The sequence below is a fragment of the Microtus oregoni genome, unplaced genomic scaffold, assembly GCF_018167655.1.
Source record: "Microtus oregoni isolate MIOR12 unplaced genomic scaffold, Mior012 000012F_ref0000307, whole genome shotgun sequence".
Taxonomy (NCBI): domain Eukaryota; kingdom Metazoa; phylum Chordata; class Mammalia; order Rodentia; family Cricetidae; genus Microtus; species Microtus oregoni.
Window position 1 is genome coordinate 38,955,919 of NW_024543071.1, and position 72,089 is coordinate 39,028,007.

The 72,089-nt window shown below is 38.0% G+C and overlaps 1 protein-coding gene across 1 annotated transcript; it reads right to left on the reverse strand.

Annotated features, from left to right (window-relative positions):
• Positions 1 to 20,624: 20,624 nt before the first annotated feature.
• LOC121454409 (retinal dehydrogenase 1) lies at positions 20,625 to 57,009 on the reverse strand. Its single transcript, XM_041661729.1, has 13 exons — positions 56,871 to 57,009; positions 48,411 to 48,515; positions 40,603 to 40,743; positions 39,349 to 39,478; positions 37,815 to 37,876; positions 36,075 to 36,203; positions 34,724 to 34,837; positions 30,907 to 31,009; positions 29,709 to 29,893; positions 28,091 to 28,255; positions 25,779 to 25,936; positions 23,953 to 24,027; positions 20,625 to 21,206 (listed from the first exon to the last, which is right to left on the reverse strand). Exons 1-13 carry the CDS (start codon positions 56,934 to 56,936, stop codon positions 21,134 to 21,136), a joined length of 1,506 nt encoding a protein of 501 aa, XP_041517663.1. The 5' UTR covers positions 56,937 to 57,009; the 3' UTR covers positions 20,625 to 21,133.
• Between the last annotated feature and the right edge of the window lie 15,080 nt (positions 57,010 to 72,089).

Consider the following 72,089-nt stretch of genomic DNA (forward strand, 5'->3'; position numbering starts at 1 on the left):
GGGTTACTCATCTCAGAGTCTGCAGGCAGACAAGAACAAGCAGACCAGAAACACACCTGCCTTTGCATAAAGAGGTATCACATCTTTAAAAGAAAATCCACAAGAACTTACATAAAAGAGTTGTCTCTGGTAACAAAGACTTGCTTCACAGAGCCAGTCCTCCTTCTTCTCCTCTTTCTCCTCACTTTTTTCCTATTAAGGAGAAGGGTTAAAGAATAATTGAAGGTTTTCTTTTCCTTGTCTGATAAGTGAAATAAGGATTAGTAGCTCATACTTCATAAAGTTGCAGAAAATAATCAATGTAAGAACATAATTAATACGAACAATTAACAGAGCAGATATCTCTGCCCAGAAGTGAACAGTTCAGTTATTCATTAGATCTGAAAATGACTGTGTTTTTTTGTAAAGTATTTTACACATAATATTTGATGGGTGTGTGTGTGTGTGTTACTAGAAACTGAACCCTGAGCTTTATACATGCTAGGCAAGCACTCTACAACAGAACTAAATCTCCAAATCATTTTGCATTTTAAGCCTTGTGCAAGCTTTTCTTAAACTCCTTCTGTAGCCCAGGCTAGGTTGTTCTCAGTTCGTCTGCATTACCCTCCAAGTAAATGGCTCCAAAAACCAGGTCAGGCGTATATTTGAATATTATAAGATGTCAGATTGAGTTGGGATTTTACCCTCTCCTTTTCTTCTTTTTTTCCTTCTTTCCCCTGTGAAAAACATTTATTATTCTGTACCAGTTGGCTTTAGAATACCACCAGCTACTTGTTACAGCAAATTATCAACATATCTCTTATCATTGAGTGTATTTTCCCCTCCCACCACTCAAAACAAACTAACATGTTTTTTTAAATATCAACTAGCCATTTATAGAAGTGATGAGATCTATAGGTAATCATAAGCATTCTACAAGCTACACCTGAGGCAGCTGGGCCAGCACTGACAGCACTTATGAAGATAGATGCTGGTTTTAAAAGTAGAAGTATCAAAGGATTTATGACAAATATACTATGTTTGGTCTTTCTGAAAATGGCATGGAAGAAAATCTTATGTCATCTTGCCAGACACTACCTAAATAAAACACTGCACAAAAGACTCTGAACCCAAAGTATGTATACAAGCATAAAGATCCAGTTAACTGAGATGATCGCTGAGGTAATTAAAAGTTCTTTCACATATTAATACTATTTTAAATGCATCATCAAATCAGAGATTTAAATTATGAATTGGCTGGGATGTAGTAAATATTCTGCTTTGTACTAAGAATCTCAAATCCCTTTGAAAAGTTGTATTCATGTTTGTTGTAATTCCTCAAAAGAAATTGTACAGGTTTAATGATACCTGCAGAATTCTCTGTGGTTCTGGTTATATATACCAAGCAATTCAGTAAATATTCAGTATTTAAGGAAAAAGAAGGCCCAAAGCAGACCTATAACAGCATATACTATGCAATTGGTTATCTAAAATTCCATAATAATGAAAGCTATAAAATTTAATGCATTCATGAGTCTACATTCATAGTATGCATATATACAAACACATATATTTCATCAGCACAATAAAAAAAAAACTAAGTTCTGTGAGTTTCACACAGGCCATTCATCTGACAACTACGAGAAAGAAACAGGAAAGATATCAAAACAAAAATGTTCCTTTATGCTTGAGGATTCTAAAGATTTGATCTTTCAAAAAATAAGAAATCTTAAAATCTCCATACTTGATAACTTTTCACTAAGCTCAGGGCTGCTTCTTTGGCGTTGCTCCAGACTTTGCAAAGTTTACCTAGGACACTCAACACGTCCAAAGTCAGTTCCTGTTTTGCACATTCACCTACAAACACCTTTTGCTTATATTATTCTACATTTTCCTCCTTCTCATATGTTTTATGTTTCTAACAACAGTTTTAAAAAGGCTTTGTTTGTTCCACTTCCAAATTATGTTCAGAGTCTGAATCTTCAGAACCTCTATAGATAGTAGGAAAATTCTCTGTGTGAGTGAAAAGTCCTGAAAAGAAGCTGTGTCTGCAGAGACTGATGGACTGATTAGGATATCTGTGCAGTGGAGAGAAGAGAATGCTGCAGGTCCAGAAGCGAATGACCTTATCTTGCGCTAATGCTAACCCTCCAGGACCTATGCCCACCATTATGTCTGAATTAACATCTTATAATTAACACAAAGAAACTTTTTTTTGGAATCTATTAACACAACAGACACTAGCTTCCATAATTCCCAAAGCTAAGTTATGCTGTCAGGCAGCATCTTGGGCCTGTAGAATGTTTCTCCCATCTGACTGTAACCACTTCTGATGGATCCACCTCTGTATCTTAAACTGGTATTAATTTATGACCTTCTTGGCTTTATAAAACTTCATTAAACTGATTCCATTTTGGACTATGGAATTTAGAATAATGTGAATTTGTGTTCTTGGGCCATAGCCACTCAAAAATGTTTCAGCATAAACTATTTTTATTATTCCTCCTAGGATGAGAGATGTGGCTTTTGCATCAGCACCTGCTTATGATACATCAGCACCAAGCATTTTGCTTTGGCAATGGTGTGAGGATACACATTTAGTAGACACAGTACTCAGAATTTTGAGTGCTCGGTCCAATAGGCATTGTTCCTAGGAAGAAACTCCTATGTAGTGGTTAGCAGCAGCTGCTGCAGCAGCAAGGTGGGCTCTCAGTCAGCTCACCACCATGAGGAGAAATGATTTCCACTCCACGTTGGGATCCATTTCTAACCTGTAATACATTTTTTATTGGATGTATCTCTGCGCTTTTTATTTAGGGCATTTTTTTCATTTGCAGTGTGCTTCTCAATATGCTCTGCTACTATAAATAAAAGAGGAGCTTGTATTTTGGTCCATGTTGTTTCATTTGCAGCTTGGGTCATGATACTTGCCCCCCTAACTTGAATTCCTTCCTAACACACAAGGCTACTCCCAACTCCAAAACCCAAGTGATGAAGTTAACATACAAATTAAACAGGTCAAACAAAGCAATTTTATTTTTGCCACAAACCTTTAAGGATTTCTCATGAACATTATTTGCTTTTCTTACTACATTCTCATATTTCCTACAGTGAAGCATTAGGTAGAGCTCACAGAACTCCAGGGAAGTAGGCAAGAAAAAATTTTAGGAGGCAGAGGGGTGGAGCACACCAGGTCAACATGGCCCACAGAATCAACTAAGCAAGGCTTATAGGGACTCACAGAGACTCAAGAGGCAAGCATGAAGCCTTCATGGGTCTGCACTACATGCTGCATAATGCTGTGGTTGTTTAGCTTGGGGTTTTGTGGGACTCTTCACATTGGGAGTGGAGGATGTCTGTATTTTGTTTGTTTTGCGGGACCCTTTCCTACTGGATTGCTTTGTCCAGTCTTCATAGGAGGGTTTGTGTCATGTTTTATTACACCAAATAAAGCTGTGTTTGGTTGGTACCCCTGTGAAATCTGTTCTTTTCTGAAGGGAAACACAGGAAAAAGTAGATCTGAGCAAGAGGGGAGGGGAGGGGGTGTCTTAGTTTGGGTTTCTATAGCTTTGACAAAACATCATAATTAAAAGGCAAGTTGGGGAAGAAAGGGTTTATTTGGCCTATATTTTAGCATTGCTATTCATCACTGAAAGAAGTCAGGACAGGAACTCACTCAGGGCAGGATTGCAGAGGCACGAGTTGATGTGGAGGCCATGAAGGAATGCTGATAACTGGCTTGCTTTCCATGACTAGCTCAGCCTGCTTTCTTATAGAACCCAGGACCTACCAGCAAGCCAGCGATGACATCATTTGACACATGCTGGGCCCTCCCCCGTTGATCACTAAATGGGAAAATATCTTACTGCTGTATCTTATGGAGGTACTTCCTCAACTGAGGCTCCTTTCTCTGATGACTTTAGCTTGTGTCAATTGAGACACAAAATCAGCCAGTACAGAAGAGTGGAGATGGGCTGGGAGGGTTGGAGGAAGGTGAGGCTATGTATTGTATAAAAGAAGAATTTAAAAAAAAAAAAAAAAAAAACCTTCCTGGTATTTTCCATGTATGCTGGCAGAAATCTACCACAGGCCCTCTGCAATAGTAGTGTTACCTTCCTGGATCAGTTTTCCCAGCATCATGCTCATGATGAATACTTGGGGACTAGGAGGTAGTGCAATCTTTAATAGTTAAGACCTAGTAGAAGGACATGCAGTCACTAGGGTCACACTCTTGAAGGGGACCCGGAGGTTCTGTTCCTTTCCTCTCCCTGTTTGTTTTCTGACTACCACAAGGTGAACAGGCCTGCTTAGCCTCAGAACATCATGATGTTCTGAGCCACTACCTGTTCAGCAACAGGGCTCACCAGCCATGAACTGCCAGGTCTGAACAAGGAAGCATTCCTTCCATTAAAATGATTTCCTTGGAACTTTGGTCATAGGGATAGAAAGCTAAAATTATCTTTCCCTCAGTTACATGGATTTAAATGTGGTCGCTTTTAGAGCATAGTGTTTATTCTGTGTGAGCTACACGAGGACAGGAATTTCTCATTGCATTTCTAGCACCTCAAGAAGTCCTATATTTGTGAAAGAAAGCATACAATTCTGAAGGAAAGGGAAGGGAGGAAGGAAGGAAAGAAGGGAGAAAGCAGAGGAAGGGAGAAGGGGAATAGATGCTTGGGGAGATGGTGTGAAGAAAGAGAAGCAAACAGGAAATAAAATCTAACAAGGACTTTGGGGACCACCTCTACTGATAGCTCTGGATGTAAAACCTCTAGACAAGAAGTTGATCTTCAGTCTCAAGAATACAAGGCATGTCTGGCGGTTGTGGCACACGCCTTTAATCCCAGCACTCGGGAGGCAGAGGCAGGTGGATCTCTGTGATTTTAAGCCAGCCTGGACTATAAGAGCTAGTTCTAGGACAGTCTCCAAAGATACAGAGAAACCCTATCTCAAAAAACCAAGAGAGAGAGAGAGAGAGAGAGAGAGAGAGAGAGAGAGAGAGAGAGAATATATGCAAGGCAGCTGGGAGTAGTAGATAAGCAAATGAAATTTTATTAGTATGTAGACATTACTATTGAAAACCTGTAAGTAATTTATCTCCTTTCCTCTCTCTGTCCATCTCTCTCAATGACTCTAAATCTTTTGTTGTCGGATATTCAATAACACTGTGAAGCCCGAGTTTGCATTTATATTAATTAAATAGAATCAACCTTGATCTGGAAGCAGAGACAGCAACTAGTTGACAGAAAGTAATCATAGAGAGTCACTGGAAGTATGGGAAATGGATAGAGAGACTCACAGGAAGTAGTAAGGAGGGACTTTGGTGGCAATCTTTCTTTGATTTGCTGGAGCTGAAGGACGCTATCTTTCATAGATGCTGAGGAAGAGGGAAGGTCAGCTAGTTGTTCCTCAACCTCTCTTAACTAGCAGATTTTCACCCCAGCCTCTGACTCCTGAGTCTTTATTGGTAAATAGAACGATAGAGATTTAGTTAAAAACTACATTTGGTGTCAGTGGTAGGAGATGGAACTGGAGGGACATCAGAGTCCCATTGAGCTGCTGCCTGAGAAACCGGCCACTAACTGCAGAGTTGCAATTACTGGCTGTAACAACAGTAGAATCAGGTGCAATCACTGTGCTGACAGAAAAACAAAAATCATTCCTGGATTGTGCATGTGGACTTATAGGACTGTCCAAAGGTTATATATTTCCATTCCATTGCATGACGATGTGCCTGACAAATATCACTTCTCCATGTTTTGACATCTTCATTTTATGGCTCACAAATTGGACAGGGTCAGGAGGTGAGAGCAATTTTAATTTACTTTTCTTTGGCACATGAAAAGAAAGTATTTTTTGGGGGGCGGATAATTCACTACTTTAAGTCTGGCTGAAAACAGAACAAAGGGGAATCAAGTTCTCTTGCTGCCAAGGGGGTTGCAAGAACAGGGTACCATACCTGCACAAAGTTTGAATTCATTTTACCCTTTTGGGAATATGACATAAAATATTTTATAAGTACTTCATTTGGCTCTGGCTTTTTTTTTCCATTTCCATTTTGCTTTCCTTTACTATTTTCTTTTTTTTTTTTTCTCGTCCTGGTGCTCTTGTGTGTTGAATGAATGATACCCATAAGAGAAAAGAACAAGACACAGAGAGATGTTCCTTTTCTTTCTGGTCACTGTAATGTAATTATTATACTAATGGTAACCAGGATTTAGTAGATTCTGCATGGGTTTCTTTAATACTTTTAGCAACATATAAGGAAGTTACCAATCCCACTGTTCACAGAAGACGTGACTGGGGATGTGACAGAGTAGAAAAGCAGCCGTTCCACGTGGTCTGGAGAGGCCTCTTATTCATAGAGCCTGAGTTCTTATTTCCAGTCCCAGAGAGGGATACATTGACATAACAGTCATAGAGAAGGTGATGATAACAAAGAAACACTTCAGCAAGACCACAGGAGGGGAGAAGCAGTCTCCTGGTGATCTAATATTCTCATCCTGCAAGAAGACAAAGAAACATTAACCAAACAATTGAAGGTTAACCCTTTAATAATCTGGCCTCTGACTCCACCTGGTGGAAAGACTGAAAATGAAAGAAAATGGATCCTAGAAGCACTAGAAGCAATGTTTGGAGCAATATTTGTTAGTTGCCCTCAGCCCCCATGCTCCCCTTCTGAAAGACAGTTTACCATGTATTTTAAGAGTCCCAAATCCCTTTGTAGCTCTACATTCTACAAAGTGGCGTCTGGTTAGTTCATACCTGTGAGAAGTCCTGGCAAGAAACTACATGTACTAGCAACACGTTGGAGAAGGAAATACGGAGAAGTGATCATTGGAATTTTCAGTCCTGTACCACTCTTGTAGTAAGAATGCCTCCAAATTATTATTCATTCCTTTTGGTGGAGTGTCACAATTTTCCAGTTGTTTTTACTATTAACTTTCTGTAGGGATCAGGTTTTAAAGTGGTTCATAGGTGGTCCTTACACAGCTAGGATAACACTGTTCTTATTTTATGCTCCTCTTTTCGCCACAGTAGGCCATTTGTTTTTTGCTTGTAAGGAATAAAAATTTCAAGAACCATCAAGCTTTTGCATGATACTTCTCTCTGTTGGTTTGTACTCTTACTTTTACACCCTCATATGGTCTTCTGATTCCAATTATAGCAAAGATTACCATGTCTCTGTTAAGTGATCTTGAAACTTTTGATGAAAGTCAATGCACTCCAGATATGTGACTTATTTCTTGACCCTCCATTCCTAAATGGCGCTCTGTATGTCTGTCTTTTATTTAACATATTTTAAATTTTCTTTTGAGAATTTTGTTCATAAGTACTGTAGTTATATCATTTCTAGTTTTTCATTTTCTTTCCTAGTTCCCCCACTAACACCCATACGGTCTCTCAAATTCATAGCTTCTTCTTCCATAGCTATTATTGTGTATTATTATGAACATGTCTTCAGGGCTGACCACTTGGGATTGAACACCTTTTATAGGGTTTGCCCCTGTAGCAAATTGATTCTCTCTCAACAACTACTGATTGTCTGCAGCTCTTCATCTAGTGGTAGCCCTTGTAAAACACTCACCATCCATATGTTCATGTCTATTGATGCTGACATTATGCATCTAGTTTAGGCAGCCATACTGTTGACATTTCACAAGTTCAGCTTTCCTATCATGACTAGAAGATACAATATAGCATCAGACATTGTCGTTCTCTGACTCCTAAAATGTTTCTGTCTGCCTTCTGTAATGTTCCTTGAACCTTTGGAATATCGGTTGGGTTATAGATATACCAGTATGTTCTGGGTGTCCTGTGGTTACTGATTATTTTCATTTTGATCAGTCATGGATCTCTGTAATATTATACTAACCCCAAGAGTGATAGAACTGCTTTGCAAAATGTCAGAACTAGTCATGGGACACCTCCCTTTGAACTATTGTCATGGGTGTCTGAATAACCTATGGTCCAAAGGCTTTAAAAGTATAGACTGTTGCCATTGCACTAAGAACTTGAAGGTATGATCTTATTGATGAAGCTTCCACATACATCAGACACAGTGTTTAGGGGGATCATATTGTAACTACCTCTCCTATCAGAAAGAACTCCACAAGCTGGAAAAAGGCTTGGCCATTAAAAGATAGGTTCACAGCCCTAAAATAAAGAGGGTGCTGTGCTAGCTGCCGAAGGAGAAAAACAATCAGTAGTTCTACCTGGCTATAAAATCTACAAATGCCAACAACCAGCTGTGAAAGATATTCTCAATGGCACAATAAAGGCATTTCTGTCTTGGTTGCAAACAATAATTGTCTAATTAGACTTAAGCCTCACTTAAGAAAAGGAAATTTATGCCTGGAACAATTTACCTAATGAGCTACCCTGGCTGGAAAGGCCATAGACTCTAGCAGAGAACCTGCTAATGCCATTTTCCTAAGCCAATATAATTTTAATTGTGCTCTAAATAGCCACGGATAAAATGTTCAGGATATTTAAGCATTGAGACGCGGATCAGAAACTAGTCTACATTTTTTTTTCAAAGAAAATCTAATGTGTGATTAGCTAGTGGGTCCTGCAGCAGTCTTAGATAAAATACGTAAATGCATGAATGCAGACCATATGTAGAGTCACCAGAGCCAAGAGTCATAGGGAAGGGGACTGCTGATGTCAGTTTTAAAATGACAAATGAAGTATTTCTTATCACTGATGCTCCGAGGGAGATGGAAGTCCTTGTAATAGGTGTAAGGAGTGGTATAATATGGTGGAATGATTGTTGTAGCATCCAGAAAAACCCAATTGAGTTTGTGAAAAGAAGCAAATCTCTTCAATCATGTCTAACCTTTCAAACCTTTGTCAGAATTTCTACTGAAAGAAACAGAAGCCAGGCCAGACAATATGATATGTAAGGTCTTCATGTCGCTGTGTCTCTGTCTCTTTCTCCCCCTTCCTATATTACTGTCTAGCCTTTATTGGCATGGAACTGCTATACAGGACAGCTGGCCAGGAACCCACAGAAATCTGCCCGTATATGCCTTCCTCCTGCTCAGATTAAAGGTGTGAGCCACATCCAGACTCACATTCTTAGACTCCTCAAGGACATTAAAACTGTCCTTGAGAATACTGAAAATGAGGATTGAGTGCAAGCAGCAAATGACAACCCAAAGTATTGCTACTGAAGAGCTTCTGGGAGTTTTCGATTTTTTTAAAAACATTCTTTTGTTTTTTGAGATTATAATTACATACCGTCCCCTTTCCCATTTCTTTCTCTAAATTCTTCCATACTCTCCTCTTTGCTCACTTTTAGATTCGTGACTTCTGTTTGTACTAATTGTGGGTTATTTTTACCGGTTAGTGCATCTTCACCAGATGGAGTCAGAGAACAGGGTTAGACTTGGGAAGTTCATGTAGGAATGCCAGTTTGTTATCGTATTTGAATGTTATGTCAATGTGACCTGTGACCTCATATCTAGATATGACTTAGGACACTTCTGCTGCAAGGAAAGAGTCATTCCATATGGCTAAAAAAAATAACTATTTAAATATATATAAGAGCAACACAGGCATTTTAGAACAGAAGCAAGCAATGTATCCAGCACTTGCCAGCAACAGTAGTGACTCTGTACATACTCACTGTCAATAACATTTTGCGCGTGTTTGTTCCATCCATAATACACTATGGCCCTGTAGCTGGACACACAGAAGAGACAGCTGTTATACAAATAAGATCTCTAGATGCTATAAAACAATAAATACATTTTTAAAAAACAAATAAGGGACCTGGGAACCTGATATTAAGACGTTAGTGGATGAAATTTATAAATAATATTTAAATGTAGACCTAACAATGTGAATAGGAGTTGGTAAGGTTCAGAATTTTACAGATTTGGTCATTTAGAAGTGGCTGAACCAGAAGTAATTGATTTATTTCATATGCAGATAGTATTACTAGTACTATTATTTTAAAAACTTAAAAATATGGAGTAAATATGTACTTAGAGATTTAGACATGAATGTATATGTGTGCATATTTGTGTCTGAATGTTTGTGTGCATGTATGCATGACGCATTCATGTGTATGTGTGTGAGTGTGTGTGTGTGTGTATAAGGTAAATGTAAGAAACCTTAGCTTTGCTGCAGTAATCTATGCATGATCTTAACCAAAAGGCTGAGAAGCAATGTTGTTGAAATATGTAAAATATACTTTGCTTATATTGAGATTTGGCCATCATCTTTGCTTCATGCAGTACTAGGGAATAAACAAAACAGATTCATTGTCAAGCCTATGTTTCCTACCCTAATTTCTGATGTTGTTTGTAAGTACATGAAGAGCACTTACTTGCCTTGCATTTTGTTAAGTGATTTCTCTGTTTGTTACAGTAACTAGCAGATCAGTTCTTTTTCTCCCCCACTCAAGTGGCACAAGGACAAGAGACTTAAGTCAGGCATGTAAACAGTATCTTACCTTTTAGAGACTTTAAAATCCAATCCTGGAAATCACAAAATACCCCCAAGGAGTACCGGTGCATAACCATGCATACTGATCCATATTTGACTCTCGGAGATCTGCCATGCAGTGCTGATTCTTTCTGCTCCTTCAATTGTCTCATAATAATTATGAATTAGTATGTCACTCTGATCCTGTTTCTAGTTGGTGCTCTCGGCGCTTTTCATTTCTCAGACCCTCCACAGGGAAACCCATTGTTTTAATGGCCTCTTGTTGATGGGTCTGGTTACTCAGTTGGTCTTCATGCTCTCCCGGTGGGGCTGGTGTATAAATATAAAACCACAGTAACAAAAGAATACAGGTATGATGGGTGACCAGAAGCAGAACTTAGTGGTCTATGGCAGAGCAGACAGAATAGAAAATACAGGCTTTGTCATCTCAGTGATGGGCTATTTACACCATTCCCTGTTTATAATGGAAAAATATTCTACTTGAGGTTTTCTGAACCAGTTGTAGAATTTTTGAAAAGGAGACAGTCTTCTCGTCCTTAGATTTCACCGTTCTTCTCTTGTTAAAAAGGGAGACAGCATCTAGAACTTATGTTCTCCATCCCCTCTCTCTGTCGCTCCTACTTTCTCTACATTTGTCTTATGAGAACACTTTAGTAGAAATAATTAGCTTGATCACAGCTAAATCATTTTCTTACCCTGAGAGATAGCGTTTAGGGCCTGCCTAGAAAGCAGCTTCATTGTCAGGTATAAGATTAATCAAGTTTCAAAACTTATTTCAGCATTCAGAATTAAGAGATATTTCTTCTGGGCACCTAGGCAAGGCTCACAAACTACATCATTCAAAATAAGATACAGCAATGAAGCCCCTGAAGATTAACTACAGTATTTATGAGGGGCTATAACTAAGTATAAAACATAAATTTTCCTTCTCTGTTGAAAGTCCTGGCTGCAGCTGGGGGATATGTAGAGAAAATGAACAAGCACAGAAACATGTTAGGAACACTCCTCATGCCTCAGGGCCTGATGACTGAATGTACCCATTTAAGCATCAGCTCTCTAGTCTGTATCTGTGAGTTTTGTCAGTTCAGCTCTTTTTATCCCTCAATGTCTTTACCTATAAAATTGGAATCATTCCATTTTGTGAATCTCGGGAGATTGTTGAGATTGGAACAAGATGAGTTTTTCTAAAGCAATTGATCTGTAATGTTCCCTTATTAAAATCACATCTCATTATTAATAGCCTATTTGCTGGCTTGCTTCTCTTTCCTAAGATATGCCTCTAGGCATTGATTGTCAGCTGTTGCTGAACTTGCTCCTTCATCTGGGCCACACTCACCAGTACCGAGTGACAGTTTGGTTGTCTTAGTGGCTGAGGAGTGTAAGTAGCAGGCAGTAACTAGAAACGAGAGGCATTTATAAACACTCTGCCATGACCAGCAAGGGCTTACACAGTCCGAAAACTCAACTCTACAAATTGGTAGAGCTCTTTTCTACTAAGTACACACAGTGCAAGGATGTGACCTTTCTAGTGTTCTAGCTCAATCTTTATCTATCCTCCCACCATTCTGAACTGAGAGCTCTCAGTGAGGAGTGAGTTCACAGACATTTCTACTGTGACCATACCTGGAGTGTCCAGTTCAAGGACAGAAAAAGAGCTGTTAAAGTATGTTCTTTTTTTTTTTTTTTTTTTTTTTTTTTTTTTTTTTTTTTTTTTTTTACAAACTTGCCAGCAAAGGGCTAAGCCTGTCTTGGAGACCTGTCCCTGGGGAGTGACCGCTCTGAACAGAGACTCAGTGCAGTTCTACTAAGGAAGAATAGAGTGCTCATGGCACAAAAAGCAGAGCATTGGGCTTTGCATTGAGGACTGGAACTTGAACTCTGCCCTGATTTTACATTAAGCCTCTGTCTTTCGGAAATTTTAAAGGCTTTTCACAGCTCAGGAAACTGACTGGCTTTTACCACTTCCAATAGTCAGGACATTCGTGGTAATGGGCAGCTTCCCATGCTGCGGAGTCCTCAGCCAATGTCTTCTCAAACAATGGAATCAGTAAGGTCTTTGTGCCATGCTAAAAAGATTAATCAAAGCCATGATGTACTGAAAAAGATTTAACAAATCGTTGCTATTATTGTTGCAACTTTCAAATTTCAGTGGCAGATGTCAAAAAAGTAGATCTCGGTCTTGTTCTATTCCCTTGTCTTATCTCTTTCTTTACAAAACAAAAGCACAACATAAAAAATGCAAAGCAAAGCAAAACAAACGAAATCAGGAGTCAAAGAAAATATTTAAATTATTCCTAAAGCCCAAGATGACATTAAATTTTGTGGTAGCCAGGGTGTGTGTGCTCTTGTTTCTGCAGCCTCTCTGACAAGAGGAGGCTCTGATTTCCTTTACTTAGGTTTCTGGACCAGACTTAAAAGTAATAGAATATCCCAGAAAGGTATGTACCTTTGTATGTGACAAGCAAATTGAAATGAATGGGATTAGTATCATCTCCTGCCTTTTCCATTAGGGTAACTCATAGATAAGGCTGCTCTCACATTGAGAAAATATATTTGTCAAATATATAATAATGAAGAGGAGAGAGAATAGAAATTGAGAGCTTGTAGTTTCCCACACGTAATATGGAAATCTTTCCGGATTGAATGTGTATGGGGGGGGAGATAGATAGATAGATGGATGGGTAGGTGGATGAATGGATAGATAGATAGATAGACAGATAGATAGATAGAGAGATGATAGACAGACAGATAGATAAGAAAGATCCATTTCATTGGCTCATGCATGTGACTTAAGATGTAATCTGTGTTGCCTTGAGTTGTGTGCCCAAACCTGGGGGGTGGGAACTCTCAAGGAAAAGGATGGTTTTCTGAGAGTGAGAGTTTAGAGTTCACTATATTTCAAAGAGTGAAAAGTTATGTTTACTGATATCACGTGAAGAAGTCCTCTTACATTTCTTTCTTTTATTTTTCACCCTCTTTCTGTTCCTCTTCAGACTCTTCTCTTCCCTGCCATTTCGCATCTTCTCCTTTCTTCCTTCTTCCCATTCCTTCCTTCATAATTTTGTGTTATTTTTCATAGATACAAAACTTCTTGAAGTGATAGATACAAGTGATCAAAATCCCCGTCCTCTTATATATTACACAGAATTAACAGTATACATTAAAAGTGACTTACACTTAACAACACACTGAGTTGGAAAATATAGTGCTAGCTTTCCATCATTACAACATTAAAAGAGCAATGATTTGTGTAGCTCCCAGTCCAGAGATGGCAGTTATTGGATAGTAGGTTTGTTTCTGGGCATATGATAGTTCAAACTATCCTGGTGGGAGCACAGTGGAGAGGAGGCTTCTTTGCTTCGTTGTAGCCAGGAAGCCAAGAGGGAGAGGAAAGGACCAGAATCACAGGATCCCTTTTGAGGGCATGTCTTCAGTGACTGCATAGGAATTCAACTTAAGAGGCAACTGTAATGGTCCAAGCTGCAGATACAACAACATGGATCAAAATATGGCTTCCCTTAGATTTACTATAGTGTTGTACATTGATAAGCACATTGAAAATGGAAAGCACTCTAAACAAAATTATACAAATAGAGCTAATGGAACAAGCATCCGAGCTTAACAATGGGGCTCAAAGTGATGTGGGGACACTTTCCTCGTGGTCATCTAGCTAACCGAGTACCTCGGAGATATAAGAAAAAAGAAAACAAACTCCCTGTAATTGTACCTCATAGACACACACCAGAGAGCACTTTTCCCAGAACATTGAACTCTGACCTGTAAGGCAGGATTTGCAATGATAAACCTAGTGCCAATGAAGAGCAAAGATCAGAGAGATAAAGGAACTTGGCATGGTAAGAATCAAGGTAAAGGTAAGGGCTCAACAAATACACTGAGAAAGATAGGGATCGGTAAAAAGGAGACAATATTACTGGTGGTTGACTAAGAAAAAACATCACTGACATACTTATACTTAGTTTTTCTCTGGATGTAGGTGTTGCCTGAAAAGTTCAAGTTGACCATAGCTTTCTTATTTCATCTGAGGAAAAAATAATGAGGTTCATGATAATTATTTTTGATTTTTTTCTAGAGGAGGAGACAGGACATAAGATAACATCTGGTCATGACTTAAAAGATTTTGTAATTATGACAACGTTTATATTAAAAGAAACATTGAAATTTCTGAGAATAAAAAAATGGAAATTTTTAGAAAGAAGTAAGTCAATTAGATCATTTCAAGGCGAGTGTATTTGTTTCAAAGCCATCTTTCCTAACCTTTTCTTTCCAAATCAAGGTTTTGAAATATTGACACGATAGAAACTTGGGGTAGATAACATGTTGATGTTATTGCCTCTTTTGAACATTCGAGGACATTTGATACCTTGCCCAATCTTTATCCATTGGAGGCCAATACTATCCCCCATTCAGTTATAGCATAAATAACAGGAGGAAAGTGTCTTCAGACATGGTAATTGCTCTTCACAGACACTTCAGAGTGAGATGATGGCTTAGCATAGTGATTTATAGAGGACTGACTTTACAAGGAGGTTCCTTCAGCATCCGCATCAGTATCAGGCCTCTGTGTAGGGAGAACACACAGAAATCAGAAAAAGGAGCTATGTCCTCTCTCTCTCTGTCTCTCCAGAGAATGTGAAGCCTCTCTTAGGAACCAAGCTTAATATTAATGGGGATGTAAGAGGAGCACCCGCTTTTTCGTCCCAGCCTTTTCACATTTTTCTTCAACTTCAATTTTATTTGTTTGAAAAAAAAGAAAGTATCTTTAATTTTTGTTCCTAAATTGTCAAGAGTGCTTTGGAAGCAATGAGAACTAATTGGATGACCTTAGGATTAATGTTTACTTAAGCTTTTCTTTTTTTTTTTCTTTTGTTAAAAAATTTATTTATTATGTATACAATGTTCCCCCGGCATGTACATTTCCATGCCAGAAGAGGGCACCAGATCTCATTACAGATGGTTGTGAGCCACTATGTGGTTGCTGGTAAATGAACTCAGGACCTCTGGAAGAGCAGCCGGTGGTCTTAACCTCTGAACCATCTTTCCAGCCCCCTAAGCTTTTCTTTTTTTAGACAAAAATAAATGAGTACTAATTAGTAAATACAAAGGTAAAACAAAAATGGGACGTTATAAAACTGTTTCCTTTCTTAGACAAGTGAATGAAGTCTAAAAATAAAATATAAATAAAATGTGGATGATGTTGCATAATTCATCAAGTGTGAGACATATTTACTGAGAGTTTCATGAGACAAAGAGACTAATACAGAGCTAACAGGAGGCTCAACAAGCTCTGCCCCTCATTGCTTGGTAACTTCTCCCATGTTGATTTAGTCATGAGTCTACAATAGAAAGTGACTGGTTCCTGGGCTAGAAGAACATCAGGCTCCTTTCCAAGTCAGACACACACAGGGTTCCATAAGTAAGGGAAGACTTCACAGTGGGCAGAAATGCTAAGCCCTCTGTCTTTCAGCCCTCTAATTCTCCCCATTGATTTCATGACGTTGAGTCCCTGAATTAAACATCAGGTGACCAGCATCACTATAGCCACAAGCCACATTTGAAAACAGACTCTTCTATGTGTTGTTCCCTTGCTCCTCTTGTCTCTACTAGCTTAAAGATTAATTCCCTTGACTGTGCCGAGAGGCAGTGAAATTCATTTAATTAGAACAAAGTGTGCTTAACCAACTTTGGGGCTCACATTCTTCTGCACTCAATCCTTTCTTTGATAGCTAATCTTCTGGTTTATCTGAAGACAATAATGAAAAAGCAAGCAGTTTAAAAAGAACAGGCAAATAAAACACACTTCAGGTGGGTTTAATTGAATTTACCTAACACTTTAAAGGAAGGATGAGAAAATAAGCAAGCAGAAAAATCAAAAATACAATGCCAAGTTCAAGAGGAAGACTTGGAATCTTGAGTAATGATTGCTTTTTGTTGAATAACTTGTTCTAAGTTTTTTCTTAAGTAATTTAGTATTAAGTAATTTGTATTATATATCATTGAGCACTTGTAATCTGAGGATCTTGCCAAACAAATGCTATTTCATTTGCTATAATAATTCAAGTGTATAGTTATCATTAATCCTTTTTAATACAACATAAATAGTAACTTAGAAACATGAAGCAATGTTGCCTTAAGTCCATGTTCCGTTGGTTCAGAAAACTTTATCTAAATTCTGTAGTTAGGTTCCAAGGTCCTGATGATCAACAGTCTCTCTCATTTGCTGGATGGTGACTATATAAGGAAGATTTGAGTCTTAGTCAAAATAATGGCTATTGTGAGGGTTGAAACCATAATTCAGCAACAGTATGACTCCAATGTTATACTGTCTTGTATAACTTCACTTTGAAAAGAGGGTAAAATTTCTCTATAGCTAAGAAACTTTTATCTATTTCATTTTAAGCAGTGTTCTCTCAGGTCTCCAGAAAGTTGGTGGTCTGGAGAATTTATGGAAAAAAATCCATGACAACAAAGACTGAACAGCTGATTACGATGTCAACGATGTTGAGAGATTGGAATTTTGCAAGTCTGCAGACAAATTCTCTGAAAACATCTTTAGGCCCCTGGTAACCAATTTTGTCTTCCTCTGAACATGACCAAACCAAATATCTTTGTAACTATGGGGTAAGTCCTTTCAAACATGAGAACAGATCTTCAGTGTCCATTAACCAAAGAGCTTAGCGGGTTGTCCAATAGCATATGAGGCCTATAATAGAGCAGTCCCCACTGTCTATAATCCACCTAATGATATACCCACCAATGTGTTTAAAAGTGTACTGTTTTATGATTGTCTTTGTTCTATTACTATAAAAAGCTCATGCAATTGCTGTCTTATCGAGACAGATTATGTGGGGATTTGTGTTCCCAGGTAATAGCCCTTCATATTTAGACCAGAATGCACTTTCTCTTCTGTGCGTTAGAAGTGAGAGTTGTTTTTTTCATCGTTAGTTTCCTGTGACTAAGGGGCAGAGTTCAAATGAGTATACTAAAGCAGGAAATGAGAGAGACTTCCTCTAAGGAATATAGCTGTGTCCACAGTGGTCCAAGGAAGAAAACACATTTTTTTCCTCTTAATGTAAATATCCTTGCCTGGATTAGAGTAAATAATCAAACATTTAATTGACAAACCCTTTTAATTATCCATTTCCTTTGCCTTTTCTCAGTCAGTAATGTTGAATTTCATGTTTCTTAGCTTTCCTTCTGAGGCTAAGAGTTTATTGACACTCTGACTGAACTAAGTATGCCAAAATATTTCCTTGTTGAGAATGAAGAGAAAAATAAAGCAAAATATGGAAGATAAACACAGCATGGGATCACCCTCAATTTCTGTCACGTACCTTTTATAAAGGTTTGATGAGACAATTATGAAATGTTGGTTGAAAGCCTGGGTATTAGGTACTAATACTGTCAGTGTTAAATTATTTCAGTGGGAGGTAATTCCTCTGTGTTTTTGTGAAAGAACAACTGTATTTACAGGACTGGAGAGGTAACTTCGGCTGAATTTCTGATATCTACAAAATGTTCCTACAGGGAAATAGGTCTCTGTGTAGAAAATGCGACTGATAGAGTCAAGGCTAGACAACACCTAAGATTAGTAAGTAAATGGAGTAGGAGAGTTCTTTTCACTGCCCCTGCCACTCCTCTGCAAGCTTGAAATTATTTAAAACTAAGTTAGAAACTAAGTTACTCGCTTAAGCCACTTCGGCACCTTTTCATATTTTCCTAGCTAACAAATCTTTGAGTAAATAACTTTAAAAAAGTCAAACTAAAATCCTAACCCTAGGTGAAATCGTTCACAGTGCATCTATCTCAGGAAATTATTGAACACTGAATGTGATTGGATGTTTAGGGGCTCTGCTCTTGCCTTGCTGTAGATACTACATGAGGTGAGAAATTTGAGTTTCTTGTGGTTGGGAATTGTTTTCCACAACTATGATTGAGAACCGTTTTTCCATTTGGGATAAACCAGAATTGAAGAACCAGTTCAGAAACCTGCTTTAGAACTGCTTTGGGGTGGATAAATTTCAACAATGAAGTATTCAACACACTGAAAAATAGGCTACTGGGCTTTATAAGAAAGATATGAGGACTGATAAGCAGATTCTATGGGAAGGGGACTCAATTGCTTGGTGAATGGGGATTTTTAGGTAATCACTTTTTTCTGAGTTACAGAAAAAACAAGTAAGATCTCTATCTTAAGTCAGTTCTGTTTTGTGTAAATATTAAGAAATAATCAAATCACCACCATTCACAAATTTCAATGAGGGTATTTCAAAAATAGTTTCAGAAGTATATGTCTTTTAAAAAAAGAATGAAGGAGAAATGAAGATACAAAAAGGGAAAGAGAAAAATTTCTGTAAGAGGAGACATTCGATAACCTGCATCTGAGGTTTGGTGCTCTCCTTCCCTGGATGGAACATTTCAATTTCTGCCAGTTTAGCTTAGTATAGGTGAAAATGAAAATCTCTTACTGCACCAACATTGTAGATAACGAAGTCATATTTACAGTCGTAAAGCTAAATTCTTCATAAAATCGCCCACACACAAATTAATAAGGAAAGGCTTTAAGAATTACTGTTAGTGTGGTTTTCATACAATTAATAAAACACAGCGTTCAGACACTTCAGAGAAGCCAGTACAAAGCAGAGAGCTTTTTGTTTAATCCTGCAAAGTCTTATTTACACAAAGAAGGTTTGATTTTTCAAATATTGGAACCTGCTTCTGGTTTTTGTCTTGTTCTGTGCTCAGCCTTCTCTAGGATGTATGAGACGTGTTCTGGCGAGGTGTGCTGCCACAGGATTCACGCGACTGCCTGCTAACCAATGCATGCACAACTCTAACTCATCTTGTGAAAACAGAGGGTTTGTTCTGGGTTTAAGAAAATGAAAATTAGATGAAATAAGAAAATGACATCCTCTCATCTGCAATTCTAACTTTTTGTTTTCAGTGATCAAACACCGTTCAGTTTTCCCAAGATTTCCATTTCTCCAGATTTCCAAGTGGCAGTAATTATGTTCAAAATCTTACACTGTAATTTTAGTGATGGCAAAACTAGTACGTTTATGTAAGTCTGGGGACCTCAAAATTGGAGTTGAAATTACTTTAGGTCTCTGGAGCCACCGAATTTCATTGGTTCTCACACAACTATGTGAAGGTAGCTATCAAAGTGTCATCATGTCATGGTCATGCTGCATGACCATGATAAGCTATTTTAGTTGTGATCAGAATCTGGAAAGCGCTGGTCTAGAGATCACTAACTTTTAAATTTTAAGTCGTCAAACTAAGAACATTTAGAATACACACATCAAAGCACACAATACTATTGATTTTATTTTAGTCCACCTTGCTTTCCACATGGGAGCACAGGCAAGAAGGATAAGGTCCTACTTTGAGGGCATAATGGGCACGTGGGACTACAAAGAAGGCATCATCTCAGAGGACCTTAGGGTCTTCAGAGCGCTCCCTCTTCCAGCAGCAATGCTTCCCACAGCACCTTCTAACAAGGCTGCCTGAATAAGTTTGGTGTTAAAGGAGGCGAGCAGAAAGGCAAGCTCATGACTAAAATAGATTTGGGAAAATGTCATCATAAAAAAAACCTAAGCAGTTATAGGGCTTTTCTGAATCTGTACATCTGTTGTAAACTGATGAAGAGCACGTGATAGAATTTTTCTGCTCTTTTTTATAACTAATAATACTAGAAAATGATATCTCTTTCCCTATGCCCCGAAAAGTAGCTTGTTGTCAAGATTCATATCTAGTTGAATTCCTCATGAAGTTATTCCCTGTTCCCTCAGAATTCATCTTACCTTTTTGCACATTACTGAATGCAGGGTTTCAAAAGCCTCATTTCCATTACACACTCCCTTCTTTTGCTATGCCGGGGTATATGTGTTTGCTTTCCAGAAATAAACCAACTTGAGATGACAGTTATTAAGTATTAGTGGGGTGGCACATCTGCTCAGAACTTTTAAGGCATTTGGAAATCAGTCACTAATCATCTTTGTCTCTACTATATGTCAACTATTTTAAGAGTTCTTCTGAGAAGTAATTTTTTTGTTTATTTGTTCTTGTTTTGCATTGCATGCTTTAACTCAATTTAATACTGCTTTTGACTGACCAGTAGAGTTTATCGCCATAGACCAAACTTATACCAAAATAATTACAGACAAACAAAATCATGCAAGGGTGCCTTTATTAAGTTTTACATTCTAATTCCAGCTAGGAATTTCATTTGACAAGCAGGCATGACATTCTAGAAAACATTTCACCACACTCAGCGGGGATAATGACAGGGAACAGAGTAACTTACTCTGCGGTCATTATGTGTGTTGAGTAATTCAAGGGGTCACTGAGGGACAGAGTTTAAATCACTACTGGTTCTCCTTACCAAGTAAATATCCTGAACAAGTATCTACACTAAAGCACCTGATCAGGACAGAGTCACAGGGACCATGCACCTAAATCTATCCTATTCATTTGGGGCAGGAACTAGGGTCACATATTAGAAGGCCAATGATTCTTTCAGATTAAGCTACATGTTTTCTACGTGTGTCATTAATACTGATGAATCGCTTATGTTTAAGAAATCAATAGAAGAACGAGTTAAAGGAGAACAGCACTCTACTGGTGACTATAGGAGATGTGTCCAATTGCTGAATGGTTTCTTGTCACTCTGCTGGCTTCTTTATGAGTTCTTCTGAGATATTTTCATTGCGACAGTCTTGACCTCAGTGTATTCATAAATGCCATGCTCACCCCTAGAGAGGAAAGAAAATTGCATATATAAACATGTTTGCGTATTACAGTGAAAGTCAAATATAATCCCTGGTAATTTGGTGCAAGGGTTTTTTTTTTCTTATCTGAGTAGGGACAAAGTAAAATATTTACTAACTACAGTATAGTCCACATAGTTGTGAGCTTACCATAAGCTTCGTGACCAAATGTAAACTCCCCAGTGGAGAGCAGTATCTTAAATGTCTTTTCTTTTAAATTATTCAGAAGTCTGATTATTTTTGCAGAAAATATCCATTGTTTCCATTACTCTACTTGACCACATAACTAATTTTTCAAATCGTAATTCAACCTGGTCAGATTTTGTGAGATTACCAAGTAAAAGAGGTGTAGCTGCCATTGTACTGTATGATGACTGAAGATGAGTAGACGAAACTGCCAGCTATACCAGAGCCTACACTCACCATCTGCATTGCTACAGAAGTGCTGAGCAGGTAGAAAGCCACCAAGATCTACTTTCATCCTGGGTTCTCTTCTTCTGAAGCTGTAGTTTTGAGGGGATCTTTTGATTCTTGGCAAAACAACAATCCAGTCTTTCTACCTTTTAGGTTGATTGTACATAATTTTAGGGAGAAAAGAAACTAGAATGGCCTGAGTCAGGCTCTTGGGATTTCAGCAGAGGTTGACTTTCTCCATTAATCATCAATGAAACTTCTAAGCCAACCCCAAGTGAAAGCGGCTGAGACAAGTCAATCTGTAGGTACCAAAGTAACATTTAACCAGGGTTTAGCTCCAGACCAATTTTGGAAATTTTGGTTTCTTTCCACCTGGTGAATGATTTATCTAGGAGGAATGGGCTCAGCTATACTCTGCATTGTTTGGGTAAGAAGATAAATTGCATGCTCTTAGGACCATTCTCTATATTATAACACCTATGCACACACAGGTTTGCAGAGGAGCAGGATTTTGGTCCTTCTTACTCAGTGCTGCTCCTGAAGACTTCTCCTGCGTATATAGAGGATGTCTTATCCTGCCTAGAGTCACAATCTTCTTATATTAATTACTCTGTGAATAAAGTTTTGAAAATTCTTCTTGAAGGCTTCAATGAGAATGTTTATCACAGTAATTAAAGGACTTCAACTCAACTTTCTAAATTCTATTAAAAGATAGTATTTTCATAAGTGTTTTATCTGAAAGAGGTAGATAATTTAGCCCATTATTTTGGCCAAATTGTTTTCCATTCTGTTTAGAGCTGCAATCTCACTTGACACTCACTGGAGAATCATATGTGTAATATTGTTCATTTTGAAGCTGACACTATTAGGTTTGTGTCCATGTACATTTTCCAACACAGAACACAGGAATAACTGCTTATGGTTCTTTTTAGCTCAGAACGTCTATGACTTATGCCTTATGAGTTCTGTGCTTTCCAGGCCTTACGAGTTCTGGGCTTCTAAATCCTCACTGCTCACATCAGCTGGTCATTTTATCATATGCTGCTGATCGTCGTGCCCAGCTCAGGATGACGTCTGTGACTGCATTTCCACTAAACTTCTGCATGACCTCATGCTTCTCATCACGTGGAATACGTGGAAAGGCTTTAGTATCAGGCTATGTCTGCTCTCCCTTTTGTGCCACGAAATTAACTTTAACGACAACGCAGGGAAATTGCTTGAGTTGACAAATATAAAGTAAAATAAAAAAATCCTAGTTCTTGTTTTAAGAACAATTGTTAAGAATGTCTTCTTGTTCTCATTTTTATTGATTGACTGAAAAAAGGAATATCCTGTGAAGTACAGAGAGATTAAATATGGAACATTCCCAAGATAAAGTAAGTAAATGTGAAGTGAGTAGGATTACAAAGAGCTAGATTTTTGTCATGCAACCTATTCCAGTGCCAACAATGACCACAGATTCAGAAATCAAATCTTGGGCTTCCTGGATTACCACTGAATATATTAGGAACTGCATATCCCCAATTTTGACTTTGGGGGGCCCTGTTTTTATCTGATTTCATTCTGTTTTCTACCTTTTTCTTTACTTTTTTGTTTTCCTTTTCTTATCTTTCTTCCTTTTTCTCTTTCTTTCTTTCTTTTTCTTTTGAGACAAGATTTCACTGTGTAATCCTGGAGAGCCTGGGACTCACTATATAATCCTGGATGACAATTTGAACTCACTATGTAGACCATTCTGGCTTTGAAATCTCAGAGATCTGCCTGCATCTGTCTCCCAAATACTAAGTCTAATTCTTGAGAGTCATTAGTGAAAGTTACTTTTCTGGAGACATTTTTCAGCAAACTCCTTAACACATGCACCAGTTTTTAGGTAAATATCACCAGAAGCATATTATTTTTGGATAAGATAACTTTAAATCATTTTAGTGCTATATTTAAAGACCTAGAATGTTCCCACATTTATTTAAATGCATTCCTAGATTACCAGTTTATTCTTTTACTTTCTAATTTTTTTCCCTAATGGCCAATTGTCACTTATATCATAGACAATACTAAAAGCATGCAACAATTCAGCTATCATGGCAAGTACTTAGCACAGTTCCTTATGAACAAAAAGAGCTTAATAAAGTATACTCCTTCTGCAGTTGCTCTTCTGCAACTTTGGTAGTACTTCCAAAATTTTAAATGATATTCTGTAGTAAGAAACTCCAAGGAAGAATGCAGGCATACTTCACTTAAGGTGTTGAAAATGGATCAATCTCCTTGGAGTGACAATCCTTTTCACAAAAATATGCTTGTAATACAAGGTTTTACTTACAGTTCACGTCCATTCCCAGACATCTTGAATCCACCGAAGGGGCACTGGGCTGACAAGACCATATAGCAGTTTACCCTGAAGCAAGGAAGAAAAGGATATTACAAATAATTCTTAACTTACCCCATAATTACCAAGTTGGAATGGAAAGACTCAGAGGTCTCTTTAAGAACTCTATTATTCAGTATTGTATACTTAATGGGCTAAGAGGGGAATAAAGCAGTGCTGTAATTTACAAGGCAGAAAACAAGCACATATATTACCTAGGAACAAATAAATGGTACCACTATTAGTGTCAATAGTTATAAAAATAGATTCATCTGAATTACAGCAGAGGGAAGAGCCAGTGTGCCAGGAAAAGAAGTGTGCAGTTCCAGGTGGTTGTGAGGTGCCCACGTCGAGTGCTTGGAGCTGACTTTGGATCATCTGCAAGAGCAGAAACTTCTCTTCATTGGTGAGTCAACTCTCTAGCTCCACTTCCCTATTTCTGTAAAATTTATTTGTCTATCTATCTATCTATCTATCTATCTATCTATCTATCTGCCTATCTATTATTTAGAGTGTAGGTTTGTGTGGCTGATTTAAGAGGATTTATTAGAGGGTGTGATGGCCTGTCTCTCACTATGCTAGTCGTTTCAAGTTCTCTATGAATTCCTTACCCTCAGCAAGTTCCTGCTTTTACCATAGATATGATTAATAAATAAAAGCTTTCAGGTAAGCTTAAATGATGAATGTAAGAAATAGATTGCAATTTTGAGTTATTAGTGACTAACTAGTGACTTCCTTTGATGGAAGGAAAGATTTTTCAAGCGGGAAGGAGGGTAAAGAATTGCTTGGTTGTGTTTTTAGGATGCGTTTTGATTCCTGATTTTCCTTAGGTGGATTAGGTGAGAGAAGGGAAATAAGCCCGCACTATTGCTAGGACTGAGGGAAGAAAGGATTGATGAGAAAAAGGTTGCCAAGGAAATAGTCAAGGGTACAGAGCTGGCTGGGCAAAGCAGCAGTTTGAGAGGCACAAATGAGAATCATCTAAGTTAAACTATAAAAATTGAAGACAGATTTGGTCAAAAGCGAGAGAAAATTGCTTCACAAAATTTATTATGTTCCTCTAAAAAAATGACATAAAAATTCTAGAATAAGAATTTACTATATAAAAAAAATACCCTAATATACAAGCTGAGAACCACCTTGCCTGGGATGCAAACCCAGGATCCAACTTACTCATGATCCTGAAGCAGAACATGATAAGTTCAAAGCTATTCTGGACCAAAGAGTGAGTTCAAGGACAGACTCAGCAACTCAACAAGTTCAAGTCATATATATATATATATATATATATATATATATATATATATGTATGTATATATATATACACACAACCACACATATGCATATAATAAACTGGAGACAGTTCTGAAGGCTAGAGCACTTATATACACTCTACAGGGCACAAGGTCTAGTATTTGTTGTGGAATATAATAAAGACAACATCAGCAACAGTAATAACTTTCCACATACATAAGGCACCAGAACATTTTCTGACATAGTTAAACTTGAAGACAACAATTTTTACCTCCACTGTTCAAAATAGTACTCCATACCTTGAAATTATCTAGTAATTTTGACAATGTACAAAGTAACATGCATAAAATGTTTTAGAGAGGTAACTTGAAAAAGTTGGATAAAGTTAATTTGGCTTAAAAAATAAGACAATTACTTTTCTAGTTGGTCTGGTAATTTCAAATGAGTTTTCAAGTCTGAAGGAGGCCAACTCAGCCTGCACATGTGGCTGATACAGGAAGGGCACAGCTTACTTCAGATGCACTTACCACACTACCCCGGCCTGCAGAGCAGAAGACACAGTGACGGCCTTATCCAGGTCTTTTGTGAAGACTCCAGCTGCCAGGCCATAGGAAGTATTGTTCGCTCTCTTGATGACATCATCTATAGTTTTAAACTTCATGATTTGCTGCACTGGTCCAAATATCTACACAAAAATAACACAAAAATAGATTAACAATATATACAGTCCATATGCTTTAAATACACTACATATGCTTCCCTAGAAGCCGTTCTCCATGGGCTAAGCTCTCTCACTTTAGACCTGTGTATAAGGATCAAAACAGACGACCATGGTCAATGAACATGGAAACATGTTGTGATCATGTGTGATTGTCTCTATGGAGCACACACCAATGATCATGCAGCATTTATTCTTACATGCTGTGACAGAGTGGCCCAAAATGTAGGGACCAAACAGCAAATTACTAAGTGTATCATTTCTTTGGATACATCTAAGCCTAGTTTTCTTCGTTGCTCAAGTTACTGTACAGGACAGCATGATGAAGAAAGCAGTCCTGTGCTCTAAGAGTAACGAATGGACAACAATTGAGAACAATGCTTATGCTTCGAACACCAGTGTGTCATTGATTTAAATATCATCCATTGTATTATGTTTATAGCATTCCATGATTATAAATACTGTGTAATATAACAAAGCTTTTTATTCCCAAGTGTCACATTGAATGCTATGCACCAGTGCTGAACAAAATGACTGCTTAGTCAAAGCCTAACTCTGGAACTAATCTACACTAAAGCCAGAGGTCCCTAGCAGTGGCCACCATCACACTTGATTATTCTAGTGTGAGCCAGTCTTCCACTTTTGCTGGAATCTAGTTAATAAAGCTCCCACACAACTCAGTCTATATCTCACCTCACAGGTAAGAAGAAACAACTGTGTCTTCTCAGAGATATTAAGCTTTTGTACTTTGAAAAGTTATTAATCAAACTTAAATAAAAGAGAAAGCTCTTGGAATGTTAGTATACTCTCCAGGGAAATATGAGCATGGTTGGCAAAACCTCAGAGGGGTCCAAAGGTTTTCTGGTTCTGAGTCTATTGGACTGTCATGGGGGGAGTTAGTGACACCTCCCTGAAGGCTGGGGCAGACTCTGGGGTTCTAAACTCTCTCATGACCCTGTAACTGGGAAGCAAAATGGTGTGACTACTGGAAAGGGAAAACAACTGGAGCAGGGCTATGGTGGATTCGCTGCGAGTCGTAGCAACTTAACTGACACAGTCTAGGCTCTGGGCTCCTATTTCGAAGCAGCAGATGAGCTATTCTAGTGAGCACATTATAGGAGCACAGAAAATGCTTCTTGAATGAAGATTATTTTCTGCTTTACTGTCCTTCTCATCCATGTTAATCAAGGGCTACAAGAACAATAGCTGTAATCAAAGAGGACTGGCCAATAAGTGCAGAAATTCAAATGCAGTTTAGGAGTGAAATGATGCAAACAATCTAAATGTATTGTATGATCCACATATGATGATTTTATTCTGTTCTTTACATTTATTTTCTCTTCTGGCACAGCTAAATAGTTCCCCTTTCTCCTTATTTGCTGACATTGTGTAGGTAACGATAATAGCCTCTCAGATCCCCTGCCATATCAGGGACATATGTTTAAATTATGATTGCCTTTGAGTCACTGTATCTTCTCATTGTAGTGCAGTACACGCCATTGTCATTGTCCAAGACAAATGCTCATATCTCTGCATATATTAAAAGTCCTTAGACTCATGATGTATGGTAGCTACCATGTTAATCACGAACTAGTTCCTCTTAATTATTGTTGAATACCTGGGTACCATCCTTATTGATGCTACTTAGATGGCACCCCCCCAAAACTCACTTTTACTTCCCATATAAAGTCAGTCCACTCTGTCCCTGAAAGTTTGACTTTCTATTTTCACTTATTTATGTACTTATGTGTTTGTTTTTTATCTATTTTCTGCATGATTGAGTTAATCCAGAGTATGTTGTTCAGTGCCTGGCATATGTAATGCAATGCTGTGCACATTTGTTTCTGTTTTGACAAATGACAGGGCCATTTCCCATTTCTGTAAGGCTGTGAAGGAAGCACCTTAGAGAAGCTGCTGTGGACTTTGTTTGTGTGACATAAACTAATTGTAGACCATTGGATTCCTCAGTGATCCTTCTTGATTTCAAATTATTTAAGGGTTTACCAACAAGCATTTCAGGGGAACACTTTTCAAGGAGCTGTGGGTTTTAGAGGGACATGGGTTAAATACAGAAGAACATGACAAGCTCAGAAACAGAATCACGTAGAGTAGAACTATTACCTCCTCTTTGGCAATGCGCATCTCATCGGAAACATTGGTGAACACTGTGGGCTGAACAAAGAAGCCTTTGTTTCCCCAGCGTCCACCACCACACTCCAGTTTGGCTCCTTCTTTCTTCCCACTCTCAATGAGATCAAGTATTTTATCATGTTGTTCCTTGTCGATCTAGTTGAAAGAAATCATAGGGAGAAGGAAAGTAAATGTAAACCATTATATCAGTGGTCCTCAATATGTGAGTGGCAACCATTGGAAAACACGTATTTTTGATAGTATTAGAAACCCCCAGCCACAAATTTATTTTTCTGGTTACTTCATAACTTCAGTTTTGCTACTGAATGGTGACTCACTTCCTAAGACCAAGAGAAATATGTGTTTTCCGATTATCATGACCCACAGATAGATAATCGCTGCATTCAACAACTCTAACATCCAGGATACCTGCAAGTCAGTTCAGCAGAGGTTCAGCTCATTCTACCTATTCTCAGCTGAGTTTTTCCTGTGATTTATTTTGAGGGGGGGGGGAAGAAAAGTTAAGGGTTTGTAAATTTAGTACATTTACTAAGCACAGCGACTAGACCTTTCACACATCTGTCATGTATTCGCCTTGGAAGAAATGTGTTAATGATTTAACACATACGCCTGAAAACTTAGTCCTTACTGAGATAAAGGAGTAACGGGAAAATGAGGACTTTGATCCGGGTCCAGTGAGTATGTCACATGAGAAGGAGGTGTTTTTTGAGTATAGGAGCCCTTTATTCTTCAGAGAGGGAATTGTAGTAAGGAGAGAGGCTACTTGTTGGTTCCCAGACACTTAACCCCAAAATAATCACACAGAAACTATATTATTTAAAACACTGCTTGGCCAATTACTTAAATTTATTGCTAGATAGCTCTTATATCTAGAATTAGCCCATCTCCATTATTTTATATTTTACCATGGGGCTCGTGGCCTACTGGCAAGGTTTCGGTGTCTGTCTCTGGTGGGGATATATAGCTTCTTTTTGACTCTGCTCTTCATTCTCCCATCATTTAGTTTAGGCTTCACTGCCTACCTAAGTTCTGCCCTATCAACAGGACAAGGCAGTTTCTTTATTAACCAATGGTATTCACAGCATACAGAGGGAATCCCATGTCAGGGAATATGCCTATTGTTGGGTCATGTCTATTGCTCAGGATGGCCTTTTAAACAGTATGAGTTTGACTGTTCTAGTTAGCCACTTTGCCCTGGAAAATTCCTGACTTATTTCCTGAACTTTGGAAACTACCACGTATATTCAGTTTTTATCTGGGTGCTGGATTCAAACTCTGAACTAATGCTTGCATAGCAAGTGCTTTATCCACTAGGATATCTTCTCGGATCTTTACATCTGTACATGTTTCATTCCCAGCATTATTCCTAAACTGTTTCTAGATATGTAAAAGGTTTTCGCCAACACAAAATTAAAATGATTTCTTTACTATTGGGAATTAGCCTTTTTAACATAATGAGGTCAGAGTTATAATGTCCACTAGCAAAGCACATAGCTCAGAGGAAGTCAACGCTATCGACATGAGTTCTAGTAGTTCTTTGCACTTGTATTGAAAATGCTTGTCTTTTTTTTTTTTATTCTATACTTACCTGAGGGCCTTGATTTATTCCTGCGGTCAGAGGATTTCCAAGAACATATTTCTTAGCTCGCTCAACACTCCTTTTCACAAACTCATCATAAACTGATTCCTCAACAAAAATTCTAGATGCTGCGACACAACATTGGCCTTGATGGTAGAACACACCATGGTGTGCAAACTCAACAGCCATGTTCACTGCAAAGGAAATGTTTACATTAAAGCAGAAATGTTTTCTAAAGCACACACATGTGCGTGTGTGCACATTCACTCACCCTGAAGAGATGGCTGAGTGATTAAAAGCATTTGGAGCTCTGCTGGTGCACTGGAGTTGAATTCCCAGTGCCCTCCAGAGATGGGTCACAATCTCCTATCGCTGCTTTCTCAGAATCTCTGAAGTAACATGTGAGCCAATAGTTACTGCTTCAGTTGTAGTGAGGAGATTTTAGAGAATAATAAACTGGGGACTGTGCCATGTGTTGTGCAATAACTAGAAAATAAGTTTTAAAATCTCCAGTGAGGAGCACAACAGTCACAACAGCAAACTTGATGAACTATTTGTGCTTAGAGTCTCACTGTAATTATGCAACTATTGAAGGAATGCTAGACCATGAATTTTAGTGAAATTACTCCTAAATGAGTAACCTGAGGATTTCATTTGTTAGTAAAAATCAGAATGTTTTGCAATTTTATGGATGGGCTCACATACAAATGATAAACTCAGTGTATTTCAACTTCACTAACATTAATTGGAAAAAAGAAGAAATTATTTAAACAGAATATTATTTAAATCTATTATTCTTTATTCTTCTTCTAAATGGTCCCGAGTGAAGGCAGAAAGAAATTATAAAATTTCTGACAGCAAAACTCCTTTTGGCTCCAAATGGCTCAAGTATCTCATGTCCTCTGCACAATTAAAGATACGATGATACAGTATTATCAAAACCATATCAAGATTCTAGATGCAGCTTATTTATACTACCTCAGATTGACACTGGAAAGGAGCAAGCTATTCCAACACAGGACAGAATCTTATCTGCATGTAATTTATCTAATATATGGAACAATTCAAAGGCTTTGGAGAATCATCACAGATTCAACTTAATTCCTTACACCTTGAAGCAAAGTCACCTAGAGACTCCAGGTGATGTGTGACATCATCAGGCATCAGGAGGAAGAAGGTGAGATGCTAACTAGGGACTTGTACTCACAGTCAGCATCTGCAAACACAATGCAAGGACTCTTTCCCCCCAGCTCCAGGGTGACCCTCTTCAGATTGCTTTTCCCTGCAGCTTCTTTGATCAATTTGCCAACCTGAAATCAAACATCACAGAGCACACTTAGTTTGTTCTTATTTAGATAGGTTCATTTAATTGTTTTCAATTTATAAGACATTTACACCACCATGAAATTTCATTTGGAAGAAACATGAAATGCTGCTGTTCAGGACCTGGCAACGTCAGTTGTCAAAGCCTCCACAATCAAGACAGCAAATACGAGGCAAATCAGAAAAATGTTTGTGGACAAGAGCGGAGACACTGTAATTGCGAGAGCTAACTTTCATGTGTGGGCAGATAAACTTATTTTTCATTTTCATCATAATTTTCTTTCTGTGTTTGATCAGAAATATACCAAAACACATCACATATTGACTTCTTATCCCTCTGGTGACATTTAGAGAACTCAGTTCCTCCTTAGTTTGGGTTCATCTCTTAGCACAGATTCTCTTTGAGCCCTCCTCTGATGACTCTAGATGAGTGTGATTCTTTTTTCCGAGTCTTCCAAAGAAACATGTGAAAATACACCTGGAATGCCCTAAATGGTATCGTACATATCTGCAAAAAATTTCCCATCAGATTGCCACATGTCCGTGTGTGCTTCTCACAGTCCGCTTATTGTTTATGGATCTCAGTACCCACTTCACTCTGGTCTGTGCTTCTGTTTCTCCTACACATGTGCTCACTCTGCACAATCGATACTGAAAAGACTGACACTGAGCTCTGTGTTCCTCCTGTCCTTATCTGTAATCCTCCCATTCTTTGTTCTTCCTTAGTTCTAAGTCCTTCATCTAAAAGATGACATTAATTTCATTTTATTTTATTGTCTCTTTTTAGATCCGTTTGATTGAAAGCTATTTTCTAAACAATAGTTTTTCTTTTCCATCCCTAACTCCAGGTTTTATAATGACTTGGACTTCATTATGTACACCACAATCACATTCTAAGGAAAATCTTCTTTGCCCTGCCTTATAGAGGTTCCCATTATATTTTGTTTCTTTAATCCTCTGTGTTTCTTGTGCTGTTCCACATACTGTATAACTATTTCTGTCATATCAGAGTGTTGAGATCATTTCTATGTCGATACTGCATTGCAATTATGCATTACAGAAAAGATATAAATTCTACTAAGATTTTCATATTATTACTAATTATATAAGCTTAAATTTAATTCCTGAAATTAGATGAACAAAAATAAACAAAAGTTAGTCATGTCTTGGGGAAGCCCTACCTGAAATTTGCCTTCCCTACTTCTCTCTCATGCTTCTGCCTTCCTTCATTTTTTTTGTCCTTTTTTATTGCTGACAGTGTATCCCTGTATAGCCCAGTCTGATTTCAAACTTGTGATCCTCCTACTTTGCTTCCCAGGTGTGGGTAGTGGTGTGTGCCACCATGCTGAGTCTCTGTAGCACAGTCTCTGTGACTGTTTTCATTTAAGAAGTTACTGTTTTCTATATTACAAATTTTACCTTTCTGGAGTTACCCAATCAGTTTAGTAGAAAAGTTCTCCTAACACAGCTAACGTTTGTCATAGTTAATGGAGTAAGACCAGAAGAAAATTTCTAAAGCTACACATGCGAACGAATGAATAGGAAAAGCCGGTTAGAAATATGAGGGTGGAATAAAGATTTTACATATGTCGCAGTTTCAGGTGGACAATTTGAAGCTTACTTGAATTTTCTCAGAAAAACAGCAAGTAATTTTTTCCCCACGATTTTATCAGTAAAATTTTATTTTTCCAAAGAGGACAATGAGAATGGTCAAAACTCAAACTGCTCATCCCCTAGTGGTATCCCGCGTGAAGCAGAGGTGACCGGTGTTCGGGAAAATGTGTCTTACGCAATGTGGCTACGATTCTTTTAAAAAATGAGTTCTTTAAAATTTTCAATGTTGAAATTACATTAAAATTTTTGTTAGATCGTTTCTTTATTGTGACCATGAGAGATGCAATCAATCTATCATTTGCTTCTGGATTAAAAATGGCTCAGGACCTTTAGTATAAATCAGGTAACAAACTTTGAGAAAAACGAATAAACAAGTTTCCACAGAGCGCTTGTGTTGGGCTAATGCTATGTTTCCACTCATTGTGGCTTCTAAAATGGTGCTGTTATCATTCTGTTATTTAGAGGCCACCATTGTGTGGCTAACCCTGAACAACAGAGTCTTTGAGACTAGCCAGACAAGAAAAAGAGATGAATCCGCAAGGACACACATGCTCTTGATTATCAGACAGTGAGAACACAGACGGAAACATTGTTTAATTCATGATTTTCTTAGAACTTCAGATAGGAGCACCGAGGCAGTGTGGGAACACTGGGGGTCAGGTGAGAGGTTCAGATACCCACATGCAAACCAAAACCTGGGAAAAGGAATCAGTGACCAAGATATTTCCCGAGTTCTCAGAGGGGTGTTAAATGTCTTATTCTACAGGCTCTCCTTTTTTATTAAGTAAAACTTTGAAAAATAGATGTTACATTCAACTTTTCAAATAAAGAAACTCAAGTTTGGCAAAGATACTTAACTTTTTAGAGACATAGTACTAAGAGAGTTAGATTGGAATTTGAGCCCAAAGTTGCCTGATCTCCTAACTTCCATGTTTATGTGTGTGTAGGGGGTCATATAAAGAGTTCTCAAAATGGTGCATGAATTAGGATCACTTTATGACAACTGAGCATTCATGCTTCATTTGGGGTCAGGACTTAAAGCACAGATGGCCTGGAGAAGTCAGCATAGGTTTTAGACCCAGATATGCCCATTGAGTCCCGATTGCAGAAGAGTAGAGATCCCAAGAGTCTATCTGCCTGCCTTTTCCTTCCCTGATATATTGACCTACAGCACCACCATTACAGCAGCTGTTCTTGCTTCTCAGTCCTCAAGTAGTTAAGAGAGAAACCATTTCTCAACACCTCCATCAAGTTTTGGCACCTATTTGGCTTCAGCTGAGTTTTCCTTTCCTTGATCTTCTGCCTTCTCCATCTTATTTACTTCTTGTAGGTGTGGATTGCTTGGTATAGTCTATTCTTTCTTCTTTATCACCCATGGCGATGAAGCATGCAGTATCTTTTCCGTTGAGTAATTAACTAATAAGTGATGGCCAAGTAGGGTGACTCAAACATGACCTTGCTTGAAATAGCATATTTTCTACATTTTTTTTGTTTATATTGAAGCTCATGCAATATCCAGAACTATATTCAAGCCTTTTTCTCTCCCTCCACCTGCCACTTCTTCTCATAGTGTTTTGGGCTGTTTCCTGTTTTTCAACTTTGTATCAGTTGAATGGTGACGTCAGAAGCACAGAACACTAAGGCTCTCCATCAGAAACATGGAAGGAAGAGGAATTTGTCTCCCTATCAAGGCATGTTGGGTAGACAGTACAAGCAAGATGCTAGTGTTGAGACTCTACTATTTGATTTTCTTAATCTAGAGGCTGTACTTACATTCACTCATATAAATCACTGTGGTCTGATTTATATACTTTACCATCCACTTTCCCACTCATCTGAAAGCCCAGAGCCTATATTTCTAAGTGATAACAAGAAACACTTTGAAAATTGCAATCATTCTGAATTAGTAGCAGTTATTTTCTTTTATCCTAAATCCACCCACTTTGTTCTTGATAAACATATTTCAAGGGCAGCGTAAGTAACAAATCATTGAAACAACTTTTGTTTGTAGAAGTGTTGGCTGAGAACCAGCTGTGGAGACCAGGCTTGTTCTCATTAGAGAGCAGGCACCCAGAGACTGGTACTACCTGTGTTGATCCTGTGAAGGCCACTTTGTCGATGTCCATATGAGAGGAAATGGCTGCCCCTGCAGTTGGCCCATAACCAGGAACAATGTTCACCACGCCAGGAGGAAATCCTGCCTGCAAGTTAAGAGGCAGACAGTCAACGATCAAGAATTTAATTCTCAATAGAGGTGACTACATGACAGAAACTATTTTCTTCTTCTAACCTTTAAAGTTTTTTTGTACCAAGAAAATTTCACTTAAGTATTTATTCTTTTTTATTATCATTTCCTTTCCGTTTCTATATGAAAATGTGCTCAAAGGTGATATGATTGAGAAACACCTTCTTCCAAAGCCAAATATCTCATCAATAGATTGTAGTTGCAATGATTAGCTGTGTCAACTGTCAGAAGGGGGAACTCCTTGAAAAAGAAGCCAGAAAAATATGATAAAGTATGTACTCCGAAAGAAAGCATTTAGTATCCTCAGAAAAGCTAAAAGTCTAAAGAGAGGGCACATTTTCAGTTTTTCACTCTTGACTTTCAAAGCAGAGTAGCAAAGCTACAAATCCCTAGAGGTATTGTTTATCAGGAAGACATCGCATAGCAAAGCCTCTCATCCCAGAATGATAGTACGGAATAATTCCTGTTCCACTGAACGCAACAAAGACAGAGGCACTAGTATGATGGGCATACTAAGATTTCAAGGTGTTTGAATCAAAATGCTTTATTTTGACAAATTTTGTCCATTTTAAATTGAAATGAAAAATATCTTAAGGATATTGTTTCAGATTTCAAAATTCTAAGTTGCCCTTTTGAGTTTTTGGTATTATATTAAGAGAAGAAACCGGTAAGTTGTTTGTAAAGGGTGAAATCACTCATTTTGGTTAATTAAAGTGTCATGTACTCTGTGCACTTTGAATAGGAAAGAAACTTTATCTGAAGCTATGATGGACAAGTGACCTGATGTTACAGCAAACATTGGCACATGTGGCCTCTAACCTTCAGTCACATTCAAACTAAAAGAACTGAAGGAATTCACAGCAACAACCCAGCTGGTTATAAGAGCAGCAGTGACAACACACATTTCAGCAAATGGAAAGAATGTCATTATGTCCACAGGAATTACGTTCATGAGACTGGAGCAATATAAGTAACGGATTACAAGGTGACTGCCTATAAGCCTCTGTGATTATTTATGTGGAGACACACTTGTATTGGCTGACAAAAGTTACAGCTTGTAGTTCTGCTGCTTTCTTCTCCATGACTGGGCAGAAGCCATGTGTGATCCATGAAGCTCACCGCAGTGCAAACAAGGCTGTAAGTTGAAGGGGGGAACCTGAATTCGCCTGCACATTTAGACTCTGGAGACTTACCTCTTTTACTAAAGCTGCCATATGAAGAGCAGTGAGAGGGGTTTGCTCTGCGGGTTTGACGATCACTGTGTTCCCACAGGCAAGGGCAGGGCCTATCTTCCAAATGAACATGAGCAACGGGAAATTCCACTAGAAAGCAAAATTGAGCAATTTTACATTGTCTCAAAGAACAGTTTCTAAAACAGCCTGCCTTGATAGATGTTGAGTAAAAACTGGTAAATTCTGTGTAATTATAAGGCATTTCTTATGTAGGTTCACTGCTAAAAGCAACTTGTAAATGCTAAATGTTCTGAACTAACCACATAGAAGGGAATAGGGAAACACTCCCAAATTTAATCAAGTGCTGTTATTTTGAATTCTTATTCTACAAGGATGATATTATTTTATGTTTTTTAAATAATTAAGTATGTCAAATGTTGTAGATAGTTTAAAAATATGACAATTTCTCCCTATATCTTTTTTTTTCTCCCTATATCTTTCTAGAGAGCATTTACTGAATTTACCCAATTATAAGATCTTTCAGCACATTTAATGTCTAGGAGACTTCATTTTTTCTTTTTAGATCCTGGAGACTGAAACTAGGTCATGGACATACTGAATGTACTTTCCACAATACAGAACGTTGCTCAGTCCAAGATAAACAATATCATTGAAGGCAAATTAAGTTCACAGTGGGGTAAATGCTTGGGTTTGGATTTTAGTAAACCATTGGCCATCTATAAGAAATAAGATCTGCTACTGCTTCTTTCTAATGCATTCTCCACTTGTGAGTCCTGAAAACAGTCCTCTCTACTTTAGATGTCTCCAGGATTAATTGAGAAATTCAGAGCTATGGCAAAGCGCACACCTGCCTATCATGAGTGAAGTCCAGGGTTTGAATCCCAGAAAACCAGAACAACACAGGGGAAGTTAATGTTTAAATGTATCCAATAGTCCTAGCTGGTAGAGTGAAGTAAGTATATTTGAACATTTTTTAAGTCTTTGAAGTAATGGACAGTTCCATGAAATACATTGATATATTCATCTCACTAAAGGAGAGTCAATGTCATTCCGAAAACTTCGGGACAAACTTCACTGTGTTTTAATTTTGCCTTTTAAATAGTATCAGATGTATCTGGCCACTGTTCTCTATTAATCTTGGAGAAAATCTGGTTACATCCGGAACATGGTATTTTTGGCTGAATAAATTTAAGTACTAATCTCTGTTAACTAATAGTGCAATACAGGCCACCAACTATTCTAGTTTTCATCGAGACTTTTCCTTCCATTTAAATCAAAAGATATTTTACAGGACTTGAGCAATCTTGCTCTTGCTATTGTCCATGATGGGAAGTCTCAAGGAGCAGACAGAAGCGTTGGGAGCTGTGGACCCTGCTGTGTCCCACTGAAATATCCCAACACAGATGAGCCATGTCAAACTTTGTCTTACACTTATAAAGCATAGTTCACCAGAACCAGAACAGAGTACAATTTCCAAACAACCAATTCTCAAATACTTAGGGCTTATTTGGCAACACTGAAACATTCTCACAGGGTACAGCAGTAGTTTTGGGGGGTTCTGGACCAGATAACTCATATCCAAGAAGCTAGGTTACAGGAATACGAGCTTCAGACAGTCAGACTTACTGAATTTACTTCATATAAAATCATCATATAAGCTTCACTTGTGTGGGTATGACCTTCAGATCAAATGGAATCACAGATTTCTTTCCCCCGTGGGAGTCATTAAGAAGAACTTACAGGGATGATTTGGCCACACACTCCAATAGGTTCACGTCTTGTATAAGTGAAAATATCTCCATCTGAAAAACAGAGCAAACACACCATCCAGCAAAGGCAAATGTGGGATCTACTCAGGACAGGGTGTTGTGAGCGTGGTATGAAAGGAGGTTCCACAGTGAGGAACAAAGAGAAACAAAATATCCCATCTACAAGGTTAATAACGTAAACAACAGAGCTCTCAAACAGCAGTTAGAAAGGAAAGGCTGAGATACAGGAAAATAAGTCAGTAGGTGGGCAAAGATCTGACAGGGTTAACTCCATTCCTAGTATTCCGAGATGGCTGCCTTCCCTGCAGCACCTGTGTTCACAGAGTGATGCAGGAAAGTACTGGGAGGGGAGGTCCCCTTTGGGTAAGGAGCCACATGCAAATGTTTCCAGCATTTCAAATCTCCCAGTAGTACCAACCTTTAAAAGATAAAAGATTTAAAATAGCAAACCATCTCCCCAGAGTAAGCAGTCTTTCTACTGACTTGAAATTATAGGTTTTTCTCTTGCCTATCAAATATACATACAATGTCTTTCAATCTACCATCTGGGTTTGGTCAACTCCTATGCCACACTTTGGTGTAGCTACCCTGAGAATTTTGCTGTTTTGTGTTTTGTTCTGGGTCTACTGCTACCACCGCGGTGCTTTCCTGTCAAGTCCTAGCAGTATTCTCAGCAGCTTCTACCTTTCCTAAAAGTGGAGTGTGAGCCACAAAACATCCCCCATTCATGTTCCCTCTGTTGTCTCATTTCCATCTTCTTGCTTTCTAGTGACCGCCTCTCAAACTGAATCCTTCAGTTAGTGGAAATGTATGCTAGTGTCAGAACTGGAAGTGGACTCTTAAGTTCCTGAAGTCATTCCGATTATAGACATGAAATTCAGCCTTTATTTTATTGCCAAATTGATTCTTTCCTTCTGGAAATACTTTTCATGTGTCTGTTCTGCTACATGCATACAGAGGAATACTTGTACAAATTCTTCCATGCAAACCTTTAAACTTAGCTAGTGAATATTTCTCATCATGTTTTGTGTGTTGGGAAGCATGTTAATATGAATTAGGTTTTTTTTTTAAAAAAAATAAGTTGAACTTAAAGGGGTACAAATAAGCATCCCTGCCTCTTTCTGGACCAAATGTATTAAGCAATTACATTAAAGGTGGAATGTCGATGTTGTTATGGAAATGAAGCAGAAATCAGTGATTTCAGTAGCCAGCTTTGAAAGTTTGAGCATGTAGACACCTCACTTGGATTTGTAAATGATGATTCTGTGAGAAAGGCTCACCTTACTGCCTTCTACATGCTCCATAGTTTTAATTCCCACATGATTACCTTTAAAATCTATTGACTCAATACAACTCTCTTCTTCAGAAATATGTTTATCCAAAGTCAAGGGGAAAATAATTATTGCCTTATTGTTTGACATCTTTCTCAAAGTTTTAAGTTATCATCTCTATGGTGGTCACCTTGCCTCTCCTACCAACCTTGCTATTTTTCTAGGTATACTTACCGCTTGGTATTGTTTGGCCATGGATCTTGTCAGCCCAGCCTGCACAATATTTTAATGCTTTTATGCAGCCTCCTAAATCTGCCAAGTATGCATTGGCGAAGACTTTCCCACCATTGAGTGCCTCCATTGTCTGAAAAGCCAAGACAAACCACAGTTTACAATCACAAAAAGAACATTAGATTAAGAACATTGCTCTCTCTATCTTTCAACCATTTTCTGAAGAGGCAGCTCTTTGTCCCTCTCGTCCCCCTTCCCTTCTTCTCTTTTTTCTTCCCTCTCTCTCTCTCCATCTCCCTGTCTCTCTCTTCCCCCATACCCTGTAATAAACTTTCTATACCCCCCACAAGAACATTTCTCAATGGAGCTGGCTCAGTGGAGTGCTTTTCCAGAAAAGCCAGTTCAACCCCTACAAGGTAATTTACAGTCATCTGTAATCCCAGTTACATGTAGTATTATGGTTCCTTCTTCCCTGTAAACACATTAATGACACACAGAGTACATAGATATCCCTCACATGAAACAATTTAAAATAAAAATGAAGAATCATATACTAATGTATGAATGAGCAGCATAATTGGACTCAGAAGTTTACTAACAAGAGTAAAAAAAGATGTAAAAAGTAGGTGGTTGGTATCATGAGGGGCAATGTTTTGGCAATTTTCAAAGATTCATGAATTTCTCCCTAAAATACTTCAGAAACTGTAAATTGGAAAAACCAGGGACATTGTTAAAGGAACATTTGACCATGAAAAAGACTCTAAACAATTCTAGAGAAAAGGCAGGATGTTTGTGTGCTTTCTTAATCAAACAACTGGCTATTTCGATCGGTAAGTCCTCTTGGGAACCCTCCTATGTGCTGTGGAATAATCCTCTTGTACGCTGTAAAGATTTTTTACTCAAATTGGTTTAGTAAAATGCTAATTGGCCCATAGTCCAGCAGGAAGCTAGAGGAGCAACCAACCTAAGGATGACAGAAAGAAGGGCAGAAGTCAGGAGTCGCCAGCCAGATGCAGAGGGAGCAGGAGAGGAAGGTGACATGTTAATAAAGGTACTACGATGTGTCAGAATATAAGGAATACAGGTTAAACTTAAAATGTAAGAGCCAGTTAGTAGTAAGCCTGAACTCCTGGCCGAGCATTTATAAGTAATAGTAAGCCCCCAAGTCAATTATTTGGAAAGCAGCCAAAAACAGATAGGAAGAGAAACGTCCAACTACACCTATGTATCTTGCTGCTGGTGTTGGTTAATACTCACAGCCAGCAGCAGACGATCTCTTTCCATTAAGTCAGCCAGCTTGTTCAGCAGGCGCCCCCTCTCTGAAGCATCCATGGTGCGCCATGTAGAGCCAATCTGAAAAGCCTGTCGTGCAGCCTTCACGGCTTTGTCAACGTCTGCCTGGAAGTCACAGAGCATTCTATTCAGGAAAATCAAATTACCAGATGAACAAAAACAATATTACAACCTTGTAAACCAGGACACAGTCCTCATAAACAGAAGCTAGAGCTTCATTAGCCCAAAGGCCAGAGTCTTCCACACTCTCTGCACCACAGTATGAAGGAATGGTTTCTCTTGAGTATATTTACAGTAAGCTCCAATAGCCTATTAAATAGTCAAACTCCTAGAATAGACGCTGTGTTTGGATAGTTGTTACTTTATCCTATTGTGATGGAATATTGAGTATCTACTTCACTTGAAAAATGTTCCAGTTTGTTTACATACATTAGCTCATTTGATTCAGAAATAAAGGAGACCATCTCCTTTACCAAATAGGGGCTAAAGTAGCAAATTTTGGTACATTTACAATGTATCCGGTTGGAAAGGAGAGTTTATGGCATACATGGTGCATTGGTTTGCATGAGAAATGTCAACTATACAACCAGGTGTTAGCACTGTTTGGAGAGGTTGTGAGACCTTTTGGACATGGGGACTAAGGAGCAGAAGTGGAGACATGAGCCATGAGTGGCACATGGATTATAACTGGGATCCAGTGGCATCTTGAGATCTCCTTCTGCTTTCTGGTCCAGTGGGGCCCTGGTATCACTCTCCTGCCAGTGGGCTCTCTTCTTTCCCTTGACCATTACGATAGACTTTTCTCCCCATCGACAAAGGAAGGAAATGTGATGCCCAGCAAGACATCCCCAGCTATCCAGGCTCTCTAGAACCCCTCAGCCACTTTAGGTTACTCCACAATTCACAATGAAGTCTTTGTCTGTCAGGAAAATAAAAGATTCGTTTGTGCCATATTATTATTTGAGATAAAAGAGACTACTATGTTTAAATGTATAAGAACTTTATTTTAAATAAAATACTTGGTGTGGAATTAAGGTAGGTTAAAGTAACAACTACTAAAACCCGCGAACCTGAGAGATGGCTCACTTGAGTAAAAGCCCTTACTGCCATGCTTTACATCCTTATTCCCACTCTGAAGCCCACATGGCAGCAGGACAGCAGTAAAAAACCATTTATGGCAAGCTGTCCTTTAACCTCCATATGGGTGCCCTGATACACAGCTGTGTGATTCAAGACAGGGTTTTTTTGGGGGGGGGGCGGGGGTAGCCCTGGCTGTCCTAGAACATGTTCTGTAGACCAGGCTAACCTTGAACTATCTCACAGATATCAACCTGCCTCTGCTTCTCGAGTGCTGGGATTACAGGTGTGCACCATCACTGCCTGGCTAATATATTAATATTTTAAATATAATTATTTTTCAAAATGTTATTTATAAGACTGGCATTGTGTGGAACCCCATAAATCCTACAGGTCAGTGGACTGCATCTTTATGTAGGACACTGAGTTCATCTGAGAATTAGAATGTCAGGAAGGAGAATACCCTATACTTTTTAATTGCTTACACTTAGCTGAACTTCAGTTTTGCCTTCACCTTAGAGAGGCATGGAAGGCTATATTGCTCAGAAAGCATTCTGCAAGACAGCAAAGAAGTCTACATGTGTGTAAACTGAGATGGAAATAAACCATGTCACAGGGCAAATGCTCCTGCATTTATGAGACTGTATTATCACTTATATTTGGACTTCGTTTCATTTCACAACAGATTTTCTTAAGTTTTACCTAAGAAAATCCAGAAAACACTTTTGGAGAGCAAGGAACTCAGGACCGCGAGGGGTGCACCCACACAATGAGACAATGGGGATATTCTATAGGGAACTCACCAAGGCCAGCTGGACTGGGTCTGAAAAAGCATGGGATAAAACCGGACTCGCTGAACATAGCAGACAATGAGGACTGCTGAGAAGTCAAGAACAATGGCAATGGGTTTCTGATCCTACTGCACGCACTGGCTTTGTGGGAGCCTAGGCTGTTTGGATGCTCACCTTACTAGACCTGGAAGGAGGTGGGTGGTCCTTGGACTTCCCACAGGGCAGTGAACCCTGACTGCTCTTTGGGCTGATGAGGGAGGGGGAGTTGACTGGAGAAGGGAGAGGGAAATGGGAGGTGGTGGCGGGGAGGAGACAGAAATCTTTAATAAATAAATAAATAAATAATAATAATAAAAATAAAAATAAAAAAAAGAAAAAGCAAACCTCAAAGTCTGAGTTTTCCCACGTGATCTGTGGATACTTTAACACACATATGAGCATGTGCATGCATGTACACATGTGTGTGAGCATACATACACACATCTCTATGATAGACCTGTAAGATGCAGTTCTTGTGTATTGCGTCATTGGCCTTCGTCAAGTATTAGCTCTCTTGAGTCTCCTCCCTCTCCCTAAGGGTGGATAGAAAATGGTCTTGAAACAAATCTTGTCGTTCCTACCCAGAGCTATCATAAACAAAATTTGTTCTTATGTTTATATCTTTTGGGGCCATGACTCTCCTTTCACAGCATTTATATAATCCTGTAAGACCAGGAAGCCAGAAAGAGTAGGGACTGTGAATTTTTTTTTTTTTTTTTTTTTTTTTTTTTGGTCTTTTGAAACAGGGTTTCTGAAACTAGCTCTTGTAGAACAGGCTGCCCTCTACCTCACAGAAATCTGCCTACCTCTGCCTCCCGAGTGCTGGGATTAAAGGCCTGTGCCACCACTGCCTGGATGGGACTGTGAATTTTTTTTTTTTTTTTTTTTGGTTTTTCGAGACAGGGTTTCTCTGTGAAATTCTTAGTGAAACAAAACACCCAGCTTTGAATCCTCATTTTTTCCTTTTAACCACGTAAGATTTGAGGGATGCAAGCATCTGTGTGTCTTTACAGCATTCTAACTGTAGGCCGGCTAATGATAGGACACGGAGGTAAAGATTTTGTTCGGAAGCATTCACTAAGTTGGAGGAACAGAATAACCAAACACCACCTTATGATATTATAGATACAGCCTTCCCCCAGTATCCAGGAAAAAAAAAACAGTTCCCAAGTCCTAGAAAGCTCACCTTTCTAGGTCAAACTGACATAGAATTTCCATCTAAGCCGCAGGCCTTTTTGGTTAAGTCTAGTTTATTTCTTGATACATAAAACAAGGTAAATAGTAGTTAGAGAACAAGGGCTAAAAGAAGCCTGTGAACTCAGTGTCCATCCAGCGGTGATACACTGCATCACATCCCACCGTCTATGTGAGCAGCTACACCTTCTTATCTCAGGGCAGTTTTATTTACCAACATGGGACTCATGGATGCGGACGGTCCAGTCTGTTCTAAAGTAAGATACATTGTTTGAAGTTCATTCCTCTTATTCAGAACAGTTGTCTCACAGTTTCTATACATCAGACATGCTAAATGTCCATGGACAACTGTGGTTCAAAAGAGACCAACATGAAAGCGACTACAGTAGCCTCGTCCATTCCAGCATGTTCTTTCACCTTTCTCTGTCCTCTTCTACACTGTTCCTGTCCTTGCATACTGTCCCCAGCCTCCCCTTCATCTTCCCTCCCCACTGTCTCTCTCAGGCTTCCAGGCCAATATCCTTCATGTAATTAATCTTATCACTTTCCCTCTCATGTTTAACCCTGCTTGCTTCATCCACAACCCTAAGGTCAAGGCTTAATCCTAAGGTTCGGTTTCAAAGTTCAGCATTTTCTGTCTCCACTTTACCTGCTGAGACTTCCTGTTTACCTTTCACCTGCTCCTGCTCTCCCTTCTTATCTTGGCTCCTGAAATTGCCCTGATAGAGAATGCTCTAGCAGCAGGTCCATTTACGTTCAAAGTCCTGGTTCACCATCATCACCCGGCCCACATCCCAGTGGCATAGAGTCATGAAGAGCTTCTTACTGATCTCCTGGATGGAATGCAAGTTCTTTATTGCCATAAGTTATTACTATAGTTACCATGAACTTTTTCTATATATAATAGCAAGGGAATGGAAGCAACGTATGTGTTCACCAACAGAAAAAAGGAAATGTGGTTTACATAGAAAAAGAATATTGTTCAATTGTAAAAAAAAAAATGAAATCAAGAAATCCTCAGGAAAAGGAATGGACTTAATATGTACAATATTGAGTAAGGTCACTCAGGTTCAGAAAAAAATCGAATGTTCTTCCTCATGTACAAATCCTAGCCTATAACGTGTAATGTTTATATGCGGACTGTTGTGTGTGTATAGAATAACATTGATAAAGGAGAAAAAGGAAGAGTAATGCAGTGAATGAGGGCACAGAACACAGGAACTGTGAAAGAGGATAAAATCTAAGTATTTCTTAGTTTCAACTCTGTCATAGTCTGTTGTGTTGGCTAAGTCCACAAAAACATAGTTGATATTGAAAGTGTGAACCCCGAAATGAAGTTCAGTGGCTTCAAGTGGTCCTTCTCATCGTGTAGAAGTCCATTGAGATGCACAGTGTGGGACCAGGCAAGTTTTGTTTGAGGGACTTTCTTAATCTAGCTGTGTGATGTTTTTCTTTGTGAATTCATTTTAACAAAGTGATTTAAAAAAAAAAAGAGAGGCTTTAGGCTCCCAGCACAAAGGCAGGCAGGATCTCTACACCCGAAGTTACTACTACAATTGAGTAACATGGACCTTGTTTTGTAGGTAAGTAGACTATGCGTGTGAAACACAGCAGAAAGTACAGACATTTGATACTATATCTTACCTCCATACTTACTTCTTGTATCTCAGACAGGCTGTCTAACAAAGCTGCTTTGAGTAGCATAGTCATTGCTCGCTGTATTATAGATGGCAAGATTTCTTGCTAGTCTTTTAATACACATACAATATTAACATTTTTTAGTTTTATCATAATCTAACAGGCTACTATCATAGAAAGGTATGTATTTTGCCTTATGTAATCTCTTTTTAAATATTTATGTAATAATCATGGGTTAGCCAATTTCATTATGTAACAAAACTTTTGTATTACCCAATGTATTAATCACATTTTAAATATGTTCTGTCAAAAAGTTATTATTTTGTATATTATTATTCAAGGACTGGCGAGATATACTTTTTAAATTACAACACAAGATTAACTGGGATTTTCTATGACCAAATCCTATGGCCTAGGAACAGTGAAATATCCCAGTTTTGAAGTTAGAGCCTGCAGGCAGAATGTGTGCAGGTGGTTTGAATGAATGCGAGAAAGCAGGGACCTCTAAGACTAGTGAGGGGGGGGTCCCAAAGCTTCCATCTCTCCTGGAATGTGGACCCCCATTTTAAATTCAGTCAGAGATGGAGAAAGTAGCAATCAGACCAGTTTCCTTTCACATCTGTCGGAAGCACTTACTTGAATGGACATTTAGTTTTACCCTTCCTATTAACTATTAGCTCATGCCCAGGATTAGTGAGCAGCTCCTAAAGGAGCCACTGAAGTGAAAAGAAAACACTTCCCCGCCACAGGCAGACTGCTTTTGAACAAGCATTTGCTCTGGCCGCTGCCTTACATTTGTGATACCATGAGAGGCAGGATGGGGCCGGTTGGCAGTCCCATTCTGCTCGTGAATGAAATCTTCAAGACCGTTAGCCTTTGACCTAACGAGCCACTCCAGGATATCAGGTTTCTTGTGACTGTGAACTTTAACCAGGTTATGCTAGAGTGACTAAGCAATGATAGCCACTCCTCATTAGATTCCTCCCAAATTGTATGAACAGAAATAATTCTAAAAAGACATTGTTTAAATATTTTTTTTTAAAAGGAAACAGACAGGAATGTGGTCGTGAAGCCAGCCCTAGTTTATCACAAATAGTTTATATGACTGACAATTGCTTAGATGACTCATTTGTTCAGCCAACCATACCGGCACAGAGACTTAGTCTACTGCTTGCCTGGGTATGAATTAGTCTCCTTGATCTTTCTACGGGAGGGGCAGTTGTCACTAAGCACAGAGCAGATCAGTGCTCGCTGGCAAAGGTGCTGGGATGGTCACTGAATCTTCCTTCTGTGCCTGAGAAAGACAGTAAACCTCATTGACTTTCCTAGTAAAGTTCTGCCTGACAAGGCTTCTACTGAACCCAGGCAGAGAGTTTTGTTTTCCTATTGGGACTAATCCCATTGTCAGAGCAAGATGTTCCCTAGGAGCTAAATGTTCAAGGCTTCATTGTTAAAGCAGCAACAATATTTCTTTTCACTAACTGTCATCTATAGATTCATAGTCTTGAGTGACATTTTTATCTACATGGAGAAGGCATAGGCAGCGGATGGATTCTTAGTTTGTGTATATCTTACTGCATGTGTGAATTATTTTTCTGTTTGTTCCTTCCCAGTCTTGTTGGAGATACTCAGTGAATGAGGTTGGCATTTGAGGTAAAGCCATACTGTGTGTTGTATCTCAGTCTTAGGTATAAAGCATTTATTCTTCCCCTTTTTGAAAAAAAAGAAACGTAGTAAACACATTTTTACTTTCTTCTGGGATTAACACAGAGAATTCTGGGTCACCAGTGGCACATAGCTGTGGATGGTAATTATCTCCCTGCCTAAGTTTGGTTTTCTAGAAATTCATCAAGATGCACCCGTCAAGCCAATTGTCCCAATCACCCTACCTTTATACTACTCCAAATCCATATTTCCCACTGTGCACCTGCAACCATTTCAACAAATGCATCACAACATACAGTGGAGAAGAGCCAGCCTCTTTCTTACAGAGAAATGAACCATCACATGAAGAAAAGTTAGTGTGGAGGATCCTTCTCTTTTTTTATAAATATAAATTAACTCAAATGGAGCAATGACCTAAACCTATGCTATTACTGAAGGAAAATGGGCAAAACTCATTTCAAGATATTGAATTAGACAGTGACTGGAGAAGTTCCCAAAGTACAACCATTAAAACAAACAAAAATAAAAAATAAATCTGTGTAGTGTCAAGTTATAATTTTACAGAACAAATGAGTGAACAGGCAGTCTGCAGGGGGAAACATTAGACTATTCATCTGACAAATGTTTTGTTTCCAGATTATATATGGGACTAATATAACGAAAAATATTCAAAATAATCTAATTTAAATAGAAGTTATCCCAAAAAGCATTGCTTAAGATGTGTAGATGGCCGACAAGAATATGAAACTTTGTTCCTTTGCTAGCTACTGGATAAACTCCAAACAAAATGGTAATTGACTGATAGTCTCTTACTCTGCTCCTGATCATTCTAAACAAAAATCTAAATGTGTAAAGTACTGTTGGGACTACAGGAAAAAGAAACTCTTCCATACTGTAGTGTAGTGGAAATGCGATTTTGCCATGTATAGCATGAAGATCCCTGATCTCCTTGTTCCCAAATCAATAATTTTCAATAAAATAACTTGGTAATAAGTTGTTCTAAGAGTTCTATATCGGCCTTTAGCTTTGCTTAGCAAATGTGAAAGAATAACTGTAAGCTTATAAAAGATTTTTCTCTCCTTTATCCTGATGAATGTTTTTATGAGTCTGTCTGTATAATAAACCATGACACTATTTCAAGTGAAAAGCAGTCAAGGAAAAATAGTTTTGAAAAAAAAAATCAGCACCTCACTCAAGGCATCCATTGATGGTGTTTGTCTTATGTCAAGGACAACAGAATATTTACCCAGCTTCCAGAGCATCCATGTTTTCATGCCTTTCATTGAGCTTACACTGGGTATTGAGCTCAGAATGGTGAGAAGCAAAGACTCTTTGGTAGAAATTGGACTTGTGGGTGTTGGAACTTACCTTGTCCCCTTCTTCCACCTGGCAGATGACCTCCTCAGTTGCTGGGTTAATAACAGGAAATTTCTTGCCACTCACTGAGTCATGCCATTCATTGTTGATGAAGATCTGAGGAGATACAGAGAAAACAGATACAGGTACTTAAATATGTATTAAGTTTGAGGTTTTTTAAAACTAGAGTCGAGGTATGATATGTCTACATATTGCATGACTCTCCCTGTCTCAAAATGCCTATCACTTGTTTTAGTTAACATGGATAAACATACATACAAACATTTGTGCATACTAAGTAAAAAAACTGGGTAGTTTTTTCATCTTGATCTTTGGTCCCACAGTCCCTGAGTTCAGCCCATGTGTTCCCCACGCTCCATGCTTCAGTTACCAGGTCCTCCTCTATTCCAGTTTTCTCTTCTGCTGCAGCCTCAGCATCTTTGTGTTTTACTTCAGACTAGTTTAAGGAGCATCTCCTCATGACCTGCTCACTGGTTGCTCCAACTGAAAAATCTTTTCTTTTTTTCCAAAGTAACATATTTCTCCTATTACAAGATTAGTGTATTCTGCTCTGTGTTAAAATTAGATACTTACAGTCTATGAGATTACAATTCAGCCTACATATTATAATTGGCCTTTAAAATTATCAAGAAATTCACTCGTCTTCAATGATTCTGTCTTATTTCTGCTATAGGAATTGTTATACCTCAGATTTTCATAGATAAACCAAGAGATCAATTGTATCATAATCTTTGAAACTTATAATTTCACTTAGAAATAGAGGAAAAGTTTGATACTAACCTGACCACATTTTGTTATGCTATTGTATGACTAACTAATTCTTACCTGAGTCCCCATGACCTTAGCTCTGTGAGTTCTCAGTGATATCCCTGCCATAGGTGACTTATGGCCCATGTTTTCTTTTGGTGAAAGAGCAATGACAAAATGTGCATGTCATTTTGATATTAGAATCTTGCAGGTAACCTGTACACTGCTCCTTCATACTAAAGGCAGTCGAAGCTTCTTAAAAATATTGAGGTTTATCTGGTAGGCATCAGGTGACCGCAGAGGGAGGCTTTGGATAACCCTGTGAGCAACTGTGACTCAGCAGTTTTCAGGTTTAACCTTTAATACCAAAGAAAACTGTAAACCCAGTGTTTGTTTAGTTTTATTTACATAACCAAATCCGGAATAAGCACTCTGAATTTTTTTTATTGCGTTGTTTTCTTTGCAATTTTGTACAAGTACTAAGGATATTCTGATTGGTGCTTCTCCTCACTTCTCTAAACTCGCCACTTCCACTAATCCTCCCACCTTCTTTGTACACCTGTCTTATCCCATATCTTATTGCCTTCTAGCTACTTGTAAGAACATATATTTGAACAACTACTTATCCTATAATTATATTAAATGGGTATATGGAGAAATTTAGTTCAATGAATATTTATTACAGAATTATTAAACCGATTTGGGCTTATTGAATGTCCTATCATGAAGAGAACTATACTTTCCATTTGCTGTTGACAAGTTTGGGAGACAGAGCTACTAAAATAAAATATTTTGTCACATTAAGTCATTGACTACATTATAATTATGATTGTACTCACAGTGCTTTAGGATATTGTGTATGTATTAGAGACAGATATTAAGCCGAACTTCACAGAAATCACTGGAATTTTAAAGATTTCATTCATAATCTAGGAATTCCAGGTTTTTTATTCTATTATTTTTCAATCTGATAAAACAATCCGTAATAGCTTTTTAGGAAATTTATATTTGACTTCTGCTCTTTGCACTTTTCATATATCAAATTAAAAATGATATACATACTACCCTCCTGTTTACTGGGTGTAGTTTACTGTCCCAACTTACAATTGTTAGAAAAACAAAGATTCCTATTCAGAGTCAAAGTTATTAAGTCTTCATGTACTTGGTGATAAACAATTCTAAATAAGAAATTTATATACTCTGGTTTTTCTTCAGACCTTATTATAAATTTTTCTCCTTTTAACAAATATAAAATGTCTTCAAAACATTTCTCATTTAGAACAAAATGAGTTTAATTAATATCTTCTCTTTTTATCTGTTGATATGAGATTTGATGACCTATTGGTTTTTAATTCCTTCCAACAAAGTACCCCAAATTCAAATTATCTCTGCACAGTGGTAACTGGGCTATCAGCTCAAAGTTCTTATAATGGATGTCAATATTTTCTTAGTTGCTAAGAGTGTATGAGAAACACATTTTCAATGTACAAAGCATTTTAAGATTTTCTAAGGGAGACAAATGCTAAAAAAAAAAAAAAAGTCAGTCCTGATGCTAGATCATCTGTGTATGTTACAAACTCTGAAAGGCGGGGACACAGCTTGACAACATGTTAGGAATGATATATATATATATATAATATATATATGTATATATTATATATATATAATGTGTATATTTTCTCATCGTTAGAAACCTGAAAATATACCAAGACTATTGAAAATTGTGAAAATAAGATGAAAGTCAGGGTAGAGGTAACAGTATGAGAAATGGAACATGTCAAGTGGATCTTAAAGATTTAAAAAAAAAAGAAAAAAACAAGACTAGATTACTCACACCTAGTTTTAATCTAAGCCCTGAGGCAACAAAGCAAAATCTTGTGATTCAAAACTAAGAGATTAAAGGAAATAAGAGAAGAAATGCCATAGGGTAGGAAACTATCTATAGTCACCGGGTGGTGGCAACAAAGTGAGAGAAATGGGGAGAAATGCAGACTTCCTATTATTTCTGTTTAACATTATTCCCTTACCAGTTATGGAACTGCATGGTCATTTGCCCTTGTTTTAAAGCCCTTTAATCAAGGAGAAAGGAAAGATGATGCTGCATTTACTTTGAGCTACATCATCTCTAAGTTCAATGGGTGAGAGAATGATATATATTATATGCATCTTACATGTTCTGGATCAGAATTTATCTGTAGAAGCACTAAAGCTTCTTTCTATCTTTCCTCTTTAGCAGTATTAGGCCCTCTTCTCTCTAAAGAAAACATCAATGTAGAACAAAGTTATTAACCCAGATTGGATTGCACTTCAGATGGGTCCACCACATTTTCTGAATGTTCTCACATAGCCTTGTCTTTCTGGAAAGAGAAGGTGAAAAATTCAATAGGTATGCTCTATGCTTGAAAAGCCATGTGAACATACAGACTTTAAGAAATGGAAACAATAACTTTCAAAGGTTATGTGCTATTTACTTTAGGACTTGTGTTGAGGTTTCCTTGAATGAGATTGGAATATCACTGTCTTTAGTAGTCAGGGAGAAAAGGATGGCATATAGAAACACATCATCTACAATAGTACAATCTGTCAACTTTATATTCTGGTTTTCTTTCTTCCTTTCTCTTTCTTTCTTTCTTTCTTTCTTCTTTTTGGTTTTTCAAAACAGGGTTTCTCTATATAGCTGGAATTTGAGCTGTAGACCAGACTGACCTCAAATTCATAGAGTTCTGCCTGCCTCTGCCTCCTAAATTCTGGGATTAAAATCATGCACCATGACTGCCTGGCTGGTTTTGTATCTTAAGAGCCATGTAACCTTGAACAAGTTTGCATGTTCTGTGAGCTCAGCTTCCAAAGCTTAGAAATAGGACCATAGTACTATTTCCTAGTTCCTGGAGACTAGTTACTTATTAATCTCAAATGAGATAAATACTGTTTTAAGTAATAAATTACAGATTTTACTAGCATTGAAAGTTGAACCATTTCAGGACTATAGCGTTAATCTTTGAAAGTATAGTTCAGGAAGGTACCAATAACAAGTGATAAACTTCTAAGTACCAAATTAAACTTATGCATACCAAATAATAATTGTTAGACACTGTGTACTTTCCATAAACTACTTAATTCTCATAGCCACTTCCCAATTAGCATCTTTAGCAAAAGCTCATTCATAAACAGATAGAAAAACTTAAGTCCAAACAGATTAGTAGTTTGACCAGGTTAGGTTATGAAGTAAGTACAAACTTTGGACATTGAATTCAGGTCTGTCTTATTAAACAACTATACATCACAGAAATTCAGCTACTTGTTCAACTGGTTCCAAACCCTAAGAAAGTAAAATATAGTTTTATTCCGAAGTTAGAAAAGATTTCTGCAAATGAAGGCAACCATAGCACAGTCAGCTTTATTGTAAAGGTGGTTCTGCCCTCCTTTAAGTATCTTCAAGATTTCTTCCAGGCTCCATCAGCCAGTGTGGTTCAAGAAAGCATTCTCAGAGTTCATGTACTTTTCTATTCCATTTTGTCACTTTGACATATCTTCTCAGCTTTCCACTTTCTTGCTTTGAGAACATTCCACAATTTTCTATTTAATGTATTCTGTCTACTTGCTTGCTGCCCAATAAATCCATTAAGAATATAATTTCTTGAGACAATGATCATATTAACATTATATTATCTGATATGGAACAATCATGCAACAAATTTATTAAACAAAGGAAAGGGAAGCATTGGAGAAAGGATGAGAAAATGGGAGAAATTAAGGAAAGCAGGAAGGAGTTATGTGAAATCTCAAGTAGCCTGCTTTTGTAAACTGTAAGAATTTTAAAAGAGAGAAAAATGTAGAGCTCAATAAAAATCAATTTAAAAAAATTTAAAAGAGATAGAAAGTGGAGGTTACTAAAAATTTCAATATTCAAATTGTGCCTAGCACAGAAAATTCAATTGTTCATCGTTCTTTGTACACATGTACACACACATAAACACATACATACACATTGACAGGAGAGAGAAATTAATGAAACCAGACACCTAAGAATGAAATCACCTGTTATAGCCAAGATTTAATCCATGGTGCTTGAAGTAATATAGTTTACATATTAAGTGTGCACCCATGTCTCAACTTCCTCCTCACAATTTCTCTCAACCCAAACCTTCCTTTTCATTCTAGTGAACAGAATTGTTTTGTCTGCCTTCCCTATTGCCTCCTTTCTCTCAAAACTGGTACTCAATAGCTTCTTATGTTCTGAAAGAAGCATACAAAAAAGTTCACAGTCAACACCCTCCAGTACTTAGGAATGGGCAGATAAAAGTCAAAGCAAAAATTGCACACCATCTTATTTCTATGTCCCTAAATCATGGCAGTGACCATTGTAGCACGATGGCTTGACTTGTCAGCATTCAAGACCTAGACTTCTTGTTTACAAGCTGTATAAGGTTATATTCTCTAAGCCTTTGGTTTCTTTATCTATGTAAAAAATTTATAGCTTCCAATAGGGCTGCTATGGGCAAATAAAAAAATTATTATCATTCACTTTCGTTGCAATTATTTAGTGTGTATATGAACTATCAGTATCAGGTGAAAAAGTCTTCTGAGCATGAAAGAACTAAAAGTTAAGGAGTTAAGTTCAATAATTATGCTAATTATTAATAAAGTTTGAACTCTATTTGAAAATATTTGTCTTCTTGAATTTCCTGTTATCTCTTTTTAAAGGAAGGCGTGTAACACGAGAAAGAAAACTTGGAATTAACAAATCCTATGAGAGAAAAATCTTAGAACCCTGAAAGCCTGGGTAAACCTGGGAGGCCTATACTGGTGCTCGGGTGGAGCAATAATGTAAGGCAGACTAACAGAAAAACTGGGCGAGAGAAAAGAGGAGAATGGTACTGTTAAAACAGACCTGGGCAATGGATCCAAAAATGTGCAGGATGTGATTGCCAATGCTAGCCATTCCCCAGGAGCCAAGTTGTGCCTCATGTGCTTCTTACCAGCTGGGATGGCTTACACCCTCAGGAAACGGGGTCCTCATCACCCCATATCAATGGTAAGAAGGCAGAGGCAGATGGAGGTGATGGGGTTTGACAAGGGGTCCTGTAACTTTAAAAGGTGCTCTTCATTCAAAAGTTCTGTACCAGGACTGGGGCACATGTGGCTTTTGCTTACAACTCCCAAGGGGGTAACGAAGATAGGGATGCAATGGGGGCTTTTATATCTCCTTGTGAGATAGTTCATAAACTCCAAAATTCATTTTATGTACTCCATGATAAAAGAAATAAACTAGAGAATAGTCCTAGATGTATCATTGAATTGCTTGGCTTACTTTTTTTTTAAAAATAATTATGTTTTGTTTTCATTATTTACAATTATATACATATATACATAAAAATATTCTTGAAGTTAAGATTATGCAGCTGTTCGGTTCTAGCTGATATTCTTTTTATTTTTGTTATTGTTTATTGTTCTTTGCTCCCTCAGCACCAAACACCAACCTGCTTTAGATAATAATAAAGAAAAAAAAAGAAGCAGTAGGGAAAATAATACATAAATTGATATACTGGTCAGGAAAGGTAATTTGACAAATACTCCTAACCCCTGCCTTTCGTTTTTTGCAACCAGGAACTAACAGCCATTGTTTCAATCTCTAGGGAGTGCAAATCCAATACAATTCTTCAGTGGGACACAGTAAAGGAACGTGCACAGGCATAGAGAAAGCTCCCATTGAGGTTTAATTGCATACATAACTGGTGTCCTCCCAAGTGTGAAAATGCTATAACCAGCACATCAAATGGTATGATGCTTACTGAGTAGACCAGACTTATGTAGAAGATTAAAAAAAAAAATCAAACTTCACTGAGTTGTGTTGCTGATTATTAACTAGAGAAGTGCGTGAACATCAAACAAATGCATTCTTGGCCCTTAAATCCTTAGGCCCACCATTCTTCCTCAGACGTTCTTATGCAGTGAAGAAGTTCCCATCTGGAAACATCTGTGTTAAGGGATTATTGGTCCTGTACTTGTCCCTTGTACTTAGACTTTAAGGAATACCCATTTTTCTAGTACTTTCATTTGCATGCTTCCTGAATAAGTATTAAATTAAACTTAAATCAGAGGAAAAATATTTTACTTAATTTTTTTTTCTTGAGACACACACACAGGCTCAGTAAAGTTCATAAAAAACAAACTAAGTAAAGAATGATAGGGCATCCCAACTACAAAATCTATTCCCAGCTGGGATCATGCAAACTAAACTCTTCTTCGTGATTAAACTGTAACAATATAAACAGTGCCAATGACACCAATCTTTCTGAAACACTGGGTATACAGATTTGACAAAAATTTCTTCCAAACAAGCAAAACTTGGTGAGGCAGGAAGATTGAAATATGTGGTGTGTACACAATTTGACATTTATAAGGGGTTAGAGCTTGTGGACTCTCTAGACTTTTGCACAAAAAAGCAAAACAAAAAAAGAGAGGAAAAACAAAGCAAAAACAAAAAACCCCAAATTGTACAGCATGTTCTTTCTTTGAAAAGTTTGTGAAAGCAAGCTTGTGCCGTTCTACCTCCTAGTCAGCCATAATCAAGGCTCACTCCTCTCTGCAGACCTTGTCCTTAGAAAAAGCACATATAAGCCAGGCAGCTCCCACACTTAATGCGTTTAGAAAAATCCAAAGGCTGCTGTGTTTCAAAACCTCTCCTCCCAGTTCATGTATAAGGAAATAAATGCACAAAGTGGATCATTTGGGCCCTTGTCATCTCTTTTAATACTCTTGGTTGGCTTTTTCTAATTCAGAAGTCAACATGACTCTCCCCAGAGTTAAGCAGTACATCTCTCACTTTGTTCTTTGAATCATACCGCACAGCTATTTTAAATAGCTTTTCGTGTGTGTGTGTGTGTGTGTGTGTGTGAGAGAGAGAGAGAGAGAGAGAGAGAGAGAGAGAGAGAGAGATTTCTTAATTTTGGGACCCTAGGATTTGACTGTGTGGTAGAAAAAAATTAAGAGAGTCTTTCAGGACAACCACAGCCTGATCACTTTCTAACTCTCCCTGGCTGAAGTTTTTGAAGTCTTGTCTCTCTAAATATTTATCAGCTTACATGTGTTCTCCAAAAGTCTCCAACAATAACAAACTTTTCTGGAGAAATAAATAAGCAGAGTTTCTATCTCACAATAACCAAATAACTCAAGTCCATTTGGAGGTTTTGGCAACAGCTTCCATTAGACGCTCAGAGTTAAGTCCTCCAACGTCAATACTCTGTTATCAAACATATGGTCATGTTACTTTGTTTTAGAGGGCTATGTCTCTTTTAGAAAGAAAGAAAGAAAGAAAGAAAGAAAGAAAAGAAGGGAGGAAGCAAGGAAGGAAGAGAGGGAGGGAAGAAGGGAAGGAGGGAAAAAGCTGTTCCCACATGTCTGGCTTCTTTCTAGTAAGTTCCTCTGTTTGTCTCACCATAAGTGCTCACTGCACAGGGTTAATAGACCTGCTGCTCACTCTGGTTCACTGCACTCTGGCACAAGAATCATTCACACAGAGCAAAATTCTTTTCCCTTGGATGTATGTCAAGATACAAACTTACGAGAAGTTGTCTAATATGGTCTAAAATTCACCACTGAATCAGGCCACTAGCTTTGCAAGCTTTTTGTCTTCCTGTTTGCAAAAAAAAGCCCCAATCGACCATGCTTTAGTCAGGCGCCCACGGAAAGCCCTTGTCTTACCTTGGTATATTGAATCTTCAAGTTGGCCAGCGGGGCAGGGATTTCAGGTTGTGCAGGGGAAGACATTGCTGGTTTGGCTCCTGGAACACAGGTGACAGGCTCAGCAATTTGGTTCTGTTAGGGCACTTGCTCCTTTTTATCTGCATGCACTAAGGGTCATTTGCATATTAGGATATGATTGGATGGGCAGACCCAGTGCAGGGCAGAAAGAACACTACTCTCTTCTAACACCTAAGGCTGGCAGGGAGCCTTTGCCTTTAAATGTGAATCCTTAAGGAACCTGCACCTCAGCCCTGAAGTTCCATCTGGAGACTGCTCACTATTTACAGATGAATTAGTTTACAAAGCCAAACCTGTGCTGAGGGTGTGTGTGTGCAGCTGCTCCTGACGCTGGAAGCCAGTTATTTTTTTCCCCTTGCCTGTTCATGCTTTGTTAGGTTATTATGTAACTTTTTCTTCTCTAACATTCTGGGTATCAAAGATTTTGAAATGGAGAAGAGTCTAAAACAACATCTGTTCTCCCTAGTGTCCAGAGGACCATGAAGCTGCAGGACACGGCTGATAGCAAATCCATTCTTGTCCCAGAAGATCAGGGTGCTGTTAACGAGAAACCCCACCTCTCTAGACTTAAAAAATTCCGCAACCTCATCTCATACCAGAATCCTCAAATTGTCTATGTCTTTTCGATGGGAACAGAACACTGTGACACTGTGAAGGACTTCTCAATCAGAGGTCACTGTCGCAGACCCTCAAAGAGCGTTATGTCCAAGGCTTCTGTGAAAATTTGTTTAAAGTGAAAGTAGTGTCTGATTTGGGAAATGTCTACGCTTGTAAGTCATTACTCTAAGCAGTGTAGCAGGAAAGAATGTAAATATCACTCCCAAAGAGTTTGAATTCGGAATGGTTTGAGCCTAGAACGTCGTAAAGGACCATTTTGACCTCTAGTGTTTTCATTTTGAACACAATGCTTCTCTGTGTAGACGCCCCAGCACAAGATATGGAAGGAACTAGATAACATTCTTTGGATGCTCTGGTTATTAAGAATTAGCGATAACCTCTTTGTAGTAAAGTTGCCATCTCCCCTGCATGGCATGGGGACTTAGCTAGGGGCAGGAACAGGAGCTTGGGAACCTGTTTCTCTTGTGACCCTGACCCGAGCTTCTCCTTTGGTAAACAGGGAGTGGACTTACAGCTTATGATCCTCACAGGATAAGGCTGAAATCTCATTTCAGGCAAAGCATCCCCAGTCTGTTATTCCTCCTTTCCATTTCTACCTTGATAACCACAAAATGATCTGCACATAGGCTGACGATCGGCTTTGTGTCTCTGTGTGAGTAGCTACATTCACAGAAGTTATGTTTAACCTTTTATTCATCCTGGCATTGGAAGATTTTCCCTCATGGAACAGATAGGAAATATTTTCATCTTCCTGGAACGTACCAATTCTGTTTCAATGTGTTCTATGCCAATTAAAATGAACAACAGATGACAAGAAAATAAAGGCACGTTTTAAAATTGGAATTGTGCATGCATCCAGATCCATGACACCGACCATCTCCCCAGGTTCAGCAGGTCCTTGAGTATCTATCTGTTCATCTTGCTTGAATCTGGATCAGAACTTCTGTGTTCTTTAAATATTCTCTCTCTCTCTCTCTCTCTCTCTCTCTCTCTCTTTATAGATTTATAGATTTTTTGAAAAAAAAATTGAACTGTTTTCTCTTGCATTAATGGTTTTTTGATTTAAAGGCTCAGTTGCTCAACAGCTATTACATAATATACAGAGAGGTGCTCAGGCCAAAGCCCAAACAGCTGTGTTTTGCAGAGTCACAGTTGTTTGTGGATTCGAAACTGGTTCATTTGGTGTCTAGAAGGGGAAAAACACAGGCTGCACAGCATACTTGACATGCCATCCCCCTTACTCTCTGAATGGGCAACATCATTCATTGTATTTTCTTGGATAGTTATGTAATAATATGCTCTTCAAATCAAGCATTATACGGGTAGCTAAAGGGCACTTTGGAGACAGCTGCCATGCCTACCCACTTAGTTTCCCAAGTATTTACTAAGCAGCGTATATGCACCAGCCATTCTTCAATCTTCAAAACAGACCAGCAGAACTGATCTTTTTTTCCCCTGAAACCACAAGCCTGATACATGTATTTTGAAGGCTTGGTTTTTTAGAAATGTTCACTTCTCAGAATGGAATCACAAGTAAAAGATGTTTCTTTCCCTCTTTCATTTATAAGGGGAAAACTAGCTGTGGTCAGACGATGGGCACTAGGTAGGGCTACATCTAGATTAGTGTCACAGTCGGATATTTTCAACATATTCCAGAGCTAATGATTCAATGTGGTTTCCTCAGCAGAGAATATTCCATCATTTCTTTCTCTGTGGCAAGTTAAATTGCTCTATCATATACACCTACACATATACACATACTGGGGGAGAAAAAAAAATATAGTTATGTGATTGCCTCCAGCTCTTCACAAGACTGTTTTTTTTTTAATTTTTGTTTTTTTGCTCTTTGGTTTTATTTTTAAATAAAAAATATTATGTGAAAGTGTAGGAGGGAGGTTGTGCACATGAGTACAGGTATTATAGTAGAACATAAGAGAGTGGCAGATCCCTTGGTGCTGGACGTTCAATTGGTTGTGAGTCACCTAACATGGGAGCTCGGGATAGAGATCATGTCCTTTGCAAGAGCAGTGTGCACTGTTAGCCAATGAATCATCTCTTCAGTCTATAAGTCTGTTCTTAGCCCTAGAAATGTACCAACTACAACATCTGCCGTCATTGAAACCAGTTTCATCAGACTGCACATCTGTCCATGGCTCCATTCAAGATGACTTCTGGATAAGATGACAATCTCTTCCTGACAGGAGTAGCTAAACCTTTTCCTAATATGAATAATTCAAATAAAATTGAGATCAGGTAACAAAAGTGAACTGCATGGTGAGATGAAAGTTTCTTCAATTGACTGAAACTTTGCTTGCTCTCAAAATGAACTGCTGAAATTCTAGCCCTCAGTGACTAGCTGTGAGGAATACGGTGGGCTGTGAAGGGGATCTGTGGTGCTAGGGAGTGATCCAGAGCCTCATGCACACTGAGCAAGCACACTGTGAGTGATATACAGTCCCTGCCTCTCTTGCTGATTTCTTCAATGTGAAGATCTAAAGGGAAGTAAGAAGTCTGCCACCCAGACATTAGTGCTCACATACCTGACTGGGCCCAGCTCTGCTGGAGGACATCTGACCTCCAGACCGTGGAGAAATATTTTTAGATGTTTACAAGGTAACCAAGTTCCAGAATTTTGTTGCACTCACCTAATGAGACTAAGATGAGTTTTTCTTTTTCTTTTTCACATTGTAGGGTTTCCAGATCCAGGGTAGTTCAAGGGGGCTCTGAGTCTTGGTTAGATAGTTCCTGGGTCTCATGCCCCACCCCTCGAGCCACTCCTGCCTTCAGCATGGCTAAGTTAGCCCCATGGTAGATATGCTTTTTGATAACTATAATTTTGCCTGATACAATATCATCCTTGCTCATATTGAGGGTTGAGGTTTAAATAATTGTAAAAAGTAGTCCTTGCTTACACATGACTAATAAGCTGATGTTAATAGCATGCATTGAAAATTAAATGCAAGCATTTGTGTGTTGATTTCTATTCACTTACTATTCTTCATTTGGACATATTCCATCACCTCTGATTTCTCTGGCTTTTTACATACTCTGTCGTTGATTTCGTGTTTGTTTCATGCAACTAAGATATGACACGTAGCCCTGGCATTTGATGCAACTGGGGCACTTGCTGGATAGTAAGCTCTCTAAAATTAACTGTGGATTAAAGACTTTATAAGATATGATCCTTGGTTCATAAGGTTTAGCTTGCCAACACAGCACTCAGTGTTTTGTCTATCCTTTCCACTTTGTTTCCTGATAGTGAAGAGCGAAAATAAAACCACTGCACACATCCGTGAGGTCATCTGCTTGGAACTACTTTAAAATGTTTGGCAACTGATCTGCTTCATGCTTCCTACATTTGTGTCGTGCATAGATTTCCCTTCAACCTGTTGATCATTTTACTTGAAACAATTCTTCTTCTCCACTTGACTCAAAACTTAAATCACATTATTTCAGTCATTTGAGTGAAGTACTGAGTGCATGTGGCATCAGGCTTGAGCCCTAGAAAACAGTGTTGGGTCAGAAATGAGATTTCAAGACATGGTAGGAATAGTGATCTTTTCCCCTCCTTTATGATTTATCAAACTCTTTAATACTTAAATATACAACTTATAGAATGTTTAAAAGCCTTGAGACTGCAAATCAATATGAGGCTATAAAATGAAAAAGGAAAACAACCACCACATTGACACAGAAGCCTCTCAGAGTTTCACAGCTTATTGTCCTCACGTGGGATTGCTAACCCTTTTCTAATCCGTCAAATTACCTCTACTCTAAGGTCAAAGGCATCCAATTATTTAATCTCTGATTATTTCACTTGTCATGAATAAAATATCTGAACATTTTTGCCAGGTGGCATGAGAAGTCCTTCCGTCTATGTGTTACAAGCATTTCAGGCATAGAGATAGGTTCGTAAAGATTTGTTAAGTCTACAAATTTCACAGTGAAACATTTGAGTTCTTATCAATGTTGTGATCTTGGAGGATCAGTCCAAGCTTCAGAATCATAAGCTTCTTTTGGGTCTTTCCCCAACCCAGATCATCGTGATACTGCAGGCTATTAACATTCATGGATTTATTTCCCAGGTTCCTCGGCAATCTCTTGTCTGAACACATTGTGAACCAATCCCAGGCTGATTTTTTTCAAAAGCCTTTGAGAGGAAAAATTAATCATCCCTGATTTTGGTACTACCTACAAATTAGAAAATGGATGAGTGGAAAACTTTGGTTAACATTTCCTAGGGACTGTAAACTTGTCAAACAATAATACTAGAAAGATTATATCAAAATAGATTATTTTAAGAATTACCTTTACAATAAAGGTTAGTTGAGTTTATGTACTGACCAGAGAGCACGAAGTACATCTGATGAATGTTCACTTGCACTGCTGAACACTTACCTAATAACTGACACTGGCAAACAGAGGTGGGATGATAAACCACAATACCACAATGCTTTTCATAGAGAGGCCAATGACTGCAGTAAGTGACTAGGATACAGATGGTTTTCTGAAGAGCTTGATATTGTCTAACTCTTTCAAATATAATTTCTTTCTCAGAAAGTTCATTATAATATAGTTACTATTGATAGCTATATGATTTTTTATCCTGTAATTTGACTGAATTTGTTTTTCATTGTGTTTGTGCATGTGTGTACATCTGTGTGTGTATACATGTGTGCGTGTGTTGTGTGTGTGTGAAGTTTTTATGTTTTGAAATTTACAAAACCATGTTACTCATAAATGATAATAATTTGACTTCTCCTTTTTTTTTAAAGTCTTTGGTTTAGTTCTTTTGATGGTGCTCTGGATAAGATATTTTTTTCTCAGAACCCTTGATGAAAGGACAAAGGAAACTTGAGTTTTTTGTCTTTGTCCAGTTGACTTGGAAAGTACAGTTTCTGTGACTGGAAACTGCGTCAGAGGAGTGGAGGCTTTGGGAACCAACTTTTCTGTCTGGGCTGTTTTTATCAGACCTTAGGCAGGGATGTCTGAGGTATTCTGTGTCCTCTTTTCCAACACTGTATGATTTAGTTCTTTGCTGATCTTGGACACTTTCTTTCTGTGATAATATATCTTGATAAATTTTCTTGGCCTAAGGCATCAACTTATGCAAGGCCTCTTGTTCCTAGATACTGTTGTTGTTTTTTTTTTTTCTTTTTGTCTTCTTCATTTCTCACTACAGGTCCTCTCACCCAACATCTTGCAGTTTTGGAGCCTTATTCCTGTGAGTTTGAGTCTCTACATTAGATCTGGTTGGTAACTCAACTCATGTTCTGGAAGAATAGTAAGCACTCTTAAATACTGAGTCATCTCTCCAACCCCATGTTGGAAATCAACTAAAAACCAGTATGTAAAGTTGCATCAAGTGGTTGAAATTCAGCTTCAGTGTGTGTTATGTTTTGGGTATGAACTGTCTCCCAGAAGTATGTGCAGTGAGCACTTAGTCTCTATGTGCTGACACTGTTTTGTGGCGGTGGGGGGCAGTTTTTGAAAACTTCAGTAGGTTGAGTCTGACTGCAGGAAGTTCTGGAATGACCCCTGGTCTTCTCTCCTCTCTGTCTCAGAAGGTGAGGTATTTCCTTTGCCAGATTCCTGTGGCTATGTTGATATTCTCCTTCACTGTCCAGAATCAATGGAACCAAGAACTTTGCTTTGAAATCTGAATCCATGTGCCAAAGTAAATAATTTCCAACCTTGATCTTTTTCTGTCAGATATGGATCACAGAGATAAGAAAAACTACTACAATGTTAATTCTGATATATTGAAATTATGCATGATTAAAATGATATGATTTATCATCTATCTATCTATTTACCTAATATTTTTCCTACATGACTCCAAAGGTATCACTGGAATGTTAAATGCTAAAAAAAAAGTTTCAGATTTGATTCTGAATCTTGAGATGCTATTCCTGAGTATTTATTATATAATTGATAAGAGAGGGGCAGAGATTTGACTACAGCAGGAAAAGGCAAAGTTACCAGTGAAGGGACATGCTGTGCTACTTGATATAGATATGAATAATTTGCATTGGTATGGATTTTGCTTTATTGATATAAATTTAAGGTCAATCTTGTTATATTTATATTTCTGCTCTTGGTTAAGGTATTGTGACTGTGTAGGTCATTTAAAATGTATAATTAGGAAATATAGGTTGTTAATGGATGATCATTGATAATAGTCAAGCTTATAATCATTTAGTTAGATTTTCTAGATAAATAGAGAAATATTTCAGTTAGATAGGCATTCTTCATATCTTTCAAAGACTACAGAACATGGCATTTAAAATGTTTTAATAACTTAGGGCTTTTCATTACAGTGATACACATCTGCTTCTGGCAGCACCAATCTACTTCAAGAGGAAGATGGGCATCGAAGAGGCTCCTTATGGAGTTGGTTAGCCATTTGGGCAAGAAACTGCTCTTGCCTGGACTGATGCATAAACTAGACATGAAGAACCCACAGCGAGATGACTGCTGAACTTGCCTAAAGGTGAGATGATCCTTTGGGGTTCCTGCTTCATGAAAGAGTCTGCAGGATGCATAAGAAAGTGACTGAACTGTCTTTAAAAATTTCCTGCTTCATGGAAAAGTTTGCTGAACACTATGGGCCTGTAGGCTAAAGATGGATATCCCAACAGTACAGAAAAACTTTGGGTGACTGTCCAGGCAGCAAGATGTCTCTGTCAATTCTAGAATTTCAGAAGTTGCTTATAATGTACTTCCAGTTTACATAGGTAATATTATAGCCTTCTGAAGTCTTTGATGGAGTTGAAGAATAAATAGATATAGTTATAGTTTTCCTTTGTTATGATAAAAAATAATATATATATATATGTAGGGATAAGTCCCGCCCCTTAAGGGGCGTGTTCGCCTAGGGCTAATGTCTGCCTATAAATTTGGCGAGCAAGCTCCGAGCTTCTCGCTTCTGCTTTCCTGGTCTCCGCGGGAACGGTGGTTCTGTAAGTCTATTTCTACATTAAAGCTATATATATATTTAAAAAAAATATAAATATTGTAACTGTAATTCTTGCTTGATAACTGTTTTGTTATATGTAATTTTACTATGTTAAATTTAAAGCCTTACTTTTTGTTTAAACAGAAAGGGGAAAATGATGTAGGAGTTTCTTTTGTTTGTGTGTTGCTTTCATTGGATAATGAATAAAGAAACTGCCTTGGCCTAGTTGATAGGGCAGAACTTAGGTAGGCGGAGAAGTCAGAACTGAATTCTGGGAGAAAGAAAACAGAGTCAGAGAGCTGCCATGGAGCCACAAGGTCAGATATGTTAAATCTTTCCTGGTAAACCACCACCTCATGGTGATATAGAGATTAATAGAAATGGGTTAAAAAGATGTGAGAGTTAGACAATAAGAGGCTAGAGCCAATGGGCCAAGCAGTAATTTAATTAATACAATTTCTGTGTGATTATTTCCTGGAACAAACAGGAGGCCCAGTCTCCTTGTAACAATTGGTGTTCCAGCGTGGTAAACTAACTCCATGTAAAACCAGAGAGGGCTTGAAAAGGAATTCTAGACACAAATATAGAGTTTAGCACAGCTAGTAGTGTGCTGCAGAAAGTTTTTCCTGACTCAGCAGCATACCACAAAAAAAAGCCACGTGGTTTTAAAACATGGCTTCTTGGGCTGTGCCACCAGTGTGAACGCCAGCTATTAAGCATTTTAATGGCATTTGTGGGTCTGGGTGTTTCTGTGCTTACTCAGGGTTGGGAGGAAAGTATCTGAGATCATGCCTGTGGCTCAGTTCTTCTGTCTGGGCAGACTGTGGGATCAGGCTTGGGCAGGTGGGAGAGCATGGCAGATTCCCACCACCATACAGAGATGTTTCCAGGCTGCACAGTGCTCTGTGTGGCAGATTTGGCTGTAACTCAGATAAAAGAGTTTATGTGCTACACGCTCATTCTCAGAGTTAAAGTGCTGAGTGTGGCTCCTACCTGGCAGCCCCAGAGCTATCAGAAATGGTAGATCCGCCATTTTGAAATTGGAGAGAGGTAGAGCCAACATCCAGAGCAGCTGCAACCAAACTGCTTAGCATTTTTAAAGCTCTTCAAGACAGTAGAGAATTAAAGACAATGCAATAGGACAGATTCAGACACAAAAGACTAAATGGGTCACAGTGTAGAATAAATGTATGTAGGCTTGAGAGAGAAAAGATAAAGAGTCATAAAGATAAAGAGTCATAAAGTAAAGTCAATGCTTAAAAAGGGTAAAGTCTTTAAAGAGACTGAGTACAGGTAATCATATATTTAAGAAAGTAAAAAAAAAGATAAGCCATGTAAAAACAAGAAATTCACAGAGATTCTGGATTCTGTACTACTCATGTTGAGGCTGGTAGATGATGCCCATGAGAAATGCTCTATATACTACAAAAAGCAAGGGCATAAGCACCACCCTAGAGGTCCTACAAAGAACAGACACTGATCACTGTTTTAATATCATCCACTGAATCTGATTTCAGACATCCGAGTTCCAAAAGTGTAGGTCTATGGTCATACTAATTGGAACACCACTGATATCATCAAAACTATAAAACAATATATTTGTGTTGCTGTGGGACAAGCTCTCTACAGGCACAGTAAAGTACCCCCTGCTAATTGGAAGCTTGAGTTCAGAGACCCCAAATCATCTCCTGTTCCTGTTCCTGATGGTGATGTGAATCATTCTTCACATCATTCACTTCATGATCCAAACTCTCATAATTCGAACCAAACCCCAACAAAAGTCACACCCGTGTTAAGGTTTCCATAGGGCTGATTGACATATCAAAACTTCATGAATATGGAGATTACTAGTATATCTGAGCCACAGCCCAATTATCTTATGGGTCATTTATGGTCCCCCATAAAAGCCATTCCTTTGATTATTTCTGTGTCTGACCTAACATTTTTGAGATTTTCATGTAACATCTTTCAAAATGAGTCAAACTAGCCATCTGCCATCCACCGACCCAAATCTCAGAATGTCGTCAGATAGTTCTGAGACATGAAAGAGAGCTGGCCTACTTTGCTATAACCACCTACATGTGATGTGGGATTCCCCCTTGTATGTTTTGAATATGTTTTAATACTATTGGTTAATAAAGAAGCCATTTTGGCCTGAGTTAGGCAGGAACACTAAACTGAATGTAGGGATAAAAAATGCAGAATCAGGGAGACACCATGAAGCTATTGAAGGAGAAAGACACTGGACCTTTACTGGTAGGCCACAAACTCCTGGTGATATATAGATTAATAGAAATGGATTAATTTAAGATATAAGAGTTACTTAATAAAGAGCCTGAATTGATAGGCTAAACAGTGTTGTAATTAATAGAGTTTCTATGTGATTATTTGGGTCTAGGCTGCTGCGAAATGGATGTGCAGTCTCCATTTACATGCATTATATACCCACCAATGTATATGAAAACTGATTTGGTTTATTGCTATCTTTTTGTTCTATAAAAGTTTATGAAACCATTTCCATAGAGAAGCCTCTTATTTGGGGGCAAGCTGAATCCATGTTCCTAGGTCATGGTCACACACACTTAGTTCAAGGATAGACTCACATTTCCTTTGATGTAAGAGCTGTTTCATGTTGATAGATATTGCCCTTCAGCATGGTTCATCTTGAGCTAAACAATCTGCTGGGTTTGAACAAGGTATTGGCTTGTATGATTAGCCTGTGTGCCTAATCAAGCATGTTTTCTTGGGAGGACATTCTTTCTGGGTCCCAGATTTTCCTTTGGTTTGGCAGAAGTTTAGTTTATTTATTCTGAATTGACTGAATACCATTTTATTGAATTGAATTACTTATATTTGTTTCCAGATCTTTTCTTTGACAAAATCTTGACATTTGGTCCTGCCACCTTTTCGATATCTAATTCTATGTTTTCCTGTGACTTTTATTGCAGATTGCAACCTTGCAATACATATAAGCTCTTGATCATAAAGATGCCAATGATAAGGAACTCTTGCTCCTACCTATTCTACAGGGTAGAGATAGCAGTGGAAACTCCCTGAGAAGTGAAATCCAAGGCAGCAAGCCCTTTCCCCGAGTTGGAAGGAATCCTTTGTTCAGCCAGGAAAGTTGAGGTATACACGGAGTACAACTGAGGCAGAGTAGGAGTAACAAATTTGGAGTGAGACCTAAGGGGAAATTTCTCTTAAGCAGGAAGCAAGTCTCCTCCCCAAACAAATCCTATTAGCTAGCTTAGAGAAGACTGGGATTTGGGGGTGAAAATGGGAAATGGGTTGAAGAAATGAGGAAATATGTGGAGAATAATTGCCTTTTGATTTTCCATCTGGTTTTATGATTGATAACTATGGTTGCTCAATGTGAATTGGAATGAGTTGTCTATGTTTTGTATTCTCAAATTGGTTTTATAATACCAATTGTGTTTAATAAAATACAGTAGAGTATGTGCTCAACTATAGGTACTATGAAATAAAAATGAAGATCAAAAGCTGGCAACATACTTTTACCAGAATTTAAAGGCATTTAAGGAAACAAAATAAATAAAGTTATTTTAAAAACTAAACAATTTAACCATGACATGAAAAAAAAGTGTATAGGAAAAATAATAAGAAATTTCTAGTACTCAAAAAATGTGTTTTAGAAACTATTAGAAAGAGATGTGATTTGAGAAAAAAAACAAGAAATTAATAAGGAAATTGTAAAATTTTGTCAAAATTAAGTTGAATTCTGAAGAATTTGGCTTTTCAGTCCCCTACTCTCCTCTGACCTTCCTTCTTCTTTCATAATCATTTCCTTCTACTGTTCTGGTAATGTCCAAGAAGAGAAAACTCGTTATCAAATGAGTAACAGCTGGTTTGAGATGATATCTAGGGGGAAATAAATGACCCACAATATCTAGATTCCTTAAAAAACAATTACAATGAAATACTTTGAATTTACTAAAGAATTTCAAGTCAAGCACTTGATATGAAAAATAAGATTTTCTGACATTTATTTCAAATTCCCATTTGTGCAATCCCACAGATGGGTTCATAAGGTCCTGTCTCCCCAGTGAATTACTGGCTGCTAATGACTTTCAAGGAAGGATAGTCACTATTTTCCATTGTGTTGGCACTGTGAGTACAACAAACTCTGATGAATATCCCAATCCCAAGGTCACAAAGACATCCCTGATAAGAATCAATAGATCACCAAACAAACAACACAGAATACCACAAAGACATGAATGGAAGAAAAGGACTTGTAGGGAGGAATGGGGTTGACAGCAGTAGGAAGGAGATAAAGAAGGGTAGGGGTGAGGGTACCTAGGATGCCTTCTATAAGTATTGAAATTGTCAAAGATGAAATTTAATGGAAGTTAGGGATTTAACAGAAGTTAAGAGAGACTTTCAATTTGTTTTTTTGAATTATTTATTTATTAAAGATTTCTGTCTCTTCCCCACCACCGCCTCCCATTTCCCTCTCCCTCCCCCAATCAACTCCCCCTCCCTCATCAGCCCAAAGCACAGTCAGGGTTCCCTGACCTGTGGGAACTTCCCACATCCTTCCAGGTCTAGTAAGGTGAACATCCAAACAGCCTAGGCTCCCATAAAGGCAGTACGTGCAGTAGGGTCAAAACCCAGTGCCATTGTTCTTGATTACTCAGCAGTCCTCATTGTCCGCTATGTTCAGCGAGTCTGGTTTTATCCCATGCTTTTTCAGACCCAGTCCAGCTGGCCTTGGTGAGTTCCCGATAGAACATCCCCATTGTCTCAATGTGTGGGTGCACCCCTCGCAGTCCTGAGTTCCTTGCTTGTGCTCTCTCTCCTTCTGCTCCTGAGACTTTCAATTTGTGAAGACCTCTCCTTCCATGCCTATTAGAACACAGGGTCTTCACAGAAAGCTTTGCCTTCTGAGCCTTTACGGTCCTTAAGGAACTTCTGCCCAAAAATGTCAGGGCTTATCACGTTTCCATAATGCGCACTCTGGTTTAATACAATTGTATTGAATGTGTTCATGATATCTGCATTTATATCATCAGTTTTAAAGTGTTATTTTGTGACTGAAACAGAATGGGGCAAAACTTTAATCTGCCTCTAGAAATTTTCAAAATAACTGACTTGCAAAGCTTTGATAGGTTTATTTTTACCTTCATTTTTTAAACTTACTTTTCACGAAGACTATTATTGTTACTATTATTATGTCAATATTCATTATTATTATGATTTATTTAATATGTGTATATGGATGTAATATAAACATTTTAGAGTGATTTCTGAATTGTGATTATGGCATTAATAGATAGGGCTTAATGTCTGTCTACTGGCATTTTCCCTAAGCCTGTCTTTTTTTGAAAAAACAAAATCTATTTTCTAAGGTCATTACTTAGGACTGAAATACAGATATTTAAAAGTTAAAGAAAAATGAAAAGAAAGCAAAAATGTCATCTTCAAATTAAGTTTACCTTGCCTGCTTAGAGGGTTACGGAAGGCAGACAGTTATCTTGGTTGGTTTCATTGTATCATAGGTAAAAATTAGATTCTGATCTTCTCTTCAATGTATGTGAGACAATAGTTTATATGTGTACCTTCAGATTTTGAAGATGATACAACCTGAGCTGACAGTAATTTAGATTATTATGTTTACTACAGAAGTAAACACATGACCCCAAAGAATTAAGGTAGACATACAGGGCTTTTTTTTTTTTTCTGCTTTTGGTCACCTTGTGTACCCAAGTGAGAAATCGATGATTTTTTTCAAAAGGGATTTTCACAGTGCTTATTATTATAATAAGATGTAATTCATTGATAAATAGTTAATGGAACATTTTTGAAGGAGAAAGCAGGACTTTAAACATGTTTTCTTTATGTTTTAAAAGCCCCAACATATGATTCTACTATACTCATTTTGTTAAAGAAATGTTCTCTAAATTTTGTAAAGAAAAATGAGTCAGAATAAAAAAGATATAGATAACTATAGATATAAAATATGTTTTTGGCAAAGAGGTTTAAAGGGGGAAAAGGAGAATTTTTTTTTTCTGGAGCAGAAAGGACTTTAGATTGTAATTTAGTTTTGTTCTAAAAGTAAATGATTGTCTCAAAATGGAAATAGCAGATAAGGTTAAAACTTAGAAGGTTACCATATGTCATATGAAAATGTGTAAAAGTTAAACCCGAAAGAAAGATGGTGTGGACATGACTGAGCTGGATGTAACTAAAGGTTATTCAAAATTCCTAAGGCCAAAATTCAACACACTGGTGTAGAACCAAAGCCTAACTCTGTTTACAACAAGGTTCTTAAAAACACTGATCTGATCTTAACAGTGTTTACAGAAATAACTTCCTTGAAGAACAAGGATTTAAGGTTTCATCTCTTTACCAAATGGACATTTAAACCACAGTGAATGGCCTTTATCCAGGCTCAAAGACTATTTATTTCCCACTGGTTAGAGTTGCCATCCTTTCAGCAAGAAAGATTCTATTAGAAAAAAATTATTTCTACCTGGAATACTTTCTAAGATTATATAGTAGTCATCAAACTTATTTTAGTAGTTAAATATTAATTTATTATATTTTTAAATTTTAAATTTAAAAATTTTAAATATTATACATTCTGCTTATGATTTCCCATTTCTTAGCTTCCAGCTCCTCCCTACCTTCATACTCACCCAACTCCATACCCTTTCTTTCTCTCTTTTTCTAGAAAACCAACAGGCAAACAGAAAATAAATGAAAAAGAAAAAAGAATACGAGAAACACACCATATATATATATATATATTATATATACACACACACAAATAAAACTCATAAAAATATAAAATAGGAACCCATAACAAATTAGTTATGGGCCAGTAAGACAAACAAACAACAAACCCAAACAAAACAATATGAGACAGACCATCTCCAAAGGAACTACTGAGTTCATTTTGTGTTGGTCCTACTGCTGGACATGGGGCCTGCCCTGAAGTCTGGTTTGGATACCCACTGAGACTCCATTGTAGAAAATTATCCTTTGCAGGCAGTTGAGAATTGGTGATAGCTTCTTGGTAGTGGATAGCGACTCATGCCCTCTCAATCCTCTAAGCACTGAGACCCACCCAATGTGAACCTTTTCAGGACCTGGGCATGTTGCCTCAGTCTCTGAGTTCAAATATACACCAGTCTTGCTGTGTCTGGAAGACACTGTTTCCTTGTTATCTATCCTCTTTGGCTCTTACAGTCTTTCTGCCTCCTCTTCCATAGAACTTCCTGAGACCTGAGGGAAGGGGTTTGATGAAGCAATCCCATTTATGACTGAATGTTCCAAAAATATCTCACTCTCTGTATGCTGTCTAATAGTGGGTCTATATACTAGCTCCCATCTACTTCAAGAGAGAGCTTCTCTAATGTTGACTACATGAGGTCTGATCTAGGAGCACAGCAAATATTTAAATCTGCTTGTAAAATCTGCTTTGTAATTCTCTTGATTTGTGGTTAGCTGATCATTTATTACATGCTTTTTAAAAGTAAAAAATAAATAAATATGTTCCTAAGACAAATATAATTGCATTAGTTCTTCTGAATATAAGATCTACCTTTTGGAAAAATTTA

Bases quoted from the DNA above. Each gene is read 5' to 3' on its own strand.
- LOC121454409 (XM_041661729.1), bottom strand. From the start codon at position 56,936: ATGTCTTCCCCTGCACAACCTGAAATCCCTGCCCCGCTGGCCAACTTG. The intron at 37,877-39,348 runs GTAAGTATACCT...TCTGTTTTTCAG, and splicing joins TGGCCAAACAATACCAAGCG to ATGGAGATATTTTCACTTAT. The intron at 29,894-30,906 runs GTGAGTACAAGT...TTTCCTTTGCAG, and splicing joins TGTGTTTGCAGATGCTGACT to TGAACATGGCTGTTGAGTTT.